Source organism: Chenopodium album, chromosome 3 (assembly GCF_948465745.1).
Source record: "Chenopodium album chromosome 3, dcCheAlbu1.1, whole genome shotgun sequence".
NCBI lineage: Eukaryota > Viridiplantae > Streptophyta > Magnoliopsida > Caryophyllales > Amaranthaceae > Chenopodium > Chenopodium album.
Window position 1 is genome coordinate 38784286 of NC_137836.1, and position 72089 is coordinate 38856374.

Consider the following 72089-nt stretch of genomic DNA (forward strand, 5'->3'; position numbering starts at 1 on the left):
TATGTTGGGTATTTATAGTGTGAACACTCATATTTCTTTTCCTAAAATAGATTTGGAGCAATATATGTGAAACTTCCTTAAAAAGCAAGTGGTGCAATATTTAAAAAAAAAAAAAAAAAAAAAAAAAAAAAAAAAAAAAAAAAACTGAGTAAGTATTAAACACTCTCTTAAAAGTTGGAGAAAGTAATAAAATATAGAGGTAATGGGTTGGTGGAAGAATGATATTGAAAAAAAACCCAAAAGTAGAGAGAATTGAAGTGAGAATATGGAATTAATATTGTTAGGTCCACTTGATGAGAGAAATTAATTAAATATTGTAAAAGCTTTCTAAATAAGGAAATGAAGCAAATATTTAAAAACGATCTGAAAAAGAAAGTAGAGCATGTATTTAAAAACTGATGGAGTATTAAGTGATACATTTTTTTTTTTTTTCCCACTATACTTATACTAACTTGGACTATCGTGTTTAGAAGTATTAAAAACAATTATATCTAGAAAATTATTATTGTGAAGATATATATAAGTTTTTTTTTTCAAAAAAAAAAAAAAGGAAAATTTGCAAATTGCAGCCATTTAAAGTTCGTATTTTGCAAATTGCAGCCATTAAAATTTTTTGTTTTGCAAATTGCATTCCAAAAGTTCGTATAAATTGTAAATTGCAACTCAATTCAACTTTTTCATCGGTTAACATGTTAAAAAATCTTTGTTTAAGGTTTTAGGGGTCATTTAAATTCTTAGGGGTCCGAATTGAGCTCGGAATTAGCAAAAAAATAATGTAAATGTCTCATTTTTACAGTTTCCCGCAAAGATATATTTTTGTTACGCAAAACGAGACACTTATGTTATTTTTTTTTTTGCTAATTTCGAGCTCAGTTTGAACTCTTAAGGACTAAAATAGCCCCTAAAACCTTAACCGAAGATTTTTCGACATGTAAATCGATGTAAAAGTTGAATTGGTCTGCAATTTATACGAACTTTTGGGCTGCAATTTGCACAAAAAAAAAAAAAAAAAAAAAAAAAAAAAAAAAAAAAAAAAATTAAATGGCTGCAATGCAAAATATAAACTTTAAATGGCTGCAATTTGCAAATAGTACTTCCTCATGCAATTTGCAAAAAATTAAATGGCTGCAATTTGCAGTCAACCTCATGCATTGGAATTGTGTCTAATTTTATTGTGTCAGTTATTCTAAAATAGTACTTCCTCCCTCACTTAATTAGATTTCTAATTCTCTCTATTATGTGAGGAATAAAGGCTAGAACTAGGAATCTAATTTTATTGTGTCTGTCATTTACCAGGTGTATTATTGTGATGCATGATTGAAACGTGAAGTACTGTGTTTATAGACTTTGACAAAGGAAGAGTTTTTGATAACTTTGTATAGTAAGGAAAGTTGAATGGAGGAGGCCTTTTCCGAAGCTGCATCATCAAGCTTGTTCTGGTCTGTAGTGGCTCCCAAAGGAAGAGGAACCGGATTAGGATTCAATTGAAGAATCACATTCCCGACCAAAGTTACAGTTTACATAGTTCTGTAAGTATTGTGCATAAATGGTATCTGGCAAATTTCTAATTATACGACGTACACCATTCTTTGGTTTTAGTAGCCTGTTATTGGGTTGTTCGATTCAACAATGAAAAGTCCTAGTTTACGGCCCATCTAATGCAAGAAATTATTAATTATAAGATACATGTAAGTGGAATATACTTCTTTTGTTTTACTAAAATTGTTACACTTTCTATTTTTTTTTACGGAAAAATTGTAACACTTAAAATGGACATAATATCTCTTATAAGAGGAGATAAAGCAAAAGGCTAAAAGGTAAATGGTTATTTTAATGAAGATACATAGAAGTAAGATATTATCCAAAATACAGAGTGTTGCAATTTTAGTGTAATAAAGGAAGTATAGCCTCTCGTTTTTCTGTCATAATAATGGAGTACAATTCAACAATTAAGATTACTAGTGGAAACTTATGTTATATTAGCCTATATTAGCCCTATTATATCTCAAAGCATAAACTTTTTTTTCTCTATCCTCTAAATGCTCTGTTTTATCTCCTCTAAAAAGAAAAACCCATTGAAACCTAGAACTCACTGGAGTTTCGGCATCGCAGCTGGTTCATTGGCGGGTTCCTCTTCCATATTTTAAGTTTTTCTTTTGCTCGTGGTCTAGCGTTGAAGTTGAAGCGGAACTAGGCTCCACAACGGGCTTCAAACTCCGCTTAGTGTTATTCTCGCGGAAAGTTCTGAAGTGGGTTTTCTCAATTTTATAGTATAAGTAGCTTTGTGATTTAGGTACTGGAGGGTAAGAAGGCCGTTTTTCAATTTGGGTTTAAGGTTTCTTCGACAAAACAAGATTCAACGGAGCTCTAACACCGCCGACTATGTGTGATCGGAAAGATTGAGGTTATAAAGGTAAAGTTAGGGTTAGGGTTTGTTAGTTTTCTTGCGTTGGGCTTTATTCTCGTTCCTTTAATTTCCTCCGCCCATTTTTGTTTTGTGAAACAAATACCGAGTTCGTCTCTTGGTTGTCTTGCCACTGGTGATGTTAGTCGAGTTTGACCTTCACAGTGAAGGCTGCGATCAGAGGCCTATGATAGTTGGTTGTTTTCTTGCTTGTTTAATGGCTTTTTTTTTTTTTTTTCTCAGTATGGGTCTTTGTTCTGGGTTTGTCAAGCTTAATTGGGGATTTAAAGGGGTGTGTCGTGCTCTTGTTTAGAATTTTGGATATGCGAGTTTTAGTTTTGTGGGGAATCACCATTGGTTAGGATTTATTGTTTGTTTGTTGTTTTTTCTTTCGATTTTCTCAGTCGAAAGATTTTTAGAAGGTTATCCCTTGTTGTTTTAACTTAGTAGTGGATTTTCAATCTTAACATTGCTCCCCAAAATGAAATGTTTGGGGGCCTCTGAAATTAATTTTTTGGAGGTTTATAGTGTGTCAATGGTCTCTTTTCTTGAGAACAGATCAATGGTACCCACAATTAAGGGTATCGAATCACTTGAAAAAGTGATTCAATGTGTGTTTTAAGCCCTAATCGCTTTGTTTTCCTGCCCCATTTACTTATTGTTAAAGACACTTGGTGTCCTTTTCATCTTGTTAATATGTTTGGCAGAATTTGTTTGTTCGTCGTCTTCCAATGCATTCTTCAAGTTCAAATGAAGTGGAATACAAAAATAGAATGGTGTGTTTCCTCATCACATGCTAAAAAGTAAATGGCAGATTATTCAAACCAGCAAGATCAGATGTAGAATTACTTTAATTTAATGTATTCTCGTTAAAATAGAGCCGCTAGTAAGGCTCTTAGTTTGTAATACTTTTATTTAAATTTTAAGCGTTGAAAAAAAAAAGTTGAAAAAAGCGCAATGTCTAGCATACTCCTGGAGTACCATGCATACGGTACTCCAGGTTTTATAAAACTCATGTTATTTTGATGTTAACTCTTTATTACTACAAATTATATATATATGTTATTTTTAAGTACATGTATGTTATTTAGTCATTTTTCTCATTCATGTTCCTCTCGCACTAACTCTCTCTTCCTCTCAGTTACTCCAACTCAAAATCATACACTTTCTCTCTCCTTTCTTCTTCCAATTTTTCTGGGTTTTCTAGGAATCAACCTCACTTTCACTATCTTCCTCTCACTACTCCAACTCTAAATCTAACACACTTTCTCTCCCCCCTTTTCTTCTTCCAATTTTATGTGTTTCTTAGAAATCAATTGATTTGAAGGTAATTTTAAAGGTGTAAATGTGTTTATGTCCAGAAATTTAGTATATTCTAAAGTGTTTGATTCTTTTCAAGATGCCTTAAAACTCAACACTGTTAATGTTATTTTGATGTGAATTTATTATTATTTCAATCAATTTATATATATGTTATTTTAAATAAGTACATCTTATTTAATGTAAATTAAAAATTGCATGAGTTGGGGTTGAAGTAATAAGTAAATAACATATTGTTGTAACAAAATAACACAACATTTAAACAAAATAACATAAAGTGTACGCAAAGTAACTCAAATATATTGTGTAAGGAGTACCATGATCCATAGTAGTCCAGGACTATACAATACTAATTGAAAATAAATAAATAAAATCATTACTTTGTGATTGACAACAAAATTTTTAAAGAGAAAGGGAGCAAAAAGAGAGTTTTTATAGAGATGTACATATATACACCCAAGGTAAACTCTCTCTCTCTCTCTCTTATTTATTTTCTCACCTATTTTCCCTTTCCCCTCAATTCACCTCATGCAAGGTGGCTGGGAATCACCACACCACAGCCGACCGTCGCCGCCAGCACATGGCCGACAACAATAGCAATCATAGGGGGTGGTAGCCGGCCGTCCTTTACTCTCTCCCCTTCTCGAGGTGCGTGTGTTAATTTTTTTTTTTAAAAAATAACTCTTAACTTTCAATGGTTATAATTATGATTTTGGGATGTTTGAATTGAATCTTTCACATAATTATGTTTGATTGTTAAAATAAATAAATAAATAAATAAATTTGAATTAGAGCAAAAAAAAGCTCCAAATTTTGAAACCCTAGCTTTAGAAATTTATGGGTATTGATTGGAAATTGGTGTTTTGGTTGGATTGTTGAAATTGATGATTTAATAGCAAATTACAACAAAAATTTATTAATTTAATAATGCAGGAAATTCATTGTACATGTTTATTTTATTTTATTTTATTTTTGATGGATTTATTTACGAAATTTTGATTACCCCATTAATTAGGAGTATAACCATATTCCCTTGGAAAAAAAAAATTACCATGTGCTTTAAACTAAATTATAACATGTTTTAAAGTAAGTTTATATTGCTACAAATTGTGTATTAATGGAATTTAATACACTTTGATAATTATTGGTTATACCAGAGTTCAAAGTGAGTGATTTCTTGCAGTAATTACAATCTTAATAGTGGCTTTGTTTTAATATCTATCTATAACTATAACTAAAATAAAAACCGCTTACATCACCATTGTACACATGTCAAAAACTGATGAAAATATTTCCCTCCAAAATTGCTTATGACATCATTTTATCATATTTTTTCTCCTTCAAAATTCAATATTGGGAAAATAAATTTTAATAAAATAATTAAAGTGTGAATATCAATTAACCAAACATGTATTAGTGATATTTCTCTTTTCAAAAACCCTCATTTTGTGAATTAATTTTTTTAAACTGTATTGAATTTTTTATTCTAAATCGTGCATCGCACGAGTGCTAATCTAGTTTATTATAATCAATAATTTATTGACTCGCTCATCATTGACCCGCTATTAACCATATAAAATATGACCCTATCTGACTCCGCCCGTAATCAACCTTAACCCAACCTGCCACACTATAATACAAGTTATTTGTCATTTTTTATTTTAATTACTCTATTCTGTTTTGGTTGTCTTGATAGTCAACTATCTTCTACACGAATTGAGCTAAGCAAAATTTGTCCATTCATGTAAACAATTATACAAAACTTCATTACAATTAACTAAGAGTAATACCACACTATAATAGAAGAGTTACATCCACCTTATCAATGAATGAAACATATCACCAACAAGTTAGAATAAATTTTAGGAAATTTTTTAAATTACCACAAAAAACGTAACCTTTTTTGAACTCACCACCCATTTAATTTTATTTTTTTTTTATTTTAGATTACCACCCCTTAAATTAAATAAATGCTCAAATCACCACCCATATAAAAAATCCGGTGAAATTTTATTATTTAGGCCCTACCCAACGGCTATTTGCTTTCTAATTGCCCCCCCCCCCCTTTCCTATAAAGCACTTTTCCTAATTTAATTAGCAATCTTACCTGCCATTTTTACCACAAATCCCACATATTGGAGCTCGTTTCTAATAACAGACGCATCCTCAACATTGAAAGAAATTCAATTCGCATAAGGTAATCTCACTTATTTGTAAAAATTAGGGTTCTTGTGACAGTGTAATTGGGGGAATTTGAGGGCTTAATTAATTAGAGTTCTTGTTTAGCACACGAATTAATTGTGTTATTTTGGCAATTAGGTTATCTGGTAGTAGTGAATTGTGATTTCTATTAGGTTGTGTTTGGGAAGATAGATTTCATTTCAAATGCATCATTTGAATTATTGAATTTGAGTATTTCAAATGACAAGGTAAACCATGTCATTTGAAATCCTTACCTTCATGGGTTATTACTTGGTAATTGTATAATTTGGGCAAATTCCTGATTTGAAATTCTTGGACATCCAAACACTATAATTGTCCCAATTCTGGAATTTCAAATGAAATTTTAGAATCCAAACACACCATTAAAGAATTTGATTGAATTTCAATTAAGTTTGCTAAAATTGTAGGTTGTTTTGTTTTGTGAGAGATGTGGTAGGAGCATAGCCATTTCCGATTTGCCCAGCCAGAGTGCCCCTTTAGCAGGTTTGTTCTTGGAATCGGAAGCAACATAACCACACTTGAGATACTTGACAAAAAAGTTCTTAACGTTGAAACCAACATTGTCACCAGGAAGAGCCTCTGGAAGACTCATGGTGCATTTCAACTGATTTAACCTTAGTAACAACTATATTGGGCTTCAAGACACCAGTCTCAACTCGCCTTACAGACACAGTTCCAATACGTCCAGTCTTGTAGACATCCTGAAGTGGAAGACGAAGGGGCTTGTCTGAGGGTCTTTTTGGCTCATTTATCACCAATGCACCAACTCCAATACAAGCAATTACCCAGGATTAATTCTTCTTGCAAGAACAATTAGGGTTTTAATGAGAAAACTAAGGTTCTAATTTGAGAATAGCAGAAATTAAGAAGAGGGATTGTGCAAAGAATTGAATGAGAGAATTGAATGAAGAATAAGGTTGTTGAGAAAATTGAATGAGACAGAGAGTGAAGTCGGGGAAAAAGAACAAAAAAAAGGGGAGGGAAATAACATATGTGGGGCCCACAGAACAAAAATTCCATCGGATTTTTGAAATGGGTGGTAATCTAAGCATTTATTTAATTTAAGGGGTGGCAATTTAAAATAAAAAATTAAACTGGTAATTAATTCAAAAATGGCATTTTTGGATGGTAATTTAAAATTTTTCCTAAATTTTAAGCAAAGTGGTGAATGAACCAGATAAAACATAAAAAGGCGAGATATAAGTCATACAAAAAAAAACCATTCACTATGTGATCCAACTTTCTACACAATAACCTTACCTGAGAGAAATGAAACCCCATTGCTTAATATCAAAACGCATATCTGGATATATAAAACATATTCTTAAAGACCAACCAAAAATGAATTGCATATGCTATTTGTTTCAGTTAGACTTTTTCCTCTATGCACTTGGGGCACTTGCATCTAAATCCATAATCAGCCAGCAATTTCTGCCTTTCTTCATAGGGCAATTCCTCGTCGATATATGAGATAGTTACCTAAAAATAAACAGAAGCCATCGTTTTAGTAAACACTCTCACCATACCATCATCTCATAAGAAAAACTGAATGCTCCTGAGATTCAATCTACAATCCTCAAGGTCACTATACCTCCTCTCCTATTTTAATGGGATGTAGAGCAATTATCGTCGCTTGGCCATCTCTATCCTGTTTCTCAGCACAAAAAGCAAATAAGAGTTCAATTTGTTTGCAAATAAGGTAGTTAAATAGTAATGTAAAGTTCTTGGACAGTGATTGACAAATGAGTACAAGATAAAGATTTTTTTTTTATTTTAAAAAAAAAAGACATTGTTAACTTCCAGACTTCAATTGGCAACTGAGGAGAAAATCCAAGTTATCTTATTGATATACAATTGATGTTTATCAAATGGCAATGTTGTAAATAAATGCATAATCTTTTAACGATACTTAGGTTAAACGAAAGATAGCAATTTAGCCCTAAAACCGATACTTGAAGTAGCGGTTTAGCCCAACCGCTACTAGAACTTGCGGTTAAGGGGTAACTGTAATCTCAAGTAGCACTTTTGCCTGTGATATTACAATTTTACCCAAGAAGATAAACTGAGGGTCCCTCGCAAATGAGTACAGGGTATTCAAGGCTAAATAATTCAAAGATAAATCATTTGTGTCATGCACGATACTCTCTTTCTTAGAGAGTTATTAGAACTTTCTAGAAATTTCTAGGAAAAATCTTTAAGGAATTGTTTGGTTGGACTATTTGAAATGGATTGGAATAGAGTTAGAGTCCATTCCATCCATTATATTGTTTGATTAGACAAATCTAGGTATAAATTCTCATACCAAGGGGTTCTAATTCCACCATTCCTCTGAAATCCCATACCCAACTTACCCCCAAAGATTCACAATCCATTGCTTTAATGAATTGTAAACACCAATCCGAAGAATAAACCAAACAAGTTTAGAGAAGTATAGTGTAATCCCCCGTATTTTAAAATATTTTATAAATGAAAATTTATTTTATTTATAATATTTATTTGTTATTTTTCATAATTTAATTTCAAAAATTTCAAATTATTAATCTGGGTCGAAAATTATTTGAACAAATTATTTTATGCACCTTTATTCTACAATTTATGTCCAATCACACAAGCCTAACCCATTTGTTTACTTAATCGACCCATTATTTTTATGAGGCCCAATCTTTCTTTTTACCCTACAATAATTCTCTCCTATAAATACCCCATGAATCTCCAAAAAATTTCCCACACAAAAAGGTTAGTCGTATTTTCATCCTCCTTTGTTTCATTATTTTGCTTAATGTTAATTTAATTGTTTTGGGTTTTGATTTTAGTATAAAAATTATATTTTTAGTATCAAATTATATTTTAATGGTATAAAGATTATAAATTTCAGATTATATTTATGTTATAAATTTCATATTTTATGAATTATAAACCTAGGGTTTCAATTTATTGAAAATCATAATTTTAGGGTTTTTATGAACAATTGATTTAGGGCTTTTATAGTAATGATGTTTTGAAATTTTGGTGATTATAACTACTGATTAGTTTAACTTAATTCTAGATTATTTTGAACACATAGATTCGTGTTTTAATTTTTAGATTTTCGTTCGTTAACATTAATCCCGTTTTAATCCCGATCAGATTCTGAACTCATCCGATTTTGATGAAAAAGTAGTGTTTTCCATGTGGAAACAATGTTTTAAGAAAGACTCACAACCAAATCGTGGCCAAATTCAGCCTCTAAATATGATTTTCGGGCAGTTTTTGATTTTAACGAAGTTTTTTTATACTTAAAATATTATCCTTGAGTTAAATTAATAAAATTAATTATGTTTAAAGTTAATTAAGCATAAATATATGTTTTTATTGAAGTTTTAAGTGTTGGAAATAGTTTCTAAGTACTACTTTTGATGTTTTATAAAGAGGGTTTAATCACCCATTAAAAAGGGAGATTTTTAGGGGGTTTTATATAATTTTCAGATTTTTATTAGACTTTGAACTTGCTGTAATTTCATGTATAAGAGTGTATTTTAAGGTTTTTATGAAGAAAATTTAAAGAACTATATATAAGCCTTTAATTTTAACTAGAGGGAAGGTTTTAAAGTGTTGTTTGATTTGGATTTTGAAGGTTTTAAATTAAAGTAAGTTAGTATTGCTGTAAATTTGATTGATTGGGTATTGATTGAGATGTTATTATTTGGCTTAGGAGAGGAGTTTATTGAAGGTGATTTCTAGTTAGTAAAGTGGCATACCAATTCGTTTGCTCAAGGTACGTACAAGTTACGAAATCTTTCTTTTAGGTGCATGTTTAAGGACGACGGATCGAGAACTTAGTATCATGTATAGGGATGACTGAGTTAAATTGTTTGGTTATACATTGTGAATTTCGTATGACGTGCACTATTTTATATTGCAAATAGTATTTGTACTCTAATTATGCAAGGTGCGCTTAGAGGCAAAGGTATATGATTGGTGTAATGATTAATTTATTACTCATTCATGATTATGCAAGCAGGATGAGTAAAGGAAGAATTTAAGTCTTCTAAGACGAGGTTAAGGTTTTGGAGTGCCTTATGCACTCAAGGTGTTTATATACCGAGGTAGTAAAGGAATAAATAATAAATGTTGCTTGCCACTAATAAATCAAGAATTGAAATTGAAAAGTTGTTTTACTTGATTGAACTGATATTGGATTGATTGTATTGTTATGCATATGAGTCATCACCAAGTCTAAACCTGTAAATCACGTAAAGTGCAAGATGGATGAGCAATAAAACTCTGGATTGGTGCACTTCTGGAGTAATGACAATCAGGGGTTGGGGTACATGGGGTATTAGCCGTGTACTTTTCTCAAGGCCGTCTGATCTACGAGTCTCTTATTTCAAATATTTTTCAAAACTAAGAGTTAGGTGAGATCTCATACTAACTACGGTCACGGAGTCGCGCCCGTGGTCGTTGGATGTTTATTGATATTTCCGAAAGGAGGCATGGGGTTTTTCTTTTATTGATGTTCCAAATGGAGCATGGGTTGGACAACCTTGTCTATTGCGTAATCCAATGAATAAAAATAATGATTTACCTATTATTAATTAATAGAGTCTTAGTAATATAAGTAGTTGAGTCGTGTGTTGAGTCTATAATTTAATGATGCATGATGATTGATTATTAGTAGCATGTTATGGATTTCTTAATTTATTTCGCAGCTTGTATGTACTCAGCTTTGCTGATTGCGTGCTTTGTGTGTCTTTCTTTGGTCATGGCCTCCGCCTTTCAATGACCCTGTGACGATCCAATTTTTACACTTGTAATATTGGGGAGCAGAATTACCACAGGTTCTTACACATGCAGCATTCATCGTGGGATCTTGAGTAGAGAGTTGGTTGTTTGCATTTTATTTCTTTTGCAAGTTTGAATTTATTTTAATTCGATTTTATTCGACACTATTTCTTTTGGGTTTGAATTTATTTGAACACTGAATTTAATCACTTACTACTTTCATTGGGTTTTGAATAAGGGCCTTAATGGTTCCAAGTTGTATGACTTAATTTGGTTTCATTCGTTGGTTTTGAAACTTATTTATAACTGATTTAGTTTTTCCGCTGCTATTTTCTGAAAAAGCCTTAACGTTTGAACACGTGGCGGTAGCACGCCAGTAATTCTCTTGAATATTGTTCAGGGTCCTCACAGGTTTAAAGAGAGAATTATTAGGGTGTTACATATAGGGTTTAAAATCCATCTTATACCAATCCAATCCAACTTAACGAACCAAATGACCCCTAGGTTTTTAAAGTTTAAGTCTAAATTTTGCTTATAAATTTTTACCACTCAACTCATTGAAAAGAATTTTTTAGTCTTTAGCACCTTAAGATTCTTTATTTTATCTTTAGATTATTAGACCATCTCCAATGGTGAGACTTGAGTGAGTTTTTTTTTAGAAAAAAGAGAGTATTTTTTTGCAAAGGATAGCAATAAGTTGGTATCTAAACTAAGCAACTTTCAACTTAGCAAAGAAAGTTGCTAAGTTTAGATACTCAACTTTGAGTCTCATTTGACAAAAAGTGTAGACCCTTATCAATATTATAATATGTTTTGTAATTTATTTAAGGTTTAATTTTATTTTTTTTTTTCTAAAAAGAACTTAAAATATGATTTGGTGGGCCATAAATTGAAAGTGACATTAATATACTTTAGAAAGTCTCACCATTGAAAAATTAGACATCACGTGACTTGCTAAATTGAGAAATGAGTTTGATATCACCATTGGAGGTAAAAAACAACTCATTTTGTATTTCAATACTCAATACTCAAACTTGAGTCTCACCATTCAAGATAGTCTTAGTTTAATATTTCATCCTTAACTTTCCCTTTTAATCTGTTAGTTTTTGTTCTACTCACTAATTATATCTTATACTTGCCTTATCTTTTTTACTATCTTATCCCTTCAAACCCACAATAAATAAACATTTCCACTCTCTTACATGATTTACTTTGGAGCTCAAGCCTTATTATAGCTAACGAGCCTTTAGTTGTGTTACTAAGTTATTGACTAGGAGATTCTTACACAAACCCACCATATTTACATTCTCTTTCTTACTTATCTTACACCTACTCATCTTCTTAAATATTTTATTATATAGTGTATCAACGATAATGGAATCAAACAAAATAGAACAGAGTATAAAGTTTTACACTTTTACTTAATAGTAGGACTCTTAAGCATATACAGTACTCTTGTGTTTAGGAGGCTATTTTAGGGTCTCCTTAGCTAATTTTTATCTTTTAGGGTTATAGTGCCTATAAAGGCACGCATAACATGATTTAAAAATAAGATTGTATTGTGTTTGGATTTAATCCTTGAGCATTGCTTTATTGGTTGTTAACCAAGAACATTTGTTAGCTAGCTTGGTGTGGCGTGTGCTCATTTTTTTGGTTACGAAAATAGTAAAGTATCCCCTTCCCCAGCCGACCCCCTTACCCTCCCCTGCCGTGGGCCACCATTGGCACACCACTCCCTTTCTCCCCTTCCCCAACCTCATTACATCCCTTGCAACCCCCTTCCCTCACCCTCATAATAATCAGCCAATGAAATGACGTTGATTCAAACAAGTACCCACACAAATCATCTCCTTAGTCTAACCTAGGGAAACTCGGCAACTCAACAATCTCACTTAGTTCTTCTTCATGTCCATAAGGCCCAATAGGCCAATTAGCCTCCAAAGAAGACGAAGACACCGCAAGCGACGACGCGTGAGACTCCCTCTTGACGGCAAAAGAAGCAACGACTTGAACATCACGTGGTGAATTTCGAGGTTCTCGGATACCCATTTCCCCCAAAGCTCTTTTTATCACCATTCCCTCCCACCCATACCCTAGAAACCACTACCCCTCCCCATACCCCCGAAATTACCAACCCGCCCTCACATACCCCCGAAACCACCACTCCTCTCCCCTACCCTCTAAACAACCTTTCCCTCCCACGAAGTCACCACCTCCTCCCTTCCCCACACCTGAATCAAATTGAAAAGGGGCTTTTGTTGTCAATTACAGGACTAGCTCGGTGTTGGTGAACGATTACCAAGTCTAGGAGAATTTGAGGTGGTTTCTTTTTTGTTTTTTTTTTTTCCAAGGTGGGAATTGAAGGTTAAAAAAATTAAAGAAAAAAATACTACCTACTTAAATTTCTGTAGCAGGTCCTGGTAAAAAAATGCATCGGAAGTGGAGGGGTAGCAAAGGTCAGCTTATTTTGAGTTAATCAAAAGCTTAACTTATTTTCAGATAACTTATTTTGAGAAGACCGACTAAAGGTTAGACTTAATTTTTTTAAAAAAATCCAAAACTAAATGAAGCAAAAAAAATTAAGAGATTTGGAAAAAGCTCACTTATATCATACACCTAGAACCACATCAAAGAGATTATTGTAAAATGGTATCCCTGTTATCCCTTTAATCCCAAAAGCTCACTTTCAAATTTAACATGAAGCGGGTAATACGTAGTTTTATGATGGATAGGAGGAGCCTAAAAAACATAATACCTTTGCTCAAACATTAATAGATTCACGCTTGTCAATACAAACCTTTACTATTAATACCTTTGATTGTGTTTTAGTAAATATTAAAATAAAATAAAATATAAAAATATACACATTGAAACAAATCCAACAAGATCCCACATTCTTCCATATTTATTACAATATGCTATTATAAGGGGAGTATGAATAGTGCTAAATTCCTAATATTGCAACTAAAGGGGAGCAAAGGATGTATAGGACAATATTTCTTCAAACTATCATGGGAAATATAATCAACAAGTTATATTGTAAAAATAAAAGGAAAACTTGCTCTCATTAATCTGAACTTTGCCTCGTCCGCCGAAAATAATCCCAACTTTCGTTTATTATCTATTGCACCGAACTTTGGGGGGTATTAATTTTCGTTGCACCCAAATGACCTGCAACCGGTAAATCAGGTAAACATTTCTGATTTATTTTTTTTGCACACGTGTCAACATGTAATTGGTTGAAAAAAATAGAAAAAAAAATTTAAAACTTAAAAAAAGAAAAAAAAAAAAAAAAAAACGACCACCACCAGCAACCCCCCAACCACCGCCAAACCCTAACCGTTCCCCTAGCCCCACCGAACACCGGCCGGCCGCCGCCATAAACCCATGAAAACGGCCAGTCGGAACCCCTAAATACTGAAAACCACCCCGCCAACAAAACCTACCCACGAAATTAACCTGTGACGCACAATCCCACCCCAGAAACCACCATAACCACCACCCTTAAAATCGCACCTAGCCCCCGTAAACCCGTCGAAACTCCACACAGGCGCCGAAAATCCCACCCAGCTACCAATAAACCGCCGATAATCACCAACAACTTCATCCCAAAGATCCCTAGCCCGGAAATTCCCACCCAACCTCGTGGGTGGGGGAGGGGATTTCGGGGGTGGGGGAAGGGAAGGGGTGGGTTTCGAGGGAGGGGGAAAGCTGGGCGGTGCTTTCCAGCAGGGGAGGGGGTTTTCGGGGGTGGGGGTGATTTCCCGGCGGGGTGGGGGTGTGGTGGCAGCCGCTGGGTATAGGTGGTTTGTGGGGTTTTTTATTTATTTATTTTTTTTGTTTTTTGTTTTTTTTAAAAAAAAAAATTAAGTCAATCATACGCCGACACGTGGCTAGGTAACCTGCTACATCAGGTTAGATGACCTGTTGGGTGCAACGAAAATTAATACCTCCAAAGTTCGGTGCAATAGATAATAAACGAAAGTTGGGATTATTTTCGGCGGACCAGGCAAAGTTCAGATTAATGGGAGCAATTTTTCCAAAATAAAATGTCCAAATTACGGGAAAAAAAAAGAGTGGAAAGGAGCATCTAAGAATTGGTTGAACATTGTAAAAAAAAGAATTGGTACAACAATTGCATGGAGAACTTTTCATTACCAGCAACTTTACAGTAAGCAAGTCCAGATAAACAAAACAAACTAGTTACACATCATGTCAAAACTCCTGAAATTTGTATTTATTCAACTTGTCTTTTAATTTCCACAAATCTGTCGATTACTTACAATTGTTGATTATAAAATTAATTTTTGATATATTCCAAGTTCGTAGCTATGAAAACTTCATCTGGTTGAACCTTTTAACTATATGAAGAAGAAAACTAAGTAGGAATATAATTTGGAAGCTAGGTCTTACCTTTTAACTATATGAAGAAGAAAACTAAGTAGGAATATAATTTGGAAGCTAAGTGTTAGACCTAGGTGTACAGGTTCACTTATATACTACAATGTGTAATTATTACAAAACAGGACAAAAGGTATTCAAGATCAAGTTTCTTAAGGAATTTCTATAAGAAAATTTTACAGATGATATATCTTATAATGTGTTTACATATAACATATACTTGTATAAGGTAGTTATTTCAAAGAGTGAATTATATTAGGTATATAGATATTCCTTTCTTTTATTCTATTTAGAAACAGCAACAAAATGAAATTAGACAACAAATTTTGTCAAAATCCAATGAATATATAATGCGAATGAGATTGATCAGGAAAAATCTTACAGTCTCATTCTTGAATGCCTTTGCATTTGGACAGCAAGAATGGTTCATACAACTCTGCAGAGGAAAGAACGCAGTTCCTACATGGAAGATATATACACGTTGATCTCAACTTTTAAGAAGTAAATTAAATAAAATAAGATGCTTCGTAAGATTTCTATTTTCTTCTTTTTCATTTATCCTATGAGCTTGAATGAGAAGGAAAAAGTATACAATTAGTATTACAATACGCATTATTTTTAAAGAAAAATGAGACTTTTCAGTTCAATAAATATTAGCATAAAATGCAAATCCAGCCACTCAATTTTAAAGTTTGATATTTGCAGCAAATGCATAAATTAACTACAAAGTCCTCTATATTATTCTTAATCCCCAGTCATTAAAGTACACGTAGCCTACCTTGACAACAAATTGAATAATCATCATCAAGGGCATCCAATATTGAATGAGTTACAGCTTCAGCTACTTTCTGCGAAAATTTTCAAGAAAACAGGCTGTAATAAAGGAAATAATCTAACCTTAGGGGATCCTGGTAGATCATCTAATAAAGGAAAACAGGGAAATGTTTAGAAACAAGTCAGAAGCAGCATCTAACCTTTGGGGATCCTGGTAGATCATCTAAAAAGTGGAAATAATCTTCGACAGGAGAGGCCACAACCAAATCACTACAAATAAAAGAAAAATTAAAAAATGATGATTTCCTTTTTTTCTAGTTCATTTTCTGTTGTGAAGAAGAGGGGAGGGGGGGGGGGGGGGGGGGGGGGGAGTATAAACAATTTTACTTACAGATTATTTAACTCAAACATGCCAATGATATGACCATAAATCTCCAACGAGAATACTTAAGATTGTCAAGGAAAAAATGTCAAATGTTAAAACGCAAAACAAAAGACTTATTCAAGCAAAAAGCAAGGATACGAGGTGCACACTCTTCATCAAATATGGCTGCTTTCAAGAGCTGCAGTGACTGGCAAGCATATTATGACATTAGGGTTGCCTACTATAGCTATAAAGAAAAGGAAGAGTAGTGTCAACACAATGCATGAATATCGGCATACATACATGCAGATCCTCGTTATGGTGATGCTAAGCTGAACAATGTTAAGCTTCTTTAAAAAGAAGATAACAAATGAACTTCTTAGAACATGTTTTGAAATAATTTCAGTTTCCCGACTTCATGCAATATTTTAACAGAAAATATGGCCATCACTAGGGAATTGATTGGTTCGCTGGGAAACGTTTTACAGCAATATTGTTTTCCCTATTCTAGTTCCCTATTCTAGTATTCTCCAGAGTAATATAAGCCAGCAAGTGAAAGGATAAGTTTGGCAGAAAAGCTATTCTTCAAACAGTGGAAAATCATTTTCCCCCTAAAGAGAAGCCATGGCTTCAGTCATCTTCTTTGATAACACACTCTCTCTCTCTCTCTCCACACTTACTCCCTGCAACTGAATAACCTGAGTAATTGAAGATACATCTCTTTCCTTCTGAATTTTGGAACACTCTTGCTCATCTCTCTACTCTCTGATGAGAATTTGCAGGAAGGAGAATTTAAACGGCGATTCGAGTGCAGAACCTAAGATCACCTTCTTATTAGATCTATTGGGTTACAATTTGGGCTGCCAAGGTTGGATCACAAGACAGGGCAGAGGATGAGTCTTTTTGGACCCATTGGACACCGACAATCCACGTGCCAACCCCAGGTTCATAATCCACCACACAAGAATCCTTGGTACTATATGTGACCTAAATGCTAAAACATTAAAAAACCTATCATAAGTAGGATTATAACAAGATGTAAACTAATACTTTTAAGATTATGGAGTAAAACTCGAGTAATCAAACGGTTCACTTATTTGGCGCCAAAGGAATGCTTAATCTTGCACATTAATTTTGTTTGATCATCAAGTAAAAGTGCATGTGAGGGACCCATACATAACATTACATCACATTTAGATTTAAAAATAATTTACACCAAGCCAACCAAAGCCTAAAGGTATGAGGTTTTACTCTCAAATTTCATTGATAATCTAACATGGTCATATTAAATAGTAAGGATTGAAGATTACAAAAGCCCCTACACACAGAATTATCTTCTCTCTCATGCCTAGACCATTTTTGGTTTAACTAAAAAGGCCTCTCTTTTAAATGGGCACAAAGTGGGTCTTTATAGCTGATAGCCCAACTAATTTTGAAAATTTGAGTATATCAAATAAGCATAACAATAAAAACTTTGATCTCACTGTTCCAACTTTATTTAGCCTATTCTAATTTTAGATGGCCAAAAAGAAATCCATATAAATAAATAAAAACGCAATGCTCTCTAGTTTTCTGGTATAAAAAGACAGCTTATACTAGCAATCTCACAAATTATTGAAGGCATAGTTTGTAATAAACTAACCTAAGGAGGGGCAATATTGGTAGTCTAGAATTACCAGGTTGATAGTCTTAGTTTTATTAAAAATAGGAGAGAAGAAAGGAAAAGGGCATGAAGAATTTGGAATGTATATTTTAGGAGAGTTGTGACCTCAAACACTATTAGGATAGTAGCCACAATCCACCTTAAAGAATTGGAACCAAAAGTAGCTAGTTTGTAAAAAGCTCTAACCTTTTCAATCAAAGAATCAATCTTTTTTCTCTCTATTTTCCTGTTATTTTGCGTAAGTAGTAATTTCAGTCGATAACATAGTTGTAAGATTCAAATCTCACTTTCTGATCCACTCAAATAATAAAATTTCCATCTCTTTATGGCATTTGAAAGTCCAACCCTATAACTATGTCAACACTGAAATTAAAAACCCTCTCTCTATATCAACTAATCTATCCATAAATCAGAGCTGCTATCCTTTAATGCTAGAAACATCCATATAAGTCAAGACTTATCACCTAAATTAAACTTATATTGGCTGCAAGACTCCGAAGAGTCTGAACAGTGAACACCAGTAAATATAAACAAATCCTTTCAATTCTGATAACTTGGTTGAATAGCTCTGAGAGTCACAACTTGAGGATCTTCAAACTCAGTCGAATGAACAAAACAACTCTTTTTAAATGGTAGAAAAGATATGGCTTTGATACTATTGTTCCCAACTTACTACACTCATGGCTGATACTAATTTATTACAAACAAAAAACAGGATAAACCTTCACAAGCAAGAACAAGCTCTTCCCCCACAGATAATTTAAGTTATATGACAGGATCAAAAAATAAAAAGAAAGCACCATGCCAGTGTACACGTAAAAAGATAAATCGATTTATGCATAAATTTAAAAAATTCAAATATTAAGACTACACACCTAGAGCTCATAAAGGACAGTCAAATAATCATACATCCTTCATTCATTATGAATTTAAGATCAAGCATTAATTGATGAGACTAACAATCAGTTCCCTGTTCTTAATATTGGATGACTAAAAAATAATTATTAAGCCCCTGGCTAACTAAATCCATGAAAATGATTTTAGATCAAATAGGCACAGGGAATCTTTGTTCAAGTCGTACAAGCATTTCATGAAAAATCCTGTAAACATTTAATGCTTGCAATTCAAAAGGTTTATCAGAAGCACTTAACTAATAAAGAGCATAAAAGTTGGCAAGTGATAACATATATATATATATATATATATATATATATATATATATATATATATATATATATATATGGGAAGGCTCTCGTGAGAATTTTTCTTATGTGAGATGACTCTTTATGTTCTAAACTTTTACTCGTATGTTTTAAATTTTAAATCTGTTGTTCTAAACTTTTCCTTAAGTGTTCTAAATTAAATCAAATGTTCTAATTTAGTTAAGTTCGATGTCATAAATTTTAAATAATTTGTTCCAAAATTTTAACTTGTATGTTCTAAATTTTAAAACGTGTGTTTTAAGATTTTTAATTATATGTTCTATACTTTAAATTGTATGTTCTATTTTTTTAGTCGTATGTTCTAAATACTTTACTCACACTTTCTATATTCTATATCAGTTTGTTTTAAATTTTTATTCACATGTTCATAATCTTAAATCATATGTCTAAATTTTACTCATATGTTTAAAATTTCATAAAGCAAATTTTATAAATTTTTAATCACTTGTTCTAATTCTTAAATCAGATGTTCTAAACATATTACTCACACAAATGTTCTAAATTATTACTCATATGTTCAAAATTTTAATTTGAGTCACATGTTCTAAATTTTAACTCGCTTGTTCTAAATTTTAACTCACATGTTCTAATTTTTACTCACATGTTCTAATTTTTACTCACATGTTCTAAATTTTAAATTAGTTTCATATAAGTATGATTTCTCACATATGGACCTATTCTCACCGAATCCCTCCCCTCTTTGGAAGACTTCGGTCTTGTCACTGAATTTATATTTGCGGCACATATGCAGCGACTGGAAGGAGGACAAAGATAAGAAAGGATTTAGTCTTGTCACCCCCCCCCCCCCACCAACCCTCACACACACACATTAATACATAACAATCACAAAGACTTCAAGTTTTTGATGGTTTTGCAGCTTTTTTCACCCCACCCCCCCCCCCCCCCCCTCTTCCCCAACACACACACTTACAAAGACTGTTAAGATTTTGATGTTTGGCAGCTTTTTATTCCCCCACCCACCCACCCACACACACACAAATCAAAATCACAGATTTCAAGTTTTGGGTGTTTTACAGCTTGTTTTCTCAACTATGTTGGCATACTGCTTCTAGATTTCTAAATAAATATCAAACCATGCCATTTCTACAGCTTTAACCCTGAACGAGCCTAAATTTTCGCCACGGATTTCAGAGGATATTCCACCCCAGTATTTGAGAAGAAGTTAGTTGATCCATTATCAGGATTTACAAGGAATACAAAATTTCCTATTGTTCCACTGCAAGAGATATTATGCAGAGATTTTTACTATATTCATACATTTATCGCAAAATTTACGTAAAGCTTTACAAATAAAAACTGTACCCTAGAAAGCACAACATTAACATATAACATAAAATTAATGGCTTTATTTACACAGTTATTTAAATACAAAAAGGACTACCTCAAATGCAAGCTCTTTAAACTGCAATCTAAACGCAACTTCATTGCATTTGTCAACATCTTCAGGTAATGCAATGCAATCCCACCACCTAAATTTAAGGCATAAAACATTGTTAGTCCTTCAAGACATTCCAAGAATGATTGCATAACATTAGACAAATCTACGTCATATTCTTCTTCAGTTCTTCTACAATTAATACTAACATCTATGATATATTCAGTAAAATTTAGATATGACTTGCAAAGAAGTTAGTGACCCTAAAATTGGAAAATACACAACGGAAAAAACAAAAGACCGGGGAAAAAAATTGCATATCCAAGTTTAATTCATCCTATTGAGTTTGCAAAGCACGTGCAAAGGATTTACATATATTGCCAAGTAAAACAATAGGACAAAGAATCTATGTTTCACAGAAAATTGTTCTGAGGCAATAATCACAGTACAGTGCAGGATATTACAAGTTCAAATTGACAAACAATCCAATGTAATCACTACAAAATAAACAGATCTATAAATTACTTGAAGTATTAGTATCAGAAAAATTCGAACAGCCACATGTGTTTGACATTCATTGAGCAGTACTTGATATTTCTTCAAATTGTACTCAAATAGCTTCAAGATTCAAGCACTCGAAATTTATTTGTCCTTAGTCATCCTTTTGTGTATACACTTGGTGTCTTTCTATTATATCTCCAATACTTGCCCAAAAAAATAAAAAATATATTGCATACAGAATTATAGACTACAAAGACTAATTTACTGCCACATGAGTGCTTTAGAGGGTTGCATTGCATAGCGTAATAATAGTAAGTAATAATTATTACTCCCTTTGTCCTATAATATAGGCCACATTCGATTGAAGATTGTTTTTAAGATTTTGGGTTGAATACCATAACAATCCTTTCACAATTTGTTTACATCACCACCATTCCAATGTAGTCTGTTTTAGAATTTTGAGTTTTAGAATTTTGAAAGGCTTAGGGTACTGTCAAGGGTCATAAGCAATAGTTTAAAAAGAATTTATCACTTAAGCTTGCAGTATTTATATATATAAAGTAATAAAGAAGTCCCGAATTACAATATTATTACCTTCTAAGATAAATATTGCATGAAGAGATATTTCTCAAGGTCGGCTTTCTTACAAAACTCAAAAATCATAGTAAGTCAGAATTCATTATGTTCCAAACTCCAACACAGTCTCAAACCTTCACAGAATAACCAGACATAGATATGGAAAACACAGCAATACAGCATAACTATTTCAGATCTTTGATGACTCCTTGTTCACCATCAAACCTAGAAAGTAGTCTAATTGACAGGTTCAAGATGTTTTCTGCATCAAATTAATAGTTTAATGGGGATAATACTAATCAATCCCACTGTTTCCAGTACCTTCTCTTGTACCCCATAGAGATAGGCTTCCATGCTTCCAGAAGTAATGATAAGTCAACTTGTGCATCACTTGATGCTTTACAGCCTACTTCTTTGAGACGAGCTTCCTTCAACTTCTTGTATCTCAGACTGGTCATAGCAATGACCTGAAACCCAGTACCGGGAAAAAGCAAATGACCTTAGTAATGGTTAAACACCACCACCTTACATTAAAACAGTGAAAAAAAAAAAAAAAACATTCAAATTGGATTTTGCAGGAGAGAGGATTATGTTTAATAAATTTTATCATTTCAATACAATATTCTGTAATCTCCATGGAATGATAATAAAGATATCAATCAGACCATGCTCAAGGCACAAATGCATCATACCACTTGGACCAAGAGCCAAAGGGTCAACATGTGTTAGACATACTTGGGATACAGAATCAACATGGGTGTGGATCTGGGTATTTGTCCGTCAAAAATTAATATTAAGGACACAGGAAGTCGATGCAAAGGTTACACGCACTTACTTAAAGCATCAAGAGATGCGACTCAATTGTAGAATTGGATCTAAGTAACACATATTGTGACTCCAAAAAGATTACAATGTTATACATTCTTTGAGATGTTTGTCACAAGTCAATTTAAGTACATTTGCACAGCTACTCCATGTCCCATTCACTTAGTGCTATTTGCCAAAATTATATTCTCATTCCTTCTAATATTTTCAAAGGCCAAAATTAAGGGATTTTGTAGGCAAAGATAAAGACTGTTGAGAACAAGAGACCCCTGACTTCCTTGATTTGGTATGTGCCAGTTTGGTTCAACTTTTTACTTCTTTCCCCATGTTACTGAGCTGAGCATAAATAGTTTCATAAGCTTGAACTCGGGTTTGGTGGGTGGGGTGTGGAGAACTCTTACCTTGGCAGCTAGAATAAAGATGTCATTAGTATCTGCAGTATTACAAATTTGAGAGAATAAGTTGGAAATACAATAAAGGAAAAGAATCACAAAATCAATAAATCAATTGTCTTACCATTCGCATGTTCTACAAACTTGGACAGTGCTTTCCGGCAAGCAGACTTCGAATTCTCCCCAATACAAAGCAAAGAATGACAGGTTTCCCAGTCAATCTCTGCACAAGATTTACTGTAGACAGACATCATTAGATATCAAGTGGTATACATAAGCAGCTATGAGATGAGATTAGGTATATACAAGTATAAAACAGTATGTGGTTGGTCAGCATAAAATATGTACTGGTATCAGGGCTGTTGGATTCTTCTATGATATGACTATATGTCTGAGTCTTGCTCCTCAAAATTCTTCCACAAAATGGCTCTACCTTTTTCACCGGCAAGAGATCTTAATATTAATATGATCATACAGCATTGCTGTAAAGATATTATTATGTGCATTGCTGCTATCTAATATTATGATTTAATCAATTAGCATAAATTATAAGGGGTAAACACAGACACAGGAAGAAAATGGTTTATAATATAAATTCCAACTTGTTAACAATAAACCAATAGTATGATCCATACAACATACCCAGCAAAACCCAATTTAAGTGTGATCCTACAATTAAATATTATAATTCACTAACAAAATGCTTTTCAGCTATTACTGATCATTCTTCTCATACTGTTGATTATTGCTAATGCTATGACTTATGAACATAAACCTTAACTATTCACCTCATACAAGTTCAAAAAGAGCTTACTTTGCTAAATTAAGGATTTGGCCGTTACCTGCAGTAGTACTCTTCTCCACAACCACCAGGGCAAGGATATGGTGATGGCAAGAAAAACTTTTCAGTGTAGGGCAATACAAGTTGGCCACCCATTAGTGACTCAATAACTTCCTGAGAAAGTGGAATCCTGTCCTTTGAGTTTGAAGCAGAACACTCTCCTAGATTAGCATCTTCTAGTTCACAAGAGCCATCTTCCCCATCAGAAGAGTCACTATGACATTGATTGCTAAAGGAAGCACCTAGTCCTTGAAAATAGAGTTTTCTCCCAATTTGAAGTTCAATTGAGCCTATGAAACAGAAGCAAGAGCCACATACAAAACAGTCCATCTGCAAAAGTCAAGATTAAGCACTAGTGACTTATTTTGTAAGAGTATTAAACGGATCAAAGAAACAACATCATCAGTCACATCAATGAGACCTTGTTAGTAGAGTGTTGTGAGCCCACTAGCATTTGGTCTTTCAGCACAGGTTCTCCGTCTTTGAATTTAGCATCAGCATATACTCCTGAGTATATATCATGAAGAAATGACATCAGATTTGTATAATAAACAGAAATGTAACAGTAATATATTAAAAAAAAATTATGCTTAACAAAAGCATACAAATAATTAGGTTGGCAATATTGGCATTCTACACAACAAAAATACTCAAGAACTGAACATTACAAAATCATATAATGCCCAACTCATTAAACCAGCTAGAAATATGGCCAAACATAAAATATAAAAATTATACTTGTATATCAATTTTTTTTTACTAATATTTTACATGAGTCATGAGAAAAGATAAAGACCAACATATAGATATATAAATGGTCCATTGAAACAAAGTCTTCTTGAGAATATTAGTAAATTCACTAGAGAGGTTAAGAGCCTTAGGACTGCTGAAGGTACAGTACCTTAGACCTAAAAGCTACATACTTCTTCCTAATTTTTTTGCTAAACTCCTTTATCATTTGTCCCAACTTAATTTGACCAAATTTATGGCAATGGTGTTATATCCTATCACATCTACCTTTTTGTTATGTTAACATTTGATAACTAACTATTCGTAGTGTGTGTGCGTGTGTTGGGGAAAATGATTGAATTTGAATCATATAACTAATATATAAAGCTAAACTTTTAGCCAGGCCACGAGGCAGCGACACTTGGCGTTCTAACTTTTCGCCAAGTGTGGTGCCACATAGGCGACATGTCATGATGGTAAATAAGATTAAAAAGTTATTAAAGCAAAGATAAAAAAAGTTATGTTTGTTGTAGAAATAGATTAAAAAAAAAAAAAAAAAAAAAAAAAAAAAAAACTTTATTAATCACACGTGGATACAACCTAGTATAAATAAAATAACAGTGTTTTTCACGAGTTTATATGTTCTATCAAAATATATTATTAATGGGAGATTAGTAGAGCCCATATGAAATTTTATGCCTTTAATGTGTGACACAATGCTCATTGAATAGATATCTTAGCAACGTTTAGTATTAAGAAAAAAAATAAAAATTAAAAAAGGAAAAAGAAAATTCATTCATGTACTCCATAAAACCGTAAGGAACCAAACCAAAGTAGATTAGTATGCAAGGCTCGTTCTGCCTCACAGTAAGAAAATAGAAGGAAAGTTGTAATTTTTGATAGATAAAGGCGTAAGCTTGCGAATGTAACAATGGCTTTAGGCCATCACTCTCTAACGTTTACACAATTCTTTCTGGATACCCTAGACTTCCTTCCCTTCTCCTATTTATACTCCTTAGCATCTATTACATGATTGGCCAAGGCCTTCAAGGCTACAGCTACTACTTGTCATTTAGTGACTTACATAATAAAAGCAAATAAAGGCCAAAAGTGTCTTATTGTCCTGCTGCCTACTGAGCCATTGCTGCTGCTTGAGTAGTGGGGAAATTGTCCTGCTGCTGTTGCTGTGCCCTCGGACGCCTGCTGTACACCATGGTCACTGGAGGAGGCTGTGGGCTCATTGCATAGTATGTGTTCAATGCTAAGAGTATTAAAAGTCTAAGATTACTCAAATTGTATTACAAATATCATCTTTTATACACGATAAATTTTTATAATTACACTATCCTATATAATTTTATTTATTAATAATAAAATCAAAGTAATATAAGAATTCTATTCATATGAGAAAACTAACTAAATTCAATTAATATAAGAATTCTATTCATAATAGGAGTCAAATTGATGTTTATATAAACCCTCAACCCTTTGGGTTCGGATCAACCCAACGGCCAACGGGCTTTGAACTTTTATTATATTTAATTTTTTTTTGCTAATTTTTTATTTTTTTAATGTATTAAATCGAACATTTCCACCAACATTATTATTAGTCATTACAAATTTATCTTAAAATTCAATAAACAACCCGGGTCCAAGTATTTTCATTAAATATGTACCCATTGAATTATAATTTTATTCAAAAAAATAAATAAAAATTAGATTATAACTCCGAACTCAATAATTATCATATAAATTTATTTTTTATATCATAATATTTTTTGGAGTGAAGGAAGTAAATCAAAACGTACAACCTCCATTTATAATATATTCTAATCAATTAAAATATTACCTCCGTTTCTTATTATGTACATCAAAGGAATATTTTATATATCACGAATAATACCCCTTGGTTGCACATAATAAGAAACGGAGATAGTAATATACTTCACATATCGGGTAGGGCCACAAGTCACGGGTCTAAGAAATGTTCAACCCTAACCCCAAAATTTTGGGTTAAGGTCAATTCAATAGACTTAGAACAATTTCTTTTTAAATTTACTTTTGCTAATTTTGAGAAGTTTCTAATATTTCATGCTTACTTTGCTAATTTTTTATGTATTTAATCGAACATTAACACCAATATTATTAGCCATTCAATGTCTACTAATTTAATTTGTCATAAAAGCACATCAAATCCTGATTTATTTTGTATTAATGACATATTTTAAAATATTTTAAAATTTTAAAATAACCTAGGCATCGCACGTGGCACAAAACTAGTATTCTAATAAAATAATTCTACTTCTCTTTTGAAAGTTCTTAACAATATTCTTTTCCACTAATTTGATTAAAAAAAAAAATACATTTTTTCTATATTTCAATTTTGACAAACCCCTTTAACTACCTTAGTACCTTATCCACACAATATTTACACTTTTTCACTCATTCTCCCTTTTTTATCTAACTTTTTCTTATACCCATCTATGGTTTTACACTATTACTTTATCCACCTATCCTTACACTCCCACATCAACACTCTCTCTCTCTAAAAACCTTAATTTGCTTTTAAACAGTAAATTTTACCAATTTTCATAAAGGAATGTAATATTTATTGAACTAAGGCTTTGTTTAGTTCACCTTATTTTTACTTATTTAAAAATAAGTTCACATCAGATCATCGTTTTATGTGCAGTTTTTATCGCTAATTATCTTTCATTTCGTAATGAAAAAAATTATGAAAATTACATATTAAAATACACATTATTACGAATCTAACAAGACCCCACTAGATATATTTTTCCTTTATAGATTATCGTACCCTTAAGGTCAAAGTTTGGTCCGATCAAACAATCAGATCGCGCCAGATAAGGTCATATAAAAAAAAAAAGGTGAACCAAACTAGGCCTAAATTGGTTTTAATCAACCTTTTGCAATTTTTATGATATTCAACTATCGAACTACCTCTCAATAATCAGTCAATCAATAAATAAAAGTCTTAATCCCATGAGTGGGGTCGGCTACATAAACCAAAAAAGTGATATTCCGTGTAATCACCAACAAAAAATCTTCCTCCTCCATCCCTTACAACTACATTTCAATAATACTAAATAATTTTGAAAACCTTTAATTTACTATTATAATTTTGGAAACTCGATCACAATACCACATTAATAGAAGTTTTTGGCTTACCACGACCATAATATCAAGTTGTGACAACCCTAAACCATCATATTTCCTAGGAAAATGGTATAAAAACTATTGGCATTACAATAACCACAACCAATATTTTTGAAAAGTTCAACAAAAGGAAGTATGCCACTCAAATTTAATCCACAAGTAGAGTTTCGTTTTCTTTCCAAGAGAGGAAATAATAAAGAGGATAATTTTATCCATAGAAATGAAAGAATTTTTAACAAAACATGAAAAGACTTTTCTTTTGTTAAAATGTGTCCTGAGTTGCAATGAATGTAAATAAATTAATTGCCAAATTTTATTATTAATTATGACAAAACAACTTGCATAATTTATAGGGAAATAAAAAGCCAAAGGAAGTATTGTAAGATAATGTTGTATAGAGAGTTAATTTATGAGACGGAGAAGAACTTAGATAAGAAAAAATTCATCATCGTGTATGAGTTGCACAAAAGACCACTACATGAAGTTAATTCTTCAAGCATCTAAAATGGTTGTTTTTCAATTTGTATGCATGATACTAAAACATAAAGAATAACAAGGAATTAAGGGAGTAATAACTAACCTTTTAGGTACAAACTAGGTAAAAAGGAAATTAGCTTGAACCATAATGCTATAACTGAAGATGCTGTACTATCAAGCAATAAGGGCATTTCTTGTTTAGATCAGTCACTATAACTTCACTTATTGATGTATACATTATTGCCTTGCACCATTATAGGCTCTTGAATTGTACTACATCATTACATGAATTACACAAGCTTAAAACCTCTCAATCTCCCATCATTCTTAACAGTATTTAGTAAATTGTATTCATGTACTAGTTTGGAAAATATATCAAAGCTATCGCTTTTATTCTTTGACAATTATAAATCATATGAACAATAATCCAATCAAAAGGACATAAGAAAACTATTGTATTCTCCTATTGTTCTGCACTCCATTTAACTCAAAAATCATCCCCAAATTTTGACCAACAATCAAGTTGGAGTATATAATTTCAAGTGACAAGAATAGATAATCTTGTGATGCTACTGAGTTGAACAAGGTTAAGTGAGACAAATAGATCTCCATGCAGCTGTTGCAACAAAAATGTACTTGATTACAACACAAATTATGCACTAAACAATACACATCACCATAGTGAAAGTATGAAGTATCAGTAAAGTTTTGATTTTGCTACTTGTATAAATACAAACATATATTAATACATACTTAAATACATACATAAATAAATTTATCACTTAAAATAAATAAATAAATTTATCACTTCAGAGTGTGTGTCTTAAGTTTAAAGTAGAGTTGTCAAAAACTGCCCAAACTAATCCCAAAGTGACCCAAGCATGAAGTCAATTATGCACGAAGACACTGAGTTGGCATAAGCTAATGGCCCTAACTTACATGACTCTTACGCATCAAAATCCATTCAAACTCAACCTAGACTCCTGATTTCACAGCTCAATATGTTATGAAGTAATATGAATAAATAAATAAATAACACCTTTAAACCCTACTAAGCTCACTAGATTATTTACTAAGGTATTCAAGGAAAATAAAAAAAAAAAACACAAAAAAAAAAACTTTGTAGACAATCCAGACATATGACAACTCAATGCACCATCAATAATGAGCATAAAAAAATTGCTTCCAACAATGATAATGCAAAGAAACAATATACACAGCAATTCAAAAGTAGAAACATAAACAATTAGAAAAAATGAAAAGCAAATAAAAGTTACAAATTTACCCTTTCCAAGTTCACCGTCAACTTTAACTTTGAGTCCATGACATGGCCTTGTTGCTATCAGTTTATCAAAATATTCCTAGCAACCAATCAACAAATGTCAAAATATTTACACTCACTGTTTATCAAAGTCAAAAAATAAATAAATAAATATACGTAGAGATAATTGGTACCTGGGTTTCGTGAGAAGAAGGAGATTGGAGTAAAGCAGAAATTTCGGGCGCGAACTGCAAATCAATGGGACAACAGCACGCCATGATTGGATGATGGAAGAAGAGGAGACGTTGGCGGGCTGTTTTGGAGTTTTTTTTTTTTCAAGCTCGCTAGGGAGTAGACCTGTTCAACGGGCCGGGCCGGGACAAGCCTAATCCAAAATGGGCCAAGGTTGTAGCAATAGGAACTAATAGCAATAGCACCAGGTTATTATTAACATGAAATAGCAATAGGAACTAATAGCAAAAGTAGGTAAATAATAATTATTAACATGAAATAGCAATAGCATCAGGTTATCAAAGTTTGACAGTAATTGCCCCAAAGTTTCGGTCAATTAGTACAGCATCACACAAATTCGAAATTCTTCATAAACACATGTAAATTGTAAGCTTTTTATGTCAGCCAAGAACTAAATGTAAGCACCAATAAAAATTAATTACTACTCCATCAAAAATAATGCGTTAAATAATGTAGCATGCCCTTAAACTCTAAGACACCCAGAATTCCATTAACACTTCAATCTAAGCTCAAATTTGAAAAAAGATATCATTTTCAGCAAAAAATCATCGAATTGAAATTTAATACACGAAAATATCATTTCAGACCAAAATCCAAATCCGAAATCATACAATTCAAAAATCTCCCAAAAATGCAATTATAAATCGAAAATAAACAATAAAACCATAAAATCAAAACTAAAATTGTATAAAATGTAAAATAAAGCGAGAAAAACATACCTTGGTAGTTGAAGTGATATGACGGAATCCACGAGTGAGAGCGGCGAGCAAGAAGAAGAGTGATAAATTGAAGATTGAGAGCAGCAGCAAAAAGATTGACGTGAGTAGATTTTTTTAGGGTTTAGAATCTGGGAATTTTTTTTTAGGGTTCATAATCTATGGCTCTGTTTGGGAGAAAGCTGAAGCTGATTGAGTTAGCTGATTTTGACTAACTGATTTAATTAACTGATTTGACTAACTTATTGTATTAACTGATTATATAAAAGTGTTTGGTAAATAGCTGATAGCTTAAAGGTGATTGAGTATGTGAAATGACCAATAAGCTAATTGTGGGGTAGGTAGTTTAGATAGGATTTTAAATTAAATGAGGTTATAAGTGTCATTTCACAATAATTAATGAATAAGCTAATTGAAAAAGCTCCTAAAATGAGCTTTTTCAAAAATAGCTTATTTAGTGGAATAAGCTCTTTCAATAAGCTTACTACCAAACACTTGTATTAGCTTGTTTGACTAGTCAATCAGCTAAAGTTAGTCAAATAAGCTAATATACCCCCAATAAGCTAACTACCAAACAGGGCCATATCTATATAGAGGACTTTAAGGACCGCGCTGATCTTATTAATGAGAGAGGGGAGTGGAAAGCTAGGGAACGCTGGAGCTTGTTTGATTTTGAAGATGCTAAAAAAATCCTACGCATCGCCCCGAACATAGAGAGGGAGGATGAGATTCTATGGGGTGAGACAAAAAATGGAGGGTACACGGTTAAGTCTGGGTATAAATGGCTATCGGGGGAGCTGAATGACGGGAGTGAGACTAGATATTGGAAGGATTACTGGAAGCTGAATGTCAGACCAACTTGGCTACTACTTGGATGGAGGATAATGCAAAGGTCGTGCAGCAGCAAGGCAGGGCTCGAGAAACGCGGTGTGAATATGAATCCTATGTGTGTCCTCTGCAAGGTGGAACGTGAAACTACAGCGCATCTTTTTAGAGATTGCCAAGTAACCAGAAGAGTTTGGTTATGTGGTCAATTAGGAATAAGGAACCAAGGTGATTTTCAACCTATTGAGGTTTGGATGAAAAACCTTTTTGAGTATTGTTTTGGGTGTTTTTGTCCCTCGGGAGAGTTACGTCACAAATATTGGTCCGGCTGAGCTGTACCTGCAAAAACAACGGAGACTCCGGATGGTGGAGCTCCGCCTCCAACGATCAAGTTAGTAATTTAAAAGAGAATAAAGAGTACGGAAATTTAGGTGGGGATCTACTTGGATTCCAAGCTCAGGTGTTTCTCTGATGAGAGAGAAAGTAGGTGTAATAAATGATTGTATTGTGTCCCCAAAATGGGGAAATATCTTCCTATTTATAGGGTCGTTGGTAGATGTGCCCCTATCTAGGTCACTTGACCTAGATTTTAGTGGGTTGCGCCGAATTACGGCGCTTCTGGGGATTTGGGCTCTTGAAGGCCGCCATTCCAGAAGCTATCTAAAGGGGACACGTGTCTGGTGGCTATTGGGCCATCATGAACTTGACACGTGGCCTCCTCTCATTTGTACACATGTTTAGGGTATTTTTACCCTAAACATTTGCCCCTCACAGGGGTCACGTGATGCCTGTGACACGTGTCCACCTATCAAAGGTGAACAGTAACAACGAATAGTAAAATTTGAATTTCAAACGGGGATGCCCCCGTTTTCACCTTCTATAAATAGAAGGTTTACCCCCCCCCCCTTTTCTCTCACTTCATTTTCATTTGACTTTTCTAGAGAGAGAAAAAAAGAGATTTTTAGAGAGAGTTTCTCTACTTCCGTCTGCATTAGAGTTTTCAGGATTTCCGTGTGCTAACTTTGCAACACCCGGTCACCGTCTGTAGCCGTTTTCAGATTTTTCAGAGTTAAACGCAAGGTAACCGCCTGTACCATTTTTAGTTTTTCTTTTCCAACTTGTATACATTCCTTTTTCCGTTTGTATACATAATCTTATAAATAAAATGAGTTCTCCATCCACACACTCGGCACTGCCTAGGACACTCAGCCGGTCTCCCGGAACGGCTGAGTCTATAACAGGGGGTGCCTTTTCTAGACTGTCGGAACTGTTGTGCTCATCTCCGAATTCCTCCCTCTTTGTGTCTGTGCAGGACACAATGGCCAGAGTCAAACAGACGGCCAGAAAAACTAAGAACCGGCGCAATATGGAAGTGCCTACCGACGAGGTTGTTCCGGATGGGGAACATGAGGATTTGGAGGAGAGCGGCAATTTTGATGAAGAGGCTCCCTCTTTTTCCGGGAGCTCTAGTGTACGGGAGGTAGACGGTGAAGAAGCTGCCTCCTCTAATGGATCCAGGGAAGGATCCGGCGGTAATGAGGCCGCTGAAAGATCGGGGGCCGAAACTTCTGGCTCCGATCAAGATAATTTCGCGGCTGACTATCAGCAGCCGGCGAAAGTTGCTGACAACCCCAACCCGAAGAAGATTAGGATGCTTCCGGGTGACATAGCCCTGCTGAAGAGTGGCTTCAGGGCTTTCAAAGAGAAGCACCCCTTTGGAAAGGGGTGGGATATTATCGTCCCGCCTGCTGATGCAGTGATGACGTGGGACGATAAGATTGAGAATGCAGACAACTATTTCGTCTGCTACGAGGCGGTTATAGAAGACGGCCTCCGGTTCCCCCTCCATACCGGGATTAGGAAGATCTTAAAGGGGTATGATCTGGGAGTTTGGCAGCTCACCCTCAACTCATGGGTGAACATTCTAAGCTACATAGCCGCCTGCGAGCTTCAGAATCTTGCTCCCAGCTTCTCTGCCTTTGCTCACATGCATTACTTGAGCAAGGCCCCAGGCGGTCACGGGGCTTGGTACACTCTTTCCACCTTGCCCCAGTACTTAATGAGTCTGGACAAGGTGTCCAAGTGGACATGGTGGAAAGACAAGTTTTATTTAATTTCTTCACCAACCCTAAGACACAACCTGACACTGCGCCGGTACAATCAGGAACCGGTTCTTCTGGGCAGGAAATGCCCCCTCCTGGCACTTTCTACTAGGGCTCGGGAGCAAATAATGGAGCCGAGTTTCTTTGAAACCACTACTGAGTCCATGGGGATGGGACTCACATCATTTTTCCAAAAAACTGGATCCCCCACCCAGACTACTTCAAAGATGAATGCTTTTTTGTCCGCCTGTGGGTTAAGCCCCATGTTTCCCAAGGGTAGATTCCCTTACATCCGACATGTCTGTAGTTTTTATTTTGTACTACAAACTTTTCATGATTTTTTCTAACTTTTATTTTCTTATTACAGCCGACGCCTTGAAAATGGTTGACCCAGCAAAAACTCCCGCTAAGTCAGCAGCGCTGCTGCGCAAAGAAGCTGCTCTCGCAAAGAGAGCAGCCGTTGAAGCCAAGGAGTCCAAGAAAGGCGGGGTAAGACCGCCTGACTTTAGCTTTTTCTTTACATTTCTTGCAAAGGTATTTCGCCGGTTAGGTACATTTAACTTCTTAATTTGCAGGACTCTGTTAAACGCGTTCCACGCTCCATCTCCAAGCTTTTCAAAAGGCAAGGGGAGGGTCTGGAAAAGGCCTCGGCTGCCAAGGCCGCCAGGAGGGACCCCCCCCAGTCAACTTCTACTTCCAAAACCAATCGTCCCACGACCGGTGGCAAATCGCCTTCTGCAATAAAAATTCTGAGCGAAAGCTCAGAACGCTCGCAAAAGAATGCGCCGGATGTCTCTACGACATCGAAGGGTGGCCAGCCACCTAATGTTGCAGACGGTGCGGCAACAACTGGGGAGGAGATTCCTGCGCCCCATCCGGAAACCCAAGGTAAGGGCAAGATTGAAATACCTTGGCCGCTTGACTTCATGAGAGTCAAGACTAAGGTACGTAGACCCCACCGGGGGCTCAGTCACCAGCCGGCAACGGATGAATGCCAACTATGCTGCTTCCTTCTCACCAAGTACTTCTACTTCTTTTGGTGCAGATCTTTCATTTGACGAGTCGGATCTTGTTGGGTTCGCCAAACGGATGGTGAGGATCCTCACCCGGTCAAAGAAAAATTCCATACCTGATCTGTAGGTGGTGGAATTTGACCGGATAATGGGCTAGCTGGCTGAGGTAAAATATTCTTCAACTCAATTCTAATATTTTCTCTTCATTTTTACTAAGTATTTCATAGGTAATGCTGAGGGTGGATGGGCTCCAAGGCCCCTTCAGGCGGAAGCAAGAAGAAGTAAATGACGCCAAACGGAGGGCCCTTGAAAACCTCAACTCTGCTGAATATGCTAATTATATGTGTGATTTAGAGATTAAAGCAGTAGAGTTGAAACAGGAGGAGCAGATCCGGAGCTTAACGGCTGCAAATGATGAAGCCACCAGCCGGGCTAATGACCTTGAGCAAAAACTAAAGGATGCGCAATCTGAACTCAAGGCATTAGAGGATGCTGACAAGGAGAACACAAAACTCCGGGTAGACGTCTCCCGACTAGGGGTGGAGATCACCAATCTGCGGAACAAGCAGTCAGATGAAATCGCCCAGGAGCAGAAGCGGCTGATGGAAGAGAATGAGCGGGACAATGCAGCCCGCCTGAAGATAGCATGGGGGCTCCTTTACCCGGATGTGAACTTTGAAGTCTACAAACTTAGGTATGATTACGCCACTATGGTGTATGATGCCCAAGTGCTAGGAGAGGCAGCTCCGCCTCGCTTCAAGGATTGGGCTGCAGAGCTGGGATATGAAGTCTCAAATAATGAGGAGCCGGCGGAGGAAGAACAAAATGAAGGCAGCCAGCCTGAAGTGGCTGACGACCAATCAGCAGCCCTCCCAGCCGGTCAGAACCAGCCAGAGCAGCAACTTCCCCCTCAGCCTTGAATCAGCCTCCCCAAATTCAGCGGCAGTATGCCAACTTCTTTCTTTTCCGGCTTGTATGCCGAGTAATGTTGTATCTTTACCCACTGTATAGTTGGGTAAACAATTTGTTTCTTTTGCTTCTTCACCGGATGTGATTCCGGTTAAAAATTATTCTGGCCTTTGTGCCATTTTCAATAGTAATGAAGTAATCCGACTCAGTCGGTTGTTTATATATGTTTTTGTGTTAGATTTTTTTTTTTGCCTATATACTACAATTCTTAATCATTTTGCCTAACTTAAAAAAGCATGCGGCAATTTGCAATCCGACTACTCTTGCCCCTGGACGGCTGTGTGGTTGGTTTCATTTCAAATAGATTGATTGGCTTGAAAACACTTGATACTTGGAGAAGAATGAGGTGTTTTTTGGCCAATCCATCACAATGGTGATTGCCCCAAACCAAGTGCACAGCCGTCCATTAGAACGGGTGCTTCTAGCTTCTTACCTAGGCGATAATTTTCCGTCTGGGATTATTTCATAGCCATTACACAAACTCTTTTGCCCCAATTGGGAGAGAGAGTGCAACTTTGGAATAAATAATCTAAGTGAAAACTTCATCCGGTAACCGACTGATGCCTCAGGGCATCCGGTATTCGGAAACTTAATCGTCCTCGTAGATTATTCTGGTCAGACGGCTATGAGTAGACCAATTTGGTCGTTCAATCTTTGTCGTCTGCATAGGTACGTAGAACTGACAAAGAGTCTGCTCTCTACGACGATTGCACCTGGAGGGGTGTCGCCAAACGCCATTGTCCATGTTGGGACAGGCAGTTTTATAAAATAAGCAACCATCCGGCCATTAGCCTTTGGTCTTTTTGAGACCGGTTGTATAGCCACTAAGCGTTTTTGTGCTTAGTTTTTTCAATCTGGCCATTGGCCACGCGTTATTGTAACATTGAATTTACACTAAATGTCGAATTTAGTTGGTTAAGCAATTAGTCCGTCTGGGTATTACCCAGGCGGACATGTAATTATAGCATTAAATTACACTAAGTACCAAACTTAGTTGGTTAAACAAGTAGTCCATCTGAGTACTACCCAGGCGGACAAGCAAGTATAACATTAAATTACACTAAGTATCAAACTTAGTTGATTAAACAAGTAGTCCGTCTGGGTATTACCCAGGCGGACAAGTAATTATAACATTGAATTTACACTAAGTATCAAACTTAGATAGTTAAACAAAAGTTCCGTCTGAGTTTAACCCAGGCGGATAAGTAATTATAAAGATACAAACCAATTTTGCAAACAAAGCCTGATTTCTCATTGATAGACTCACTGTTTACAAAAAATTTACATTTCTCAGAAGTAGTACTTTTTTAAGTTATCTACATTCCAAGTTCGAGGTAGGCGTCTGCCGTCTGGAGTTTCCAGACGGTAGGTGCCATCCCTGACTTCTTCATAGATCCGGTAAGGGCCTTCCCAATTAGGGGTTAGCTTTCCAGCCTCATTGACCCTACCGGTTGAATCCATTTTTCGTAACACAAAGTCGCCAACTTTCAAAGGGCGCTTGTGTATTTTCTTGTTGTAGGCTTTCGTCATTCTTAGACGGTATATCTCATGCGCAGGGCAGCATTGCCCCTGCGTTCCGGGAGGGAGTCCAATGCCAGCCGCATGGCCTCTTAATTTGCCTCTTAATCATAAATCATGACTTTGAGAGTCGGCTCTTAATGTTCAATGGGCAAGACGGCTTCAGCACCGTATACCATAAAAATGGGGTTTCACCGGTTTCCCCTTTGGCAGTTTTCCAGATGGCCCATAGGACATGAATAAGCTCTTCAGCCCATAAGCCACCGGCTCTTTCAATTTTCTTTTTTATGACATCTGAGATAAGCTTGTTGAAGGCTTCCACTTGGCCGTTTACTTGGGGTCGACCGACTGATGCAAAACAATGTGAGATACCCTGATCTCCCAACCAAGTCTTAAGGTAAGGCGTTTCAAACTGAGGGCCATTATCAAACACCATGGACATAGGTACCCCAAACCGGGTGATGATGTTCTTCCTAATGAATGAGATGACATCCTTTGTCTTGATGTTCTTGACCGGCTCAGCCTCTACCCATTTGGTAAAGTAATCCACAACCACTAAAATATAACGCTTTTCGCCTGGAGCAGGCGTATAAGGACCCAAGATATCCATGCCCCACTTAGCAAACGGGCTGGGCTGTGGATTGCCATCAGATCAGTAGCCGGGCGGTGGATAAGCTTGCCAAACCTTTGGCATTTGTCACACCTCTTCACCAACTCTTTAGAGTTTGCTTCAAGAGTAGGCCAAAAGTAATGCCGCCTGGCTCTGACGGCTAGGGACCTGCTGACTATATGAGAGGCACAGTATCCAGCATGCAATTCTTCAAGAACTTCTTTGATTGCATGAAGATACTTGATCATAGCCGGATGAGTTGCCTCATATTTTCCCTCATATTGGCTTACGACCAACTGTAAATCAGAGTAGGCGTCAATTTTTGTTTCCCCTGTTGCCTTACACATGCAGATTCCTACTAGTAGGGCTTCATATTCTGCCTCGTTATTTGAGGCTTGAAACTTAAACCGCAGTGCATATTCAAATCTGTCCCCCTCAGGGGACTCATATATAACTCCTGCACCGCAGCCGTTCTTCGTCGAGCTCCCGTCTACATACACTTTCCAAACCTGATCAATGTTATCCGGTGGTACCAGTCGTGTCATTTCAACAATGAAGTCGGCAAACGCCTGACTTTTCACTGCCTTTCTGGGTTCAAAAGTGATTTCAAGACTTTGCATTTCAATAGCCCATTTCAACATTCTGCCGGATGACTCCAAGGTAGACATTGGCCACTTGAGGGGCTAATCGGTGTAAATTACAACCGGATGAGCTAGAAAGTACGGCTTCAATTTCTTGAATGCCATATATAGAGCAAGGCCAAAATTTTCAAACATGGGGTACCGGAGTTCAGCATTTTTTAGCACATGGCTAATGAAATAGACCGGGAGCTGGATGACGTCTCTCTCAGCAAGGAGAACAACACTGAGAGCATGATCTGAGACGGCTAGGTACATGTATAACGTCTCTTTGGGCAGAGGGCTAACAAGCCTTGGCAAAGAGTGCAAGTGTTCTTTCAGTTTTTGAAAGGTCGCCTCAGCATCATCCCCCCACTCAAATCTGGTCTTCTTCCTGATTGCTTGGAAGAAGTAAAGGCATTTGTCACCTGACCGGCTGAGGAACCTCCCCAGTGCCGCCAGGCAACCGGTTAGTCTTTGTGCTTCCTTGACAGTGAGGGGTGACTTCATGTCAATTACCGCCTGTATCTTCTCGGGGTTAGCCTCTATCCCCCTTTGATCAATCAGGAATCCAAGAAACTTCCCAGACTCAACACCAAAGACGCATTTATTAGGATTTAGCATAACCTTATGCCGCCTTAGTGTGGTGAAGTTTTCTCGGAGATCAGCAAGGTGATCCGCCTGCTGCTTGGATTTGACTATCATATCATCAATGTACGCCTCCACATTCCTCCCAATTTGATTAATGAAGACCATATTAATCATCTGTTGGAATGTAGCCGGCGCATTTTTCAAGCCAAACGACATCACAATATAGCAAAATAACCCCTGATCAGTGACGAAGGCCGTCTTCTCTTGATCTTTTTTCCACAGGGGTATTTGATGGAAGCCGGAGTAGGCATCCATGAAACTCATCAGGGCATGGCCGGCTGTTGAATCGACCAAACTGTCGATCTTTGGAAGTGGATAACTGTCCTTGGGACATGCCTTATTGAGGTCTGTGTAATCAACACACATACGCCAGGTACCATTCGGCTTCTTTACAAGCAGAACATTCGCCACCCAGTCGGGGAAATTACATGGCCGAATGAACCCGGCTTCCAGCAGCTTTTTTACTTCGGCAGCTGCCGCCTGACTTCTTTCCTCATCGTGATTTCTTTTCTTTTGCCGGATGGGCTTCTTTTTTGGATCCAAGGCAAGTTTGTGGACAGCAAGATCCGGGCTGACGCCTGGCATCTCTTCCACTTCAAAGGCAAAAATGTCTTTAAATTCCTTCAGCAATAGGTGCAAGTCTGCACCCAGCTTAGCATTATCATCCGTCCAAACCTTAACAATACGCTCTTGACGGCTGTCGTCTAGAGGTATATCAATATGGTCTCCAGCCGGCTGGGGACGGAGCTCATCTGACCGTTCCTCGGTCAGTGATTGCTATTTTTTCTCTTTCTTCACCTCCACCAGCAGAGGGGACTTTCTTTTCTTCCCGGCTGCTGGTGGGGCTGGGGCGGCATCCTTGACATTGTCAAGGTCTATTGGTTCCGGGCCTTGGCCGCTTGGGGCCACAATATTCTTGACGGCTGAAAGGTAGCACTCCCGGGCCGCGCGTCTTTTGATCCCCATTCAAGGAACCAACAGAGCCATCATCCCTCTCATACTTAATGAGCATGAGGGAAGGGATGATTACAGCCTTGGCTACGTTGAGGGTTGGCCAACCTAGGATAATGTTATAGGCGGTCAGTTCCTCAACGACCAAGAACTTGACGACCAGGTGTCGTCCTTTTCCTTTTTCACCCAGCCGGATTGGTAAGTCAATCCTAATGACTGGGTAAACCATTCCACCCCCAAAGCCAACCAAGGGGTGTGTAACTGGATGCATGCTGCTAAGGTTGTATTTCAGCTTTTGCAAGCACCGGAGACTGATGATGTCCGACGAGCTGCCGGTGTCAATAAGGATTCGTCCAACCAGCTGGTTGTCAACCTTATATTTAATGACGACCGGGTCGTCATGCAGACGACGGACAGTGCCCCTATCCTTCTCAGTGATCAGAACGTCTGGGAAGGAGGAACATCCTGCCGCCTAATCATCATTATCATCATTGTCCATCTTTCGAAGATGGCTCTTGGAGCCCCGGATGGTAGGGCCACCGCATGAGAACCCACCTGCTATGGTGTAGACCGGCTCCTTATCAGTGTCCGAACTACTAGCAGGCTGGGGTGTCTTAGATGACTGCCCCGGGTTCTTTTTGTTAGTCCCTTTAGACTTAGAAATGTAGGACTTTAACATCCCCTTGTCAACTAGACGGTCCAACGCCCGTTGAAGGCTGAAGTAGTCGTTGGTGTCATGGCCAACTTCCTCATGGTACTGGCAGAATTTATTTTTGTTCCTTGATTGAATGGAACTTTTCATTGGATTCGGCTTCTCTAGAGACAGCCGGTCCTTATTCTCCATGAGGATGGAGTTGCGGTCCTTGTTAAACTCGTACCTAGGAAGGTACGGTTTAAATTCTTTCTTTTTCTTCTGGGACGGCTGGTCAGAATCACTAACCGCCCAGACTTCTTTTCTCTTTTTGCTCTCTTCTTTTTTCTTGGCCGGCTGAGCAAGCCGGCTGTAGACACCCAAATGTGTCTTCCCAAAACCAAACCCAGTGATGAATACCTTTCATGTCATTTGATTATCGAACAAAGCGAAAGTGTGAAAAGTCTATTGATGAGGATGCTTTTATAAAAATATCTCTTATTTCTGTTTTTGAAATTATTTCTTTTCTTATCCTATTTTTGAAAAACATACATTCCAGTTTAGTTTGGTCCATGATATGTGATGTGTCCATTTTATATAGTATTTTACCCCCGTCCCTTGGTCATAATTAGTAGTGTTTTTGGCTCTTTAGAGCCACTTTTATTACTAATTTGTGTGTTCTAGTGTTTTCGTAGTTTTAGTTGTATTTTACAGGAAATTGCACTCTTGGAGCATTTTCCCGGGCCTTATTGGATCGACTACGGAAGCTAGAAGAACACGACCACTTTTGGAGCCCAAGACCGGTGAGAGCCGGTGATTAAGGGCTCGGTAATCGGGATACCGAGGTTTGGACCGAGTATTCAAGACCCGAAGAGGAGATCCGGATTGGGCTGAGGAGTCGAGCCCAATCGGAAGTCTAAAGCCTCGAGGAGCCACAAGGGCCTGATCGGGCAAGCTTAGCTCGATCGGGCAAGATGCGTGCTGGTGCGTGGCCCAAGGCGCGCCCGATCGTGCGAGGCTTAGCACGATCGGGCGGTGCTGTGAGAAGACCTGTGCGAGAAAAAAGGCGGGCCCGATCGGGTGCGTGTTTCTGGAAAGGCTCTTTTGTCGAGCAATTAGTTTCTAATTAGGAGTAGTTTTTAGTTTTGTTTAAGTACGTTTTTAGGACGCTTAATTTGACGGATCATCCTTCTCTCATAGACTCTCTCTCTCTACTTAGTTTTCTCTCTCTTAATCTCTCTCTAAACCTTTGTTCTTAATTTCTTTCATTAATCCTAGATTTATTTTGGTAACGATTTCTTCTCCTTTAATCTTAGTTATTTATTTTATTCCTCTCATTATGATTTATTTTATTACATTGATTAGTTTAGTTTTTAATATGTGTGAGTAGTTTAATTTCTAGGGTTTATGGGGATCTAATAAATAATATGAAGGGGTAAATTATTGTTGTTGATTATCAATGCTAGATTAATTTCCTATTGATTGATTTAATGCTCTGTGACTAGATTAGGCCTATCTTTTATGCATTAGTTTGACAATATTGATTCAAGAATCGAGAGATGAGAATTAATGTTTAGGTCTAGTTTCAATAGACAAGTTAATTTATAAATGGTTAAGTCAAGATTCGAGAGATGAGATTTAATACCGATAAATTAATTGTGTGATTGTAATAAGTAGCGAGAGCCCTTTACAATCTGGCTAATTGATGCATTGATGATTGACTATTATTGATTATTGGTATTGCATGATAATTTCTTATTGGATTGTTTTAATGTTTTACAATTGCGGCTTGTAAAAGTATTGCAATATTAAATTGATGAATCGAGCAGATGTTAATTTGATATTAAAGGCTATTTTCAATAAGAACTTAGATCTAGTAAATTGCGAGAGCCTGTTAGATCTATGTTGATTAATAAATTGCGAGAGCCTGTTAATCATGTTATCTATGCATTGTTAATTATTAATTACTTCGTTCTATCCCGGAATATTATTTATTGGTGAACCTATGCCCTAGATCCTTTCATAAATTGTTTTCTTCCTATTCTCAACCTTAGTAGTTTACTTAATTATAAATATTGGTTACTTAAATAATTTAGATTATAATAATTAATTAGAATTAAAAAGACCTGTTTCCCTGTGGAGATCGACCCTACTTCCCTATCTACTGTAGTTAGTGATTTAGGTAATTATTTTTGATTAGGGGATACGACTCTACCCTGTCAAAATTTGGCGCCGTTGCCGGGGAAACGGTTTTATTTTTATTTTTGATTGTTTTTGTAGTCTAGATTATTTCTCTTTTGTCTCAGAGAGCGTTAGTTCTCTGAGACAAATCTCATATTTGCTTATAGTTTTTGTTTATGCCTAGGTGTTCCAGATCAGGTTACATCCCATTCGATCCTGAGATCGAACGTTCCTTCCATAGAAAAACTTCTATAAGCAAATCCTGGCGGATTCTGGTGATAATAACAATAATCACCGCGATCCTCCAACTGATTCTAGTAATTCAGAGACATCATCAGACACAGAATCAGAGATGGCGGCTCCAAAGAAGCTTAGTGATTATTCACAACCAAAGCTTACGGATTTTCCACATCTCACCCCTACTCCGGCTCTTGATGGGGTTCAATTTGAGATCAAGGCCCAATTTATAACGATGATAGAGAGGAAGCAATTCAGTGGAGCAAAGGGTGAAGACCCGAATCTTCACATTGCCGACTATTGTCAATATTGCAACACCATCAGGCAAGCCGGGGTCACTCAAGACCAAATCAGGGAGATTCTCTTTCCCTTCTCTTTAACTGGAAAAGCTAAATTATGGTTCAATGGCTTAAATAGAACTACACTTGGTATAACTGACTGGGAAACTCTTGTTTTGAATTTCTATAATAAGTATTATCCTGCAGAGAGAACAGCAGTACTACGGAGTGCGATTCAGAACTTTGCCCAAGAAGCCGATGAGTCTTTATATGAGGCTTGGGAGAGGTTCAAGGATTTACAAAGAGAATGCCCTCACCATAATTTAGCACAATGGCAGTTAATCCAAGCCTTTTATAACGGCATTGGAAATTCTTCTAGAATAATTTTAGACTCTACAGCTAGTGGGAGATTTATGAATCTTAATGTTGATGATGCAGGTCAGGTTATTGAAAGCCCAAACCAGCCTGCAACACAACAACCCACTGCACCTGACCACAGCAGCCCCTCACCAACACAACACACCAGCACCTCACTCCCCTACTCCCCTGCTGCCACCCAATCAACGCACCAGCCCACAACCACCAACAACATCCACACAACACCACTCACTACCAGTTAACCCCCTATTCTCACACCAGCAGCAACAACAAAACTGCAACAACAGCAGCCCTGCACCTGCTGCCACCCTCACATCACCACCTCGCAACACTAAACTCCCCTGCTCCCTCGACCTTTCACACATACCTCCACCATTGCTGCCCAACCACCGCACATCACCACCAGCACCCACAAACCGCATCTAGCATCCCTGACCCACCTTCAACTACCACCGCAATCAACCTCCCTCAACCAATTACAGCAGCCGCACACCTAGCAGCCACCAAACAACACCAACACCTAGCAGCCCACCAAACCTCCAGCCACGCATTCCTTTCCCCTGCTCCAATCCGCACCACCACAACCCAAACCTAACCAAAATCACCACAGCAGCCCCTCACCAACACCACCGTCACCAACCAGCACCAATTAAGCTACCAATCGACCCCTCAATTAAGCAAAAATTAGAGCAATTAGCGAATTAATCAAGTTCGAGCAAACCGTTGAGGGTTCGGCCGAACTTCGAGTCAAAGACTTTGGGGGTTTTGTTATTCGAAGAGGAGTGGTCGAACATACCCATGGTTCGACCGAACCAACCCCGTAGTTCGGCCGCACCAACCCGTGGTTCGACCGAACCACTTCACGAGCTTCTCATGCGAGTTTTAATGAAAATTGAACGGCCTTGATTGATTGCTGGTTGATGAAGATGTCGGTGATGATTTTGAGCCATTGATGATGGTTGTTCGGTGGTGTTGATATTGAAGCAGCCATGAGGATCGAAGAGAAGGGGAGTAGCTGAAGTTTTTTTTTTGGTTTTGGGGTTTTATTTTGTTTTTCCTTTATTTTTATTTTGTTTTCTTTTCTCTTTTATTATTTTCTTTCTTTTATTTTTATTTTTATTTTGGTTTTTTTTTTTTACTTTTCCTTTTTAATTTACTTTATTTTCTTTTCTTTTTCTATTTTCCCTAGTTTTATTAAGTTAGTATAAATACCCATTTTTGGGGTAATTAGAAAGACATTCAATAACTATCATTTTTACTACTCTCTAATTAGTTTTAGGTTAGGTTAGGATTAGTTTTCATTGGTAGAGAGAGAAAGTGAGGTTTTCTTCATTAATGAACTTGGATTTTGAAGAAGGAGCTTGTTCAATCCTTTGTAGACCTTCATCTTCTATTAATGAGCAATCTCTTACTCTCTCTCCTATATTTTTATTTGTTTTATTTTGATTATTATTTTAGTTGTTGGTATTGCTTGTTAATCATGTTTATTCTTAGGATTAATTAGAAGCTTATATAATTTTCTAAAAGATCTTATTTATCTTTTTTGAAAAGATAAGATAAAAGAATTTGAGTTAAATAAAAACTTTCCTTATTCTTAAATCCTAATTCTATTCGAATTTAAAGATGTTCAAAGACAGTCAGATATTATTTTTTTGCCTTATAATCTTTATCCAAATCTTATATGGTTGGATAGATCTTGAAATTATCTTTCCAATGATATATTATAATATTAAATCCGATCTATAACGAAAAAGATATGAATGAGATATGAAACTCTATCCAAAACTGACACCGCCCTACTATTTCGGCCATATCTTTTTATCTACAAAAGATTTTAATCAGATTTCAATTGGGTTGGAAAGTAGACTTCAATAGATTTCCAACAACATATCATATGCTTTATTTGGACTTCTGGATCAAAAGATATGATAAAAACAAAATCCGCAAAAACTACTGTATCCATCGAGTTTTATTTCGATTCGAATTCGGATTCTTTTCTTTATTTTTCAACTCTCTTTTTTCCTATAAATAGAGGTCATATCTCCCCTTTTTTCAATCACCAATTCTCATCAAGAATCTCTTGATTCCTCTCTCTCTCTCTCTCTCTCTCTCTCTCTCTCTCTCTTCTAAACTAGCCTTTTGCATACAAAATTCCGCATTCACAAGATCTAGACACACCTAGCATAATTCGAAGTTGTTTTCGCCCTAGACGTGAAAGGTTTGATATTTCTGAGGGTTTGGTCCCAAATCTAGTCTAAACTTTCTTAATTATTTATTTCAATTATTTAATTTAATTGTTTAATTATTATTTTCCTTGAAGTTACTAACGTGTGTATTTTGTTATTAGAAAGAGGTACGAGGCATCCAAGTAAGTGCTTTAATTGATTTTATTGATATTATAATATAGAAATCATGTCTAGATTGTTATCTTGATTCCTAGTATCATGTTAGGATGCTTTTCTTAATTTGATGTTTAGAATGACAACAATGACTCCTAGTATTATGTTTAGGGAAAAGGTTATAATATCAAATATGACAATTATGATTCCTGCGATGCTTCCTACTTTCTTTCCTAATATCATGTTAGTATCATGTTAGGGTTAAAGCTTTGATTTTTATTGCTTAGTGACATGCTAGGGCTTGTTATTAATCTTGTTAGTATCATGCCTAGGATCTTGCTATTATTATGCTTTAACATGATTATGATTATTTTAATTATTATTATTATGATTATTATAATTATCATGATTATTATTATGTTGCTTGATATATTTATTGTTATTGCTTGATCATGCCTTTATGCATGTTTAAAGGGAATTAATACTTGTAATCACGCTTAATAAGATAATTAATAATCTTGTTTAGGGTTAATTTGATTATAATTCAAGTGATCGCCAATAATAGTTTTATTTGTCCATTAATATTCAACCAACATAGATAAACAGGTTTAGGGTTAATCTTATTGATTGCATGTTAGTCAGAAAGCGCACATGAATACGATCAGAATAAAGTAGAGACCTTTTATTAGGGCAGGTTCAATCTCTTTTAGGTTGGATTTGTACCTTCATCCCCGAACTACCAGTCATGGTTCCAGACCTATTGGATTTAACGATCTCCTGGATCGTTAAGGGGTGTAACCTTCACCTCGTGAACGGTTTACAAGTTCCTAAAACTTGTTGGCGACTCTTTTGCTCTAGCTTCTTTCCCTTTGGACGCCACCGTACTTTAGTGTATGATCACAGTGGGGTTCAAGCTTGGGGTAATGCTTGAAATATTCCCTACACCGGCTGTCTTTTTGCATGTCAGACTTCTTGGAGTCTGACTGGCTACCAGGCGAGCAGAGGTCGGTTGCTTGAATATAGCTTTCCGCCTCCCTCAAGGCCGCCTGTAAAGTAAAAGCCCCTTTTATGATTAGGTCGAACTTAAAGGTCGACCCGTCTCTCAGACCCTTGAAAAAGTCTGTAAACGCTACATCATCAAACAGTCCTTGAATCTGAATTCTTATCAGATTGAACCGCCTGACATAGGAGCGCAATCCTTCTCTCTCACTCTGCTTAATGGTGCTCAAGTCAAGACTTGTTTTCTTTGTAGGAATGTTCATTGAGAAGTTGGAAGCAAACAGGAAGGCAACCTGTAAATACATGAGGTTGGTGTAAGTCATGAGGTGATCTTCCGGGTTGGAGGTTCCGTCATAGGTACCTACGAACACATTTTTAACCTTGGCCGGTTGTGCTGCCTTGGTTATTTCCCGGGTGAACGCAGAAGGTTGTTCACCCAGGCAGAGCAGACGAAGCTGCCAGTCCAGTGGCTGGACGTTGTTGTATGCCGCCTAACCTTCGAAGAGGACCGACTACATAAAATGGGGAGAATACCGACCGTAGACCAGAGGTGGTACATACGGTGCATTCCCAATCATCTAAGGGCCAGAATGGACAGTATTACCGCCTATATGGCTCTCATGCAAGGAAGGTACATTCCTTGCAGATGTGTTCTTGAAGTTGTCTGGAAAGCTTGATGTAGAAGCTGACTCAGACAGCTGCTGATTTCTCTTACGGGTGATGATCTCCCGGGCGTCAAGAGTTGATTTTTTTCTTTCCCACCTGCTATTGAGTCCGGCGGGGATTGTTGGTATTCCTCTGAGGCAGTAGAATCTTGGACTAATCAATGGTCCTGGCTGCCTTCTCCTTGGGATGAGGCGTTGGCTGCCGATCTCTGACTGACTTCCCCTTCTCCAGAGGAGTCTTTCTTGCCGACTGACCCCTGCTTGGGCCAGCCCGACTCTTCGTGATCAGATCTTTAATTTCACCCTTGAAACTTGTCATGAATTTCATGAGTTCGTCTCGAGTGACGGGAGCTGATCCACTGGCCATATGGGTTTCCTTTTCCGGCTGCCCAGGGAGTTGGTTTGTACCCGCCTGGCTGGCACCCCGCTCCAAAGTGTCTCTAGGCCGGACGCGCTTGGTTATCAGAGAGCCATCACTGGCTATATAGGTTTTGACCAGACGCTCAGGAGGCGGTACAGACTCTTGGACCATCCTTGAGGTACTCTCCCCACAGACGGCGCCAAATGTTTTGGGTGTTTTTGTCCCTCGGGAGAGTTATGTCACAAAGATTGGTCCAGCTGAGCTGTACCTGCAAAAACAACGGAGACTCCAGATGGTGGAGCTCCGCCTCCAATGATCAAGTTAGTAACTTGAAAGAGAATAAAGAGTACGAAAATTTAGGTGGGGATATGCTTGGATTCCAAGCTCAGGTGTTTCTCTGATGAGAGAGAAAGTAGGTGTAATAAATGATTTTATTATGTCCCCAAAATGGGAAAATATCTCCCTATTTATAGGGTCGTTGGTAGATGTGCCCCTATCTAGGTCACTTGACCTAGATTTTAGTGGGCTGTGCCGAATTACGGCGCTTCTGGGGATTTGGGCCCTTGAAGGCCGCCATTCCAGAAGCTATCTGAAGGGGACATGTGTTTGGTGGCTATTGGGCCACTTGGGCCATCATGAACTTCACATATGGCCTCCTCTCATTTGTACACATTGTTTCGGGGGTTTTTGTCCCTCGGGAGAGTTACAACACTGAAACTGGATCCAACTGAGGATGCCTGTACCTGCAAAGCAAACGGACCGCCGGATGGTCAGTGGTCCGCCTCCGAAGATTAAGTCAGTAAATATTCAGAGATAAAACGTGCGGAAGTAAAGTTATCTGCTTGGATTCCAAGCTCAGGTAAAGTGCTGTGTGTTCCTTGAAAACGACAGCTCTGTGGTAAGTGACGTATTGTCTCGTATTGTGTGTCAAAAATTCTCTCTCTTTTTTCGTATATCGTCATAAATGACGTAACGTCCCTATTTATAGGGAAAAGTGTGCCCTCCTAGGATCTGGTGACCTAGGAGTTAGGTCACGCCGTTTTGCGGCGCCTCGGGATTTGGGCCTTAGAAGGCCGCCATCCCAGGGCCAATACCTGAGTGACACGTGTCACTGTGCCCAAAAGGATTCTGAAGCACCTTTTGGGTGACACGTGTCGCCGACTGAATGGTCCCTGCTGGACCTTCAGTCCACGTAGGACGGAGAAGAGTCCACCCTCCACGTGTCATCACTCCATAGGTCCAAATGGCACCTATATGGAGGACACGTGGCGCTTTCTGGTTGGGCCACCTGGCCGGGTATAAAAATACCCAAATGGTTCTTCTAAAGGTAACGCCTGTATTTTCTTTTAGTCAACCAGGCGTCTTTCTCCCTTCTTCTAAAGGTAACGCCTGTATTTTCTTTTTACTCTTCATTTTTTCTTTGTTTTCGAAAAAAATGGTTCCCCAATTGCATGCGGCACGGCGTAGGATAGTGATCAGCCGGTCACCGGGGACGGCTGAGTCTAGAACTAGCAGTGCCGAATGCTTGGCCAAAGACCCTGCTTTGCGAACTTCTCCGAATCCGACCGTTTTCGTGTCTGTGCAGGACACTATGGCCAGAATCAAAAGAACAGCAAGGCAGTGTAGCTCCGATGGAGTTTTCTACCATTCGGATGGGTCAACTGTTTTTTCAGACGGCTCAATAAGAGTGCCTCGAAGTGAGCTGTCGGAACACCCTGACAGCCCTTCCTATCTTCCTCCTACCCCCACTTATTACCATTCGCCCACATCTAGTGGAACTCCCAGTGATGGAATCCTGGGGGAGGCGGATGAAGAATATCAACCCGGGCCTTCTGGACAGGCGCCGGAAGAGAGTCTAGGGGAGGACCCCGCTGGCACCAGTCGGCGGTCCCCTAGCTCTGATGAGAGCTCTGATGACGGGTCGGCCTCGTCATCTTCTTCAGAGAATGCCTCCGTAGCTTCAGAGGAGGCTAGATCAAACATAGATTCTGCCAGAGAGTCCCTGGCAGTGGATAGAGGGGAAAGCTGGGCCGAGCCGAGTGCTTCCAGGCGCTTGGAGAGAGCCCCCTACTATCAGCATGTTCCGCCAGGCAGGCGGAGTGCCATGGCATCCGGCCTTGCCAATTTTAGGCGCAAGGTCGTCCTAGGCTATGGCTACACTTTGTCGGTCCCTAACGAGGGCGACACCATAACCTGGCCGAGCCTGGCCAGCTATCAACACAAAGCATTCGGCTGCTATGAAGCGGCCTTCCAGGCTGGCCTCCGCTTCCCTCTCCATCCGGCCGTGGAGAGGATCTTGGACGGATACCAACTGGGTATCTGGCAACTTGTACCCAACTCCTGGATCAATATTCTGGGGTACGTTGCCGCCTGTGAGATGCTGCAGGTGGAGGCGAGCTTTGAAGCGTTCGCCCATATGCACTATCTGAGCAGGGCGCCTGCTAGGGGCGGTGAAGGCTGGTACACCTTGACCACTTGCAAGGGGTACATGATGGCTGTTGGCAAAGAGAACAAGTGGAAAGACTGGAGGACTAAGTTTTATATAGTCAAGTCTACCGACAGCCGCCTGAACCAAAAGTATAATAGGTGGAATAAGGATCCACCTCTCCTAGCAGGCAGGAGCGCATTGCCGCCTATTCCCAGGCGGGCAAAGGAGGAGATCATGGACGCGGGGTTGTTTACCGTGTGCGTGTGGACGAACGATGAGGGGGACAAGGAGGTCACCCCTCAATGCTATCTCCCTTTGTACAAGTGGTTTGAAGAAGGGACATTCTTAGCCGCCTGTGGGCTAAGTTCTGAGATGCCGAGAGGTAGTCGGCCGTCTGTTTTATATGTAATTTACTTCTGCTTTTCAGTACTTGTTTAAGGAAGCTAATCACTTGTTCATTTTTGCAGACAAAGCAATGGAAAAGCTCTCGGCCACAAGGAAGCCAGCTGTATCTGCTGCTCGATACAGGTCGAATGTTTTAAACAGGGCAGAAGTAACCACTCACACCAAAGTGGATGAACAGAAAACTGGCGGCACCTCCAAGGTAGAAAATTGTTATACTTTCATTTCTGACCAATATTAAATTTGCCCGAATGATTTCTAACTTGCGTTTATCTTGTGTTGATGTAGGGTGCGCCTTCCAAATCTCCTTCAAAACCATCCGACCCTAAAATCCAAAAGACTAGGGCGGGTGATGTGAGCGCATCCGGCAAGGGCGGCCGGAAGCACGTTGCTCATAAGCCCAAGAAGGGCCCAGACGCCTCTTCTCTCGAAGCTGAAAAGGAGATCAGCAAACCGGATGCCCAGAGGGCATCGAAGGGTGGCTTTAAGCAACCCACCACTGCTGTCGGCTCAGTAGTAGAGAAGAGAAGCCTGGGGAGAGAGGAGGAACAGAAGGACGACGGTAAAATCCATTCGCCCCTCTTGTTCTTCCATTTAGATGTACTTGAGTTGTTTTCTCTAACTTTCTCTTCTTCTCAGTTCCGGTGCAGAGGCCGACTGTAGTCCAGATGGCCAAGTCCATGCTGAGGGCGGTCGAGGAGTCGGCACCCTTGACTTGGATGGCATCTTGGGGAACCTCTGCGAGGTATGAGTTAGCTCAAGAAACTTTTTTTTTTTTTTTTAAGCATTATTTCTTTTTCCGTCTGGTTTTAACCATTCGGCTCTTTTGCAGGCCATGCTGCGCGTCCAAGGGCTCAGGCAACCCCTCAAGGAGAAATCCAAAGAGGTAACAGTCGCTAAAGCTCAGGCCGAGTCCGCCTTGGATCGAGCTCAATTTGATATTGCTCAGAATGAGTATCTGACGCTTGATATGATGTATTCGCAGGCGGAAGCCAATATGCAGGTGAAGAAGGACCTGGACTCGGCCCGCCTGCGCATCACTTCCCTTAAGAAAGAGATTACAACTCTTAAGGAGAAGCTCGAGCCTCTTCAAGATGCCAAAGAAGAGGCCGAGAGAGCCAAGCAGAAGGTGGGCCGCCTGGAGCAGCGCCTCAGCAACCAGGAGCATCAGCTGAAGTCCAAGTTTGAGTCCGTGGCTGATCAAGAGAGAGAGGCTCTTGTTAAGCAAATGATGAGCGATTATGAAGCCATCATGCGGGACACTTGGGCGGCTGTACAGCCGGACTCGGACTATCAGATTTGGAAATCCAAATTTGACGAAGCCAGCAAAGCATTCGACGCTCGCCTTATTGAAGTGGCTGAGAAAGCTGAGGCCGAGGAAAGTTCGGGGTCCGACTCTTCTGGGGAGTCGTCCTCTGGTGGCGAGGAGGAGGATCAGGCGGAGGAGCCAGAGAAAAAGGAGGAAGAGCAGCCGAAGGACGACAAGCCGGCTGCCACTGAAGAGGCTCTCCCCTGATCACTTAAGCTTTTATGCTTTTCTGCGGCCGAATGGCCATGTACTTTTCTTTTCCGGCCTGTGTGCCGAGTATTTGTATCTTTACCGACCGAGGGGTCGGGTAATTTGACAATCTTTCTGGCTTTGCCAGATAACAATCTTAACTAATCGTCTGGTGACGATTGGTCTTTAATTTAAATCCTTCGGCTATTTGGCTGAAGTTATCCATATTGTTGTTGTCCTTTGCATTTTGAATTTTTCATTGCATGTTTTTGGCTAAGTATTATAACCTGTATACCATGCGAATGTTCTTGCCCCTGGACGGATGTCGGGTGGTTTCGGTTTATTGGATTGATTGACTTAGAAATTTTTGATACTTAGAAGAGTATGCATGGTTTCTAAGTCAATCAATCACTATGGTGATTGCCCCAAACCACGCGGCAGACGTCCATCCAGAATTGGCAAACATAAGTGTTCATTCGGCCATTGGATCGAACTAACTCAAATTTCCAACTTAGCTAATTTGCTAAGGGTAAACCTCCGCTTGTTCTGCCCCATAAGCAAAAACAAGCGCCTCCGGCCATAGGCCTCTTTGAGATAAAATGCTAAGTTTGTAACTTAACCAATTTTCTTTTAAAAATAATTGTCCGCCTGTCTTGCCTCATAGGCAAGGATCAGACGTCATCCGGCCAATAGCCTCAATAATTGCTAAGTAGTTAACTTAACTTGTATAAAATATTCCGCCTATTTTGCCCCTGAGCAATAACAGGCGCATCCGGCTTTATGCCTCAATTAGCCTCTACTCATGAAACAGTGACGACTGCGTTAAATAGAAAATTCAGGTCTTTTAGATTTCACTTTCGATTAAAACAAACGACTGCGAATGCTGCCTTAGCATTCGGTAGGGCCGCTTGATATATTCGTAGAGCAATGTGCCACCCAAATGGGAGATGCTTCTCCTCGACGAATTCGCCCAAATGGACGTCGCCGGTTATCTGACTCATGTTGGAGCAGACGATAATGCTCATGTTGGAGCAGACTGTGACCATTCGGTCTCTTTTTGTTTATTAACATCCGGCCATGGGCCTCATCATGATTTTATCTGGCCTTAGGCCTCTTAAATGATCAAGTAAATATTCATCAAGTGTTGGTGTAAACTTGATGAATTTCGTAGGGACGACTATTCTAAAACAATCGGCTCCTTCAGAGGGATTGGGGCGTCTGCTGTTGGGACAGACGCTTTCCAAACATATTAGCTGTCTGTATTTGGTACAGGCGGCACTTAAAAAACTTAAATAAAAAGATAAGTTGGGAAATGAAGTCATATTCTCATTAACTATACGTGAGATTTACAAAATTGAGGTCTTTACATTCGTACTTAGAAGTAGTACTTTTTCAAGTTGTCTACATTCCAAGTTCTGGGCAGCTGCCTGCCGTCTGGTTCTTCCAGGCGGTAGGTGCCGTCTCTTATCTCCTCATAAATTTTGTAGGGGCCTTCCCAATTTGGGGTTAGCTTTCCCTGTTCATTCGCCCTACCGACTGCCTCCATTTTCCGTAGCACAAAGTCCCCCACTTTGAGAGGACGCTTGTGTACTCTTTTGTTATAAGCCCGAGTCATTCTCAGACGGTATATCTCATGACGCAAGGCAGCATTGCCCCTGCGTTCTGGAAGTGAGTCCAATGCTAGGCGCATGGCCTCCCAATTTGCCTCTTCATCATACAACATGATTCGAAGGGTAGGCTCATAGTGCTCAATGGGCAGAACAGCTTCTGCACCATACACCATTAGGAATGGGGTTTCTCCCGTTGCCCCCTTAGCAGTCGTTCTGATGGACCAAAGGACGTGTGGTAATTCATCCGCCCAAAGGCCACCAGCCCGCTCAATCTTCTTTTTAATTCCGTCTGAGATTAACTTGTTAAAGGCTTCGACCTGGCCGTTTGCTTGTGGCCGGCCGACTGATGCGAAGAAGCTTGAGACCCCCTGGTCTCCCAGCCAAGTCTTGAGTTGAGGCGTCTCAAATTGAGGACCATTGTCAAAAACCATAGACATGGGCACCCCGAAACGAGTGATTATGTTCCTCCAGATAAAGGAAATGACGTCTTTAGTCTTGATGTTTTTGACTGCCTCAGCCTCTACCCACTTAGTAAAGTAATCCACAGCCACCAATATATAGCGCTTGCCGCCTGGTGCAGTTGTATATGGCCCCAGAATGTCCATGCCCCATTTGGCAAAGGGTATTGGGCTGTGGATGGCCGTCAGGTTTGTAGCCGGACGATGGATGAGCTTGCCAAACTTTTGGCACTTGTCACATTTTTTCACCATTTCCATGGCATCCGACTCCAGAGTCGGCCAAAAGTAAAGCCGCCTGGCCTTGGCCGCGAGGGATCTGCCGCCTATATGGGAGGCGCAGAATCCCGAATGCAACTCTTCGAGAACTTCCTTCCCCATTTCAGGGGTAACACACTTCAACAGGGGTTTCAAAAAGCCATCCCTGAAGAGCTCTCCTTGCCGTAACTCGAAGTTAGCTGCTCGTTTTTTCAGAAAAGCCGCCTCCCGTGGTGAGTCAGGGAGCGTGCCGTCTGCAAGATAGGTCCGGATGCTGTCCATCCAGGTTGAGCTTCGGTCAAGAATTCCAATGGGGTCTTCCTCTGATATACTTCTTTTTTCCATGACCTCCCAGAAGACTGACCGAGGCGTTTCACAGGAGGCGGATGATGCCAACTTGGACAGAGCATCCGCCTGATTGTTTGAAGACCTGGGCACCTGAGTTAGATGAAATTCTTCAAGTGACCCAACTTCACTCTTGACCGCCTGCAAATACTTTATCATGGCCGGATGAGTGGCCTCGTACGTTCCATTAACCTGGAGTACGACCAGTTGAGAATCAGAGCAGGCGGATACCTTCTTAGCCCCTGCCGCCTTGCAATACCGGATGCCGGCCAGCAGGGCCTCATACTCGGCCTCATTATTAGAGACCTGAAACTTGAACCGTAGTGCGTATTCGTACTTATCTCCTTCAGGAGATTGACAGATAATCCCCGCACCACAGCCGTTCACAGTGGAGCTCCCATCCACATACACTTTCCAGACCTGGTCCGTATTGTCCGGAACAACCGGCCTTGTCATTTCGACAATAAAGTCAGCGAATGCTTGTCCCTTTATTGCCTTCCTTGATTCATAAGTGATTTCTAATCCTTGTATTTCGATTGCCCATTTGAGCATTCGTCCAGAAGACTCCAAGGTGGTGAGTGGCCGTTTGATCGGTTGGTCAGTATAGACCTCTACCGCATGCGCCAAGAAGTAAGGTTTAAGCTTCTTGATGGCCATGTAAAGGGCAAGGCCGAATTTCTCAACCATGGGATACCGAAGCTCCGCATTTCTCAAAACATGGCTTATGAAATACACCGGGAGCTGGATGCCGTCTCTTTCAGCTAAGAGGACAGCACTGAGGGCATGATCAGAGACGGCTAAGTACATGAAGAGCTTCTCTTTAGGCAAAGGGCTGACAAGCCTCGGCAAAGAGTGCAGATGAGTTTTTAGCCTTTGAAAGGCCGCCTCTGCATCATCCCCCCATTCAAAATTTGTCTTCTTTTTGATTGCCTGGAAAAAGTAGAGACACTTGTCGCCTGAACGGCTGAGGAATCTCCCCAGGGCCGCCAGACAACCTGTTAGTTTTTGCACTTCCTTCACAGTACGGGGCGACTGCATGTCGATTACCGCCTGTATTTTCTCAGGGTTGGCCTCTATTCCTCTTTGGTCAATCAAAAATCCGAGAAACTTCCCAGACTCAACACCAAAGACACACTTTTTTGGGTTAAGCATGACCTTGTGCCGCCTGAGTGTGGCGAATGTTTCTCGGAGATCAGCAAGGTGATCCGCCTGCTGTTTGGATTTGACTATCATATCGTCAATGTACGCCTCTACATTCCTTCCGATTTGATTAATGAAGACCGTATTAATCATTCGTTGGAAGGTAGCAGGCGCATTCTTCAAACCAAACGGCATCACAGTATAACAGAACAACCCCTGATCAGTGACGAATGCCGTCTTTTCTTGATCTTTTTTCCAAAGGGGGATCTGATGGAAACCTGAATAGGCGTCCATGAAACTCATCAGGGCATGTCCGGCTGTTGAGTCGACCATACTGTCGATCTTAGGCAGTGGATAACTATCCTTTGGACATGCCTTGTTGAGGTCTGTGTAATCAACACACATCCGCCAAGTTCCATTCGGCTTTTTTACTAACACAACGTTAGCCACCCACTCAGGGAAGTTGCACGGCCGAATGAACTTGGCATCTAACAGCTTTTTTACTTCGGCAGCTGCCGCCTGACTTCTTTCTTTGCCGTGGTTTCTTTTCTTTTGCCGGATGGGCTTCTTTTTAGGATCCACGGCGAGTTTGTGGACGGCGAGGTCCGGGCGGATGCCTGGCATTTCTTCCACTTCAAAAGCAAAGATGTCTTTGAATTCCTTGAGCAGCCGGTGAAGGTTTTCACCCAACTTTGTAAAGGCAATCGTCCCCACCTTAACAGTCCGCTCTGGACGGCTATCATCCAGTGGGATATCAATGTGCTCTCTAGTAGGCTGGGGACGAAGATCATCCGACCTTTCCCCGGTCAGTGATTGCTATTGCTTTTCTTTTTTGACCACCACCAGCTGATCAGTCTTTCTTTTCTTTCCGGCTGGTGGGGCCGATTGTTCTTCCTCGACATCGTCGAGGTCAATCATTTGCTTGCCCCGGCCGGATGCTGCGGCCGCAGGCTTGACGTCCGAGAGATAACACTCTCGAGCCGTCTTTTGGTCCCCATTAAGGGAACCAACTGTTCCATCATCCTTCTCATACTTGAGTAGCATGAGAGCAGGGATGATGACGGCCTTACACTCATTAAGAGTGGGTCGGCCAAAGATGAGGTTGTAAGCCGTGAGCTCTTCAACCACTAGGAGACGGATGGTCATGTGTCGACCGTCTCCCCTGCTTCCCAGGCGGACAGGTAGGTCGATTCGTCCGACTGGGTGCACAAGTCCTCCTCCAAACCCAACTAAGGTGTGGGTGACCTCCATCATGCTATCCGGTTTGTACTTGAGATTGGACAAGCATTTGAGGCTGATGAGGTCAGAGGAACTTCCTGTGTCAATCAGAATTCGGCCAACCAGCTGGTTGGCGACTTTACATTCAATGACAACAGGGTCATCATGCGGCCGACGGACTTTGCCTCTGTCCTGTTCGGTGATGACAACTTTAGGGAAGGTGGATGTGCTAGATGTATCCCCCTCCTCAACAGAATTGACCATCTTTCTTAGATGGTCCTTGGTACCCCGAATGGTCGGGCCACCACCGGCAAATCCGCCTGCTATGGTGTACACCGGTTCTTCATCAGTTTCGGCACTCACAGCAGGCTGGGGAGTCTTTTTCTTGGACTGCCCCGGATTTGCTTTTGAAGTCACTTTGGACTTCACATAGGACTTAAGCTGTCCTTTGTCGGCCAGACGGTCGAGCTCCCGCTTGAGACTAAAGCAGTCGTTCGTGTCATGGCCAACATCCTCATGGAAATGGCAATGCTTGTTTTTATTCCTATTTTCAGCGGAACCTTTCATAGCAGTCGGCTTTTCAAGAGTTAGCCGATCCTTAATTTCCAAAAGGATGGAGCAGCAGTCCTTGTGGAATTCGTACCTTGGGACGTACGATTTCCACTCTTTTTTCTTCTTCTGGGCCGGTTGATCAGAGTTATCAATGGCCCAGACTTGCTTTTTCTTTTTGCTCTCTTCTGGCTTAGGAGCCGGCTGAGCAGACCGAGTCTCTTTCTGCTGGTCGGACTTCTTATGGTCCGACTGCTTATTGGAGGAGCAGAGTTCGGTCGCCTGTATGTAGGCTTCCGCCTCTCGCAAGGCTCCTTGCAGAGTAAAGATTTGTTTGCGGACGAGTTCGTACTTAAAGGTAGACCCGTCCTTCAGACCCTTAAAGAAGTCTGTGAAGGCGACCTCATCAGACAGCCCATGAATCTGGATTCGGACCAGATTGAACCGCCTGACGTAGGATCGCAAACCTTCTCTATCTCCCTGCTGTACATTGCCCAAGTCAAGACTTGTCTTTTTGGCAGGGATGTTCATAGAGAAGTTTGATGCAAACAAGAACGCAAGTGTTTTGAAGCTATTTATGCAGCCAGCCGGCAGGTTGCCAAACCACTGCTGGGCTATGCCCTTCAGGGTGGCTGGAAAGCAACGACACCATGCGGCATCATCCAACCCCTGTAAATACATGAGGTGGGTGTATGCTAGCAGGTGGTCTTCTGGGTTGGAGGTCCCGTCATAGGCTCCAACCAGAACATTTTTAACTTTGGCCGGCTGTACGGCTTCAGTTATTTCCCTGGAGAAAGCAGAGGGTTGATCTCCAAGGTGTTGCAGCCTAAGCTGCCAGTCCATCGGCTGATAGCCGTATGCCGCCTGTCCTCCATAGAGGGTAGGTTGCATGTACGGTACAACTGGCGCCTGGTACAATGGCTGTGCCATGTACTGGGCGGACTGAATCACATGTGGCCCAGACTGAACCCTTTGGCTGCTTGCCGGGGTCTCATGTACAGACTGGGAACACCTAACAGAGGTATTCCGAAAGCTATCATGATAAGTCGACGTTGAAGCCGACTCTGATTGCTAGGTTCTCCTCTCCTCAATGTATTGCCGAGCGTCAGAGAACGTTTTCTTGCTACCATCCGGTTGTATGTGCCGGATGGGTTTTCTTGCGCCCATTTCTGGGAAACGGAGCCGATTAAGGTCAAATTGGGACCTGGCCTTCTCCTTAGGAGCAGGATGAGGAGTCGGCTGACGGTCCCTGACCGACTTCTGTTTGCCAGCTTGGGCTGGCTTCTTGGCCGACTGCTCCTTTCTAGGAGTAGGCGACTTCTTTGAGGCGAGCTGCTTGATTTCACCCCTGAGGCTGCTCAGGAGTGACATTAGCTCATCCCGAGTGACGGGAGCTGATCCTGCCGCCTGGGAAGGATCAACCGGCCGCCCCGAGGGCTTCTTTGGCTGGCCAGCAGTTTTGCTTGGTCCTGCCTGAACATGGGGACGCTCTCGCCGTTCCTTACTGCGGATGCGTTTAGAGATGAGGGATCCATTTGGATCCACATAGGTTTCGACATCAGCGTCGTCACATGAGTCATGGTCCGTTTGGACCAGTACATCATTTGGAGGTCGAATGGTCTCCGGATTTGGTACAAGCTCTTGTGAAGCCATTTCAGAGGTACTCTCCCCACAGACGGCGCCAAATGTTTCGGGGGTTTTTGTCCCTCGGGAGAGTTACAACACTGAAACTGGATCCAACTGAGGATGCCTGTACCTGCAAAGCAAACGGACCGCCGGATGGTCGGTGGTCCGCCTCCGAAGATTAAGTCAGTAAATATTCGGAGATAAAACGTGCGGAAGTAAAGTTATCTGCTTGGATTCCAAGCTCAGGTAAAGTGCTGTGTGTTCCTTGAAAACGACAGCTCTGTGGTAAGTGACGTATTGTCTCGTATTGTGTGTCAAAAATTCTCTCTCTTTTTTCGTATATCGTCATAAATGACGTAACGTCCCTATTTATAGGGAAAAGTGTGCCCTCCTAGGATCTGGTGACCTAGGAGTTAGGTCACGCCGTTTTGCGGCGCCTCGGGATTTGGGCCTTAGAAGGCCGCCATCCCAGGGCCAATACCTGAGTGACACGTGTCACTGTGCCCAAAAGGATTCTGAAGCACCTTTTGGGTGACACGTGTCGCCGACTAAATGGTCCCTGCTGGACCTTCAGTCCACGTAGGACGGAGAAGAGTCCACCCTCCACGTGTCATCACTCCATAGGTCCAAATGGCACCTATATGGAGGACACGTGGCGCTTTCTGGTTGGGCCACCTGGCCGGGTATAAAAATACCCAAATCACTTCTCTATCCCCCTGGTGCATATTGTCTAGATCGAGGCTCCTTTTCTTTGCAAGGATGTTCATAGAGAAGTTGGAAGCAAACAAGAACGCAAGCGTCTTGAAGCTACTGATACAACCAGCTGGCAGATTGTCGAACCACTGTTGGGCTATTCCCTTCAGTGTAGCTGGAAAGCAACGACACCATGCGGCATCATCCAACTCTTGTAAGTACATGAAGTGGGTGTATGCCAAAAGGTGGTCTTCTGGGTTGGCGATACCATCATAAGTCCCAACCAACACATTTTTAACCTTGCCAACTGTTTGGCCTCAGCTATATTTCCCTGGAGAACGCAGAGGGTTGTTCTTCAAGGTTTTGTAGCCGAAGCTGCTAGTCCATAGGCTAGTTGCCGCCTGTCCTCCAAAGAAGGCGGGCTGAATGTAAGGCAAAGCAGGCGGCTTGTATAATGGCTGGGCCATATACTACGCCGAGTTAATTACATGGGGTCCCGATTAGACGAGAGGGCTTCTTGATGGGGTCCCATGCAAAGATTGAGAATTCCTCATCGAGGTATTCTGGAAGCCATCATGATAAGTCGACGTGGATACCGACTCTGACAGCTGGTGGTTCTTCTTTTGCTCAATGTGCTGTCGAGCATCAGATAATGTCTTTTTGCTACCATCCAAATGTACATGCCGAATGGCCTTTCTTGTTACCAATTCTGGGAAACGGAGTCTTGAGAGGTCGATTTGGGGTCGAGCCTTCTCCTTTGGAGCAGGATGAGGAGTCGGCTGACGGTCCCTGACCGACTTCTGCTTTCCAGCCTGGGCTGGTTTTTTGGTCGACTACTCCTTCCTAGGGGCATCCGCCCGCTTGGTGATTAAGTCCTTGATTTCACCCTTGAAGCTGATCATGAATTTCATGAGCTCATCTCGGGTGACTAGGGCTGATCCTGTCGCCTGAGATGGATCAGGCGGCTGCCCTGAGGGCTTGCTTATTTGTCCAAGGGGCCTGCTTGTACCTGCCTGGTCAGCATTGCGCTCCCGCCTGTCTTTATGACGGATGCGCTTAGAGATGAAGGACCCATCGTGGGCCACATAGGTTCCAATGTCTCCATTGTCACCAAAGTCGTGGTCCGTTTGGACCTCTACATTTTCCAGAGGTCGGTTGGTCTCTGGAGGCGGTACAGGTAGATCTTGTGAAGCCATCTTTGAGGTACTCTCCCCACATACGGTGCCAAATGTTTCAGGTGTTTTTATGTCCCTTGGGAGAGTTACGACTCGAAGACTGGATCCGACGTATGTACCTACAAAACAAAGGGAGCTCCGAATGGTCGGAGATCCGCCTCCGAAGATTAAGTTAGTACAGATTCGGAGAAAAACATGCGGAAAGTAAATATCTTCTCGGATTCCGAGATCAGGTGTTCTCGATTTTCGAGAGCAGTAAATGTCCTAATGATTAAGACATAAAGTTCAGGGTTGTAAAGTTGTCCCAATTATTGGGGGAATCTCCTTATTTATAGGGTCTTAGAAAAACGTGTCTTGTCCTAGGGTTTGATGACCTAGGAATTAGGGCAGCGTCGTTTTGCGGCTCACCTTGGGATTTGGGCCTTGAAGACCGCCATTCCAAGGGGGCATATCTGAGCGACACGTGTCCTCATCTAGGAAGTCCATTTGGACACCTCTTAGAGAGACACGTGTCACCCTCTCATTGATCAACTAGGTGGGGTATAAATACCCTGATTAGTAGTACTATATTTTTATAAACAATGCAAGTTAATTTTAAAGTACATGAGTTTAGAAATAAAAGTTCTAGATTCTATTCCGGCAATATTAAGCCAAAGTACAGTTATTATGTTGTCCTTCTCATAGTATTAACACTTGAAAGTTCAAAAGTACTAACATTGAAATAGCACCGATATATGTTATCACATAAAGTGCACTATAAGTCTATAATGATATCCTCTTAATCAAGAAATCAAACAAATAACATTAAATTTGAGCCATTTAAAATGCTCCTTTATTTTCAACAACTTACTTCAATTGTCTGTCTTATAAGTTTAGTGCAACGCTTCTATTTCTTTTGCAAAAGAAAATTCAGCAAGTATAAAGGATAATTGCTTACATAATATACGACTTCGTAACCAAACAAAGCAAGAGAAAATCAGCAATCGAAATGCAACCAATTACATTAATACTTAAACAACAACCAATTACACACTAATCACCGGGGCGATATCACCAAATTAGGGGACCGCGCGCAACGGTTAACAAATAATAAATTTTAAAAACACCTAACATTGCAAAACAAATTAATGTACACACTAAAACCTACGCGTAGCGTGATCCCTTTTTTTTTTTTTTTTTTTTTGACAGCCAAGAAACAAAGGTAACAAAAGAGTGACCCCTACACCTCCCCTCTTAGCTCTAATAGCCAGGCCGCGAGCTTTGGAGGTGACACTCCGAGGTACATAACAACAGCATAAATAGACTAGATTGCTACAAATTAAAAGGATAACTTCGATTAGATTCTTTGGGTCCTTCGGTGCTAAATGTGGTTCTTTCATAGACTTCACCGCCAGCTTGCTATAGGTCCTAATCTTGACTTGGTTATGGCTTGTAGCAGCCTCTTTTATCCCTTCCTTGATGGCCATTAGTTTACATTGCAGGGCTGAAAATCCCATCACTCGCTTGCCTTCTTTCCTTAGAACAGATCCATCCTTCTCAATCATCCATCCAATTGTTGCTTCATCTAGCTTTCCATACTTCCTTTTCCATGCTCCATCCACGGTGACTATTGCAACTTGGCCTGGGTCATGGTTTCCTCTTTGCCAGTAGTTAGAATTCTCTACAGCATGTCCTATAGAGTCTTGGCATTGATGAATGTCTTCTTTTGTTTTTTGGTCCCTACAGACCTTCGACATATTCTCTCTACATAATTCTAACATCCTGGTGGGCGAGCAAGAACCCCCCCTGAAAATAATGTCATTCTTGTGGGTCCAAATGCTCCATATGGTTGCCAGGATTGCCCCTGGGAGCATGGGATTCTCGGAACTACATCTCATGGCATACCTGTTTAGGGTAAAAATACCCTAGACATGTGTGATTTGGGTATTTTTATACCCGGCCAGGTGGCCCAACCAGAAAGCGCCACGTGTCCTCCATATAGGTGCCATTTGGACCTATGGAGTGATGACACGTGGAGGGTGGACTCTTCTCCGTCCTACGTGGACTGAAGGTCCAGCAGGGACCATTCAGTCGGCGACACGTGTCACCCAAAAGGTGCTTCAGAATCCTTTTGGGCACAGTGACACGTGTCACTCAGGTATTGGCCCTGGGATGGCGGCCTTCTAAGGCCCAAATCCCGAGGCGCCGCAAAACGGCGTGACCTAACTCCTAGGTCACCAGATCCTAGGAGGGCACACTTTTCCCTATAAATAGGGACGTTACGTCATTTATGACGATATACGAAAAAAGAGAGAGAATTTTTGACACACAATACGAGACAATACGTCACTTACCACAGAGCTGTCGTTTTCAAGGAACACACAGCACTTTACCTGAGCTTGGAATCCAAGCAGATAACTTTACTTCCGCACGTTTTATCTCCGAATATTTACTGACTTAATCTTCGGAGGCGGACCGCCGACCATCCGGCGGTCCGTTTGCTTTGCAGGTACATGCATCCTCAGTTGGATCCAGTTTCAGTGTTGTAACTCTCCCGAGGGACAAAAACCCCCGAAACATTTGGCGCCGTCTGTGGGGAGAGTACCTCTGAAATGGCTTCACAAGAGCTTGTACCAAATCCGGAGACCATTCGACCTCCAAATGATGTACTGGTCCAAACGGACCATGACTCAGGTGACGACGCTGATGTCGAAACCTATGTGGATCCAAATGGATCCCTCATCTCTAAACGCATCCACAGTAAGGAACGACGAGAGCGTCCCCATGTTCAGGCAGGACCAAGCAAAACTGCTGGCCAGCCAAAGAAGCCCTCGGGGCGGCCGGTTGATCCTTCCCAGGCGGCAGGATCAGCTCCCGTCACTCGGGATGAGCTAATGTCACTCCTGAGCAGCCTCAGGGGTGAAATCAAGCAGCTCGCCTCAAAGAAGTCGCCTACTCCTAGAAAGGAGCAGTCGGCCAAGAAGCCAGCCCAAGCTGGCAAACAGAAGTCGGTCAGGGACCGTCAGCCGACTCCTCATCCTGCTCCTAAGGAGAAGGCCAGGTCCCAATTTGACCTTAATCGGCTCCGTTTCCCAGAAATGGGCGCAAGAAAACCCATCCGGCACATACAACCGGATGGTAGCAAGAAAACGTTCTCTGACGCTCGGCAATACATTGAGGAGAGGAGAACCCAGCAATCAGAGTCGGCTTCAACGTCGACTTATCATGATAGCTTTCGGAATACCTCTGTGAGGTGTTCCCAGTCTGTACATGAGACCCCAGCAAGCAGCCAAAGGGTTCAGTCTGGGCCACATGTGATTCAGTCCGCCCAGTACATGGCACAGCCATTGTACCAGGCGCCAGTTGTACCGTACATGCAACCTACCCTCTATGGAGGACAGGCGGCATACGGCTATCAGCCGATGGACTGGCAGCTTAGGCTGCAACACCTTGGAGATCAACCCTCTGCTTTCTCCAGGGAAATAACTGAAGCCGTACAGCCGGCCAAAGTTAAAAACGTTCTGGTTGGAGCCTATGACGGGACCTCCAACCCAGAAGACCACCTGCTAGCATACACCCACCTCATGTATTTACAGGGGTTGGATGATGCCGCATGGTGTCGTTGCTTTCCAGCCACCCTGAAGGGCATAGCCCAGCAGTGGTTTGGCAACCTGCCGGCTGGCTGCATAAATAGCTTCAAAACACTTGCGTTCTTGTTTGCATCAAACTTCTCTATGAACATCCCTGCCAAAAAGACAAGTCTTGACTTGGGCAATGTACAGCAGGGAGATAGAGAAGGTTTGCGATCCTACGTCAGGCGGTTCAATCTGGTCCGAATCCAGATTCATGGGCTGTCTGATGAGGTCGCCTTCACAGACTTCTTTAAGGGTCTGAAGGACGGGTCTACCTTTAAGTACGAACTCGTCCGCAAACAAATCTTTACTCTGCAAGGAGCCTTGCGAGAGGCGGAAGCCTACATACAGGCGACCGAACTCTGCTCCTCCAATAAGCAGTCGGACCATAAGAAGTCCGACCAGCAGAAAGAGACTCGGTCTGCTCAGCCGGCTCCTAAGCCAGAAGAGAGCAAAAAGAAAAAGCAAGTCTGGGCCATTGATAACTCTGATCAACCGGCCCAGAAGAAGAAAAAAGAGTGGAAATCGTACGTCCCAAGGTACGAATTCCACAAGGACTGCTGCTCCATCCTTTTGGAAATTAAGGATCGGCTAACTCTTGAAAAGCCGACTGCTATGAAAGGTTCCGCTGAAAATAGGAATAAAAACAAGCATTGCCATTTCCATGAGGATGTTGGCCATGACACGAACGACTGCTTTAGTCTCAAGCGGGAGCTCGACCGTCTGGCCGACAAAGGACAGCTTAAGTCCTATGTGAAGTCCAAAGTGACTTCAAAAGCAAATCCGGGGCAGTCCAAGAAAAAGACTCCCCAGCCTGCTGTGAGTGCCGAAACTGATGAAGAACCGGTGTACACCATAGCAGGCGGATTTGCCGGTGGTGGCCCGACCATTCGGGGTACCAAGGACCATCTAAGAAAGATGGTCAATTCTGTTGAGGAGGGGGATACATCTAGCACATCCACCTTCCCTAAAGTTGTCATCACCGAACAGGACAGAGGCAAAGTCCGTCGGCCGCATGATGACCCTGTTGTCATTGAATGTAAAGTCGCCAACCAGCTGGTTGGCCGAATTCTGATTGACACAGGAAGTTCCTCTGACCTCATCAGCCTCAAATGCTTGTCCAATCTCAAGTACAAACCGGATAGCATGATGGAGGTCACCCACACCTTAGTTGGGTTTGGAGGAGGACTTGTGCACCCAGTCGGACGAATCGACCTACCTGTCCGCCTGGGAAGCAAGGGAGACGGTCGACACATGACCATCCGTCTCCTAGTGGTTGAAGAGCTCACGGCTTACAACCTCATCTTTGGCCGACCCACTCTTAATGAGTGTAAGGCCGTCATCATCCCTGCTCTCATGCTACTCAAGTATGAGAAGGATGATGGAACAGTTGGTTCCCTTAATGGGGACCAAAAGACGGCTCGAGAGTGTTATCTCTCGGACGTCAAGCCTGCGGCCGCAGCATCCGGCCGGGGCAAGCAAATGATTGACCTCGACGATGTCGAGGAAGAACAGTCGGCCCCACCAGCCGGAAAGAAAAGAAAGACTGATCAGCTGGTGGTGGTAAAAAAAGAAAAGCAATAGCAATCACTGACCGGGGAAAGGTCGGATGATCTTCGTCCCCAGCCTACTAGAGAGCACATTGATATCCCACTGGATGATAGCCGTCCAGAGCGGACTGTTAAGGTGGGGACGATTGCCTTTGCAAAGTTGGGTGAAAACCTTCACCAGCTGCTCAAGGAATTCAAAGACATCTTTGCTTTTGAAGTGGAAGAAATGCCAGGCATCCGCCCGGACCTCGCCGTCCACAAACTCGCCGTGGATCCTAAAAAGAAGCCCATCCGGCAAAAGAAAAGAAACCACGGCGAAGAAAGAAGTCAGGCGGCAGCTGCCGAAGTAAAAAAGCTGTTAGATGCCAAGTTCATTCGGCCGTGCAACTTCCCTGAGTGGGTGGCTAACGTTGTGTTAGTAAAAAAGCCGAATGGAACTTGGCGGATGTGTGTTGATTACACAGACCTCAACAAGGCATGTCCAAAGGATAGTTATCCACTGCCTAAGATCGACAGTATGGTCGACTCAACAGCCGGACATGCCCTGATGAGTTTCATGGACGCCTATTCAGGTTTCCATCAGATCCCCCTTTGGAAAAAAGATCAAGAAAAGACGGCATTCGTCACTGATCAGGGGTTGTTCTGTTATACTGTGATGCCGTTTGGTTTGAAGAATGCGCCTGCTACCTTCCAACGAATGATTAATACGGTCTTCATTAATCAAATCGGAAGGAATGTAGAGGCGTACATTGACGATATGATAGTCAAATCCAAACAGCAGGCGGATCACCTTGCTGATCTCCGAGAAACATTCGCCACACTCAGGCGGCACAAGGTCATGCTTAACCCAAAAAAGTGTGTCTTTGGTGTTGAGTCTGGGAAGTTTCTCGGATTTTTGATTGACCAAAGAGGAATAGAGGCCAACCCTGAGAAAATACAGGCGGTAATCGACATGCAGTCGCCCCGTACTGTGAAGGAAGTGCAAAAACTAACAGGTTGTCTGGCGGCCCTGGGGAGATTCCTCAGCCGTTCAGGCGACAAGTGTCTCTACTTTTTCCAGGCAATCAAAAAGAAGACAAATTTTGAATGGGGGGATGATGCAGAGGCGGCCTTTCAAAGGCTAAAAACTCATCTGCACTCTTTGCCGAGGCTTGTCAGCCCTTTGCCTAAAGAGAAGCTCTTCATGTACTTAGCCGTCTCTGATCATGCCCTCAGTGCTGTCCTCTTAGCTGAAAGAGACGGCATCCAGCTCCCGGTGTATTTCATAAGCCATGTTTTGAGAAATGCGGAGCTTCGGTACCCCATGGTTGAGAAATTCGGCCTTGCCCTTTACATGGCCATCAAGAAGCTTAAACCTTACTTCTTGGCGCATGCGGTAGAGGTCTATACTGACCAACCGATCAAACGGCCACTCACCACCTTGGAGTCTTCTGGACGAATGCTCAAATGGGCAATCGAAATACAAGGATTAGAAATCACTTATGAATCAAGGAAGGCAATAAAGGGACAAGCATTCGCTGACTTTATTGTCGAAATGACAAGGCCGGTTGTTCCGGACAATACGGACCAGGTCTGGAAAGTGTATGTGGATGGGAGCTCCACTGTGAACGGCTGTGGTGCGGGGATTATCTGTCAATCTCCTGAAGGAGATAAGTACGAATACGCACTACGGTTCAAGTTTCAGGTCTCTAATAATGAGGCCGAGTATGAGGCCCTGCTGGCCGGCATCCGGTATTGCAAGGCGGCAGGGGCTAAGAAGGTATCCGCCTGCTTTGATTCTCAACTGGTCGTACTCCAGGTTAATGGAACGTACGAGGCCACTCATCCGGCCATGATAAAGTATTTGCAGGCGGTCAAGAGTGAAGTTGGGTCACTTGAAGAATTTCATCTAACTCAGGTGCCCAGGTCTTCAAACAATCAGGCGGATGCTCTGTCTAAGTTGGCATCATCCGCCTCCTGTGAAACGCCTCGGTCAGTCTTCTGGGAGGTCATGGAAAAAAGAAGTATATCAGAGGAAGACCCCATTGGAATTCTTGACCGAAGCTCAACCTGGATGGACAGCATCCGGACCTATCTTGCAGACGGCACGCTTCCTGACTCACCACGGGAGGCGGCTGTTCTGAAAAAACGAGCAGCTAACTTCGAGTTACGACAAGGAGAGCTCTTCAGGGCTGGCTTTTTGAAACCCCTGTTGAAGTGTGTTACCCCTGAAAAGGGGAAGGAAGTTCTCGAAGAGTTGCATTCGGGATTCTGCGCCTCCCATATAGGCGGCAGATCCCTCGCGGCCAAGGCCAGGCGGCTTTACTTTTGGCCGACTCTGGAGTCGGATGCCATGGAAATGGTGAAAAAATGTGACAAGTGCCAAAAGTTTGGCAAGCTCATCCATCGTCCGGCTACAGGCCTGACGGCCATCCACAGCCCAATACCCTTTGCCAAATGGGGCATGGACATTCTGGGGCCATATACAACTGCACCAGGCGGCAAGCGCTATATATTGGTGGCTGTGGATTACTTTACTAAGTGGGTAGAGGCTGAGGCAGTCAAAAACATCAAGACTAAAGACGTCATTTCCTTTATCTGGAGGAACATAATCACTCGTTTCGGGGTGCCCATGTCTATGGTTTTTGACAATGGTCCTCAATTTGAGACGCCTCAACTCAAGACTTGGCTGGGAGACCAGGGGGTCTCAAGATTCTTCGCATCAGTCGGCCGGCCACAAGAAAACGGCCAGGTCGAAGCCTTCAACAAGTTAATCTCAGACGGAATTAAAAAGAAGATTGAGCGGGCTGGTGGCCTTTGGGCGGATGAATTACCACACGTCCTTTGGTCCATCAGAACGACTGCTAAGGGGGCAACGGGAGAAACCCCATTCCTAATGGTGTATGGTGCAGAAGCTGTTCTGCCCATTGAGTACTATGAGCCTACCCTTCGAATCATGTTGTATGATGAAGAGGCAAATTGGGAGGCCATGCGCCTAGCATTGGACTCACTTCCAGAACGCAGGGGCAATGCTGCCTTGCGTCATGAGATATACCGTCTGAGAATGACTCGGGCTTATAACAAAAGAGTACACAAGCGTCCTCTCAAAGTGGGGGACTTTGTGCTACGGAAAATGGAGGCAGTCGGTAGGGCGAATGAACAGGGAAAGCTAACCCCAAATTGGGAAGGCCCCTACAAAATTTATGAGGAGATAAGAGACGGCACCTACCGCCTGGATGAACCAGACGGCAGGCAGCTGCCCAGAACTTGGAATGTAGACAACTTGAAAAAGTACTACTTCTAAGTACGAATGTAAAGACCTCAATTTTGTAAATCTCACGTATAGTTAATGAGAATATGCCTTCATTTCCCAACTTATCTTTTTATTTAAGTTTTTTAAGTGCCGCCTGTACCAAATACAGACGGCCAATATGTTTGGAAAGCGTCTGTCCCAACAGCAGACGCCCCAATCCCTCTGAAGGAGCCGATTGTTTTAGAATAGTCGTCCCTACGAAATTCATCAAGTTTACACCAACACTTGATGAATATTTACTTGATCATTTAAGAGGCCTAAGGCCAGATAAAATCATGATGAGGCCCATGGCCGGATGTTAATAAACAAAAATAGACCGAATGGTCACAGTCTGCTCCAACATGAGCATGACCGTCTGCTCCAACATGAGTCAGATAACCGGCGACGTCCATTTGGGCGAATTCGTCGAGGAGAAGCATCTCCCATTTGGGTGGCACATTGCTCTACGAATATATCAAGCGGCCCTACCGAATGCTAAGGCAGCATTCGCAGTCGTTTGTTTTAATCGAAAGTGAAATCTAAAAGACCTGAATTTTCTATTTAACGCAGTCGTCACTGTTTCATGAGTAGAGGCTAATTGAGGCATAAAGCCGGATGCGCCTGTTATTGCTCAGGGGCAAAACAGGCGGAATATTTTATACAAGTTAAGTTAACTACTTAGCAATTATTGAGGCTATTGGCCGGATGACGTCTGATCCTTGCCTATGGGGCAAGACAGGCGGACAATTATTTTTAAAAGAAAATTGGTTAAGTTACAAACTTAGCATTTTATCTCAAAGAGGCCTATGGCCGGAGGCGCTTGTTTTTGCTTATGGGGCAGAACAAGCGGAGGTTTACCCTTAGCAAATTAGCTAAGTTGGAAATTTGAGTTAGTTCGATCCAATGGCCGAATGAACACTTATGTTTGCCAATTCTGGATGGACGTCTGCCGCGTGGTTTGGGGCAATCACCATAGTGATTGATTGACTTAGAAACCATGCATACTCTTCTAAGTATCAAAAATTTCTAAGTCAATCAATCCAATAAACCGAAACCACCCGACATCCGTCCAGGGGCAAGAACATTCGCATGGTATACAGGTTATAATACTTAGCCAAAAACATGCAATGAAAAATTCAAAATGTAAAGGACAACAACAATATGGATAACTTCAGCCAAATAGCCGAAGGATTTAAATTAAAGACCAATCGTCACCAGACGATTGGTTAAGATTGTTATCTGGCAAAGCCAGAAAGATTGTCAAATTACCCGACCCCTCGGTCGGTAAAGATACAAATACTCGGCACACAGGCCGGAAAAGAAAAGTACATGGCCATTCGGCCGCAGAAAAGCATAAAAGCTTAAGTGATCAGGGGAGAGCCTCTTCAGTGGCAGCCGGCTTGTCGTCCTTCGGCTGCTCTTCCTCCTTTTTCTCTGGCTCCTCCGCCTGATCCTCCTCCTCGCCACCAGAGGACGACTCCCCAGAAGAGTCGGACCCCGAACTTTCCTCGGCCTCAGCATTCTCAGCCACTTCAATAAGGTGAGCGTCGAATGCTTTGCTGGCTTCGTCAAATTTGGATTTCCAAATCTGATAGTCCGAGTCCGGCTGTACAGCCGCCCAAGTGTCCCGCATGATGGCTTCATAATCGCTCATCATTTGCTTAACAAGAGCCTCTCTCTCTTGATCAGCCACGGACTCAAACTTGGACTTCAGCTGATGCTCCTGGTTGCTGAGGCGCTGCTCCAGGCGGCCCACCTTCTGCTTGGCTCTCTCGGCCTCTTCTTTGGCATCTTGAAGAGGCTCGAGCTTCTCCTTAAGAGTTGTAATCTCTTTCTTAAGGGAAGTGATGCGCAGGCGGGCCGAGTCCAGGTCCTTCTTCACCTGCATATTGGCTTCCGCCTGCGAATACATCATATCAAGCGTCAGATACTCATTCTGAGCAATATCAAATTGAGCTCGATCCAAGGCGGACTCGGCCTGAGCTTTAGCGACTGTTACCTCTTTGGATTTCTCCTTGAGGGGTTTCCTGAGCCCTTGGACGCGCAGCATGGCCTGCAAAAGAGCCGAATGGTTAAAACCAGGCGGAAAAAGAAATAATGCTTAAAAAAAAAAAAAGTTTCTTGAGCTAACTCATACCTCGCAGAGGTTCCCCAAGATGCCATCCAAGTCAAGGGTGCCGACTCCTCTGACAGACGCCTTGTCGTCAGGATCGACCGCCCTCAGCATGGACTTGGCCATCTGGACTACAGTCGGCCTCTGCACCGGAACTGAGAAGGAGAGAAAGTTAGAGAAAACAACTCAAGTACATCTAAATGGAAGAACAAGAGGGGCGAATGGATTTTACCGTCGTCCTTCTGTTCCTCCTCTCTCCCCAGGCTTCTCTTCTCTACTACTGAGCCGACAGCAGTGGTGGGTTGCTTAAAGCCACACTTCGATGCCCTCTGGGCATCCGGTTTGCTGATCTCCTTTTCAGCTTCGAGAGAAGAGGCGTCTGGGCCCTTCTTGGGCTTATGAGCAACGTGCTTCCGGCCGCCCTTGCCGGATGCGCTCACATCACCCGCCCTAGTCTTTTGGATTTTAGGGTCGGATGGTTTTGAAGGAGATTTGGAAGGCGCACCCTACATCAACACAAGATAAACGCAAGTTAGAAATCATTCG

The 72089-nt window shown here is 40.6% G+C and overlaps 2 protein-coding genes and 1 non-coding gene across 7 annotated transcripts in view; 1 reads left to right on the plus strand and 2 right to left on the minus strand.

Moving 5' to 3' along the window:
* LOC145623946 (putative E3 ubiquitin-protein ligase LIN-2) overlaps positions 1-1434 on the plus strand; it is a 23532-nt gene extending 22098 nt beyond the window's left edge. The window contains exon 7 of one of the 2 annotated variants that reach the window (XM_081676866.1): positions 1297-1434. In XM_081676866.1, the coding sequence (XP_081532992.1) occupies positions 1297-1317 (21 nt within the window). In that variant the 3' untranslated portion in view covers positions 1318-1434. The remainder of the gene's footprint in view (positions 1-1296) is intronic. The other variant, XM_081676867.1, reaches the window with a different exon arrangement.
* Positions 1435-7154: 5720 nt separating this feature from the next.
* Positions 7155-30438, minus strand: LOC145613287 (histone-lysine N-methyltransferase ATXR2-like). 4 transcript variants are annotated; one of them, XM_081668369.1, is made up of 16 exons: positions 30280-30438; positions 29503-29729; positions 29333-29408; positions 24086-24171; positions 23666-23994; positions 22948-23060; positions 22833-22864; positions 21928-22073; positions 20536-20623; positions 16407-16455; positions 16275-16329; positions 16084-16153; positions 15888-15957; positions 15492-15568; positions 7539-7595; positions 7155-7426 (listed from the first exon to the last, which is right to left on the minus strand). In XM_081668369.1, exons 2-16 carry the CDS (start codon positions 29584-29586, stop codon positions 7316-7318), a joined length of 1443 nt encoding a protein of 480 aa, XP_081524495.1. In that variant the 5' UTR covers positions 29587-29729; positions 30280-30438; the 3' UTR covers positions 7155-7315. The 4 variants fall into 4 exon arrangements, with proteins under 4 accessions (XP_081524495.1, XP_081524501.1, XP_081524509.1 ...); XM_081668375.1 differs by having other exon boundaries at positions 29503-29693; positions 30280-30433; XM_081668383.1 differs by lacking the exon at positions 30280-30438 and adding an exon at positions 25478-25654 and having other exon boundaries at positions 29503-29566.
* Positions 30439-43077: 12639 nt separating this feature from the next.
* LOC145625745 (small nucleolar RNA R71) lies at positions 43078-43184 on the minus strand. Its single transcript, XR_014110651.1, has one exon. It is a non-coding gene; the product is annotated as a small nucleolar RNA R71 (small nucleolar RNA).
* Between the last annotated feature and the right edge of the window lie 28905 nt (positions 43185-72089).

Coding starts and splice junctions, on each gene's coding strand:
- LOC145613287 (XM_081668369.1), bottom strand. CDS start 29,586: ATGGCGTGCTGTTGTCCCATTGATTTGCAGTTCGCGCCCGAAATTTCT. Junction 22,074..22,832: donor TCTTTATTCTAGCTGCCAAG/GTAAGAGTTCTC, acceptor ACTGGGTTTCAG/GTCATTGCTATGACCAGTCT. Junction 15,958..16,083: donor ATCTACCAGGATCCCCAAAG/GTTAGATGCTGC, acceptor AAATTTTCGCAG/AAAGTAGCTGAAGCTGTAAC.